Genomic DNA, 72,089 nt, shown 5'->3' with positions numbered 1-72,089 from the left:
CAGGTTCTAATCGACGCGCTTCAAAATACCAATTATGCTCCAGTTTCTGAAATTGCTTATCTCAAAGCTGGTATCAATATCGAGAAATATGAGCACATATTAAGCTTCCGTCGTCAATATTTTATTAAACATGAAGACGTACCAAATCTCCCAAGATGTTTATCACTACTTCACAACCAGACCGATTTCAGTGTATTCTTAATCGATGACAGAATCACGTGTGTAAATCCCCCGCCACAACTCTAACACTACGCAACCTTCCGTACACTTCCTCGCAGACATCGACACCCAAGATACGGACATGCACACCCCTACAATAAAAACCCCAATCTTACATTCACATCCCCTCCAATAATGGAAGAGATAACAGAAGATTATCAGATCAACGAAATTCTCCAGCCTCTGTTCCCAAATCAAATTCATAAAAACCGAGAACCATTACACCTTGCTTATAATAAACTACATAAAAGGCCTCTTTATGACGCCACATCACCAATAACATTATCATCACCACCTACGGTAATCCTATCAACCAATGAAGTGTAATGATTTTTTTTTTCACAGATATTAGTTGTATGACTTATCGTTATTAAAAATATAATACTTATTTAAAATTTTTTAAATAGGGTGGAATTTCACAATAATAGATCCGTCCGTAGATTTCTACAGCATTTCTGTAGTGAACGTTAATGATTGTACTGATCAATTCAGACTTGGTCCTGCCGAATAAAAAATTTACTATTTAGCAATTGTACGATCGAGAAAACAGTTTCAAACATAAAACAATATAAGAAAGAATGTTGTAGGCACTATAGTATATTAAGAATATGTGTTCTCATATGAAATGTGCAGACGTGAAGTACCAGTTTGAAAAATGAAACACAATAAAGAACTAGACGATTTAACCGAAAACTTTTTGCATTTTAAATGTATTAATTTTGTATAACTAAACGTTTTTATAGATTTGTTTAAATTCAACTGATTCAATTTCTTGGTGTTATGAAACTTTAGACTCGTTTAATGCAAAAGTTATATTATTTAATAAATAAAAATATTTGATTTATTTACCTAACTATTTAAAATAAATAATTTTTTAGGGTGAATTTGCCAAAGACAATGGAGCAGGATTTATAGTCAATATTATAAAAATAGATGATACTCAAAATGTTTGTAAGTGTGGACCATACCCTTCGTTTAATGCTATTCTAGATGGTTTTAATGGTAAGAATGCTAATATCACAAAAGAATGTGCTTTATTAAACAGATCTTAGAAGATATAGCTAAACAATTTTTGGACGATATGCATCACCTCATATTTAATCATTTTGTATTGTTTTACTAAAATAATTTTTAATTTTCATTTACGGTCTTGATTTATGCTATGATAATATTATTTAAGATTGTTCACATTTTGTTTATTAAATTTAATCAATTTTATTATATTAGAAAATTTCAAAAATAAATATTTAATAAAATTATTAAATATTAGTAAAATTATATATATATATAATATATTATTTAGTATTTAGTAATTACTAAATGTTTGTTTTTATTTATATATATAATATTGTTATATTGTAATAATATAAAATTGGCTTAATAAAGCCTAAAAGCTATAACTTTTGATGGCAAATTTTGAAAAGTTTGTAGAAGAATGTGGCTTATTATTGTCCAATATAAATATAGGATTATAACCTATGGAAATATTTAAAGCGGTAGTGACTAGTGATAGAATACGTAACGATAATTTTAATTTTGAACATTTTACTTCGTAATTTGTTGGCTGTAATAATTTTATTTAGCAAATCAAATTTAATATAGATACATAATTAAAATAAATAATAAAAAATACAAACATTTTAAATTTCTCTATAAAGAAATATACCTTGTGATGGAGATTTTTATTTGAGTTTATATTTAACACTAATTTTATATTATTTGCATCATAATTAATCATTCATTGATTTTGTGAAATCAATATTTTGTATTTAAAGCTCAAATATATTTAAATCAATGAAGTTATAAATATATAATTTAGATTATAATTTATTTATTTTAAATTATATACTATATTTAATATAATTTTTATTCATTAGTATTAAAATATATTAAATTATGAATTTATATATACAAATAACATATTGATTTTAGTAATATTACCATATGAATTATCATCTCCATATACGTCCTCATTAACATTGTATGTTAAATCCATAAATAAATTCATTAATAATTACATCTGTGCACGTTTCTGGTATATCTTTAATACTGACATTTGGTAAATCACATACTTGTTTGAGATCACCAGCATAACTACATGATGATATTCCAAGGCCTGAAAATCATTTAATAAATTCATATTTTCATTATTATTTATAACTTGATGATGCATTGTATAAAAATAAATTAAACATAAGAAACTGTAGCAAACTAAAAAGTTATAACAATTGGGTGTATAGAGCTTACATTATTTTATTTTTGCGGTTAATAAGAATTAAAATTACATTTTTGTAATAGTGAGAAGTTAAAAAATTTTGAAATTCTCGCTTCAGACGGTGATAAGGATTGAAATCAAATGAATGGTCTGAACAAAAATCGGCTCAGAGACAGTATCACAAATACTACCACCAACACGCAGATAGATAATACAAATATTACAAATTACCCACCGATTAAACCTCATCTACTGGTTTTTCGTAAGTGACATTGGGGATTTTCCGTTACTATGCACAGTATTCTTATTAAATTAATCGGAATTGAAAATGTTGTCTATAAATCATCTACAGATTAAAAATTTAACCTCCCACACCAGACGTATACAGGTCACTAATACGGTACTTAAAAGGAGAAAAATCACAATAGTACACCTACTAACTTCAGCAAGACAAATCGGTCCTAGTTGTAATTCGCAAATTACATCTGTCAACGCCAATTAGTCTTATAAAATCTGAATTATAACATTATAAGTTCGTCAATATGAATTATAACGCATAACGTAAATAATTGTAATATAGAATCTTGCCATCCATTACCAACCTTGCCAGAAAAAAACGTAGCTGACCCCTTAAAACATATGCTCAAACTATTTCTAGCCAACCATTACAATCTTCTCTTTCTACTCCTACTTCTTCTACTAAACTGACTGCAACCATATCTTCCTTTATAGACGAACTCAAATCACTCGTCAATTCGTTGATCACTCTTCTAACCCAAGTAATTTCTTCACTTCTTAATAAAAAAAAATGAATAATTCGTACGCTAATAATTCATTATCAATTAAATTATTTAATGCAAATGGTCTAAAAAATCTCGTCAATCAACGATAGTGTATTATTTAATAAACGCAAAGACATAGTTTTAATCTCCAAAACTCATTTCAAAAAATATTCTTTCATATCTATTTCCGGTTATAGTCTACTCAAATCCAACCATCCAGATAGCACAGCTCGTGGTGGAGCAGCCATACTCATTAAATCAAATCTCAAATTTTACATTGTCACCAATTACTCTCAAAATCATATCCACTCGTGTGCTTTCTCAATTATAATTAATAATTCCAGTTGTTATCGCCGCAATCTATAGTCTTCCTAGACACCATTTAATTATAGTGAGCTCCGCTTAATGTGATTACTAGTTTATAGAATCAACCGTTTATTGCAGCGGTTCCCAACCTGTGCACCGCGAGCTCATTTAAGTGACACCATGGCTCATCCGATAATGAAAAAAAATTATTAAATTATATATTAAAAATTTACAATTTATTGTAGTTGAAAAGACAGAAAATTGTTTTATATTCAAAACTACTTAGCATACTATCTGTATCTCTATTATTAAATGTAGTGTTCCTAATATGTGTCGAATAATTCAATAATAGATAAAAATGACCACATAAGTACAGATAACTTTCAACAATGTTATCTGCGTGTATAACGCACGACTTCTTCGAATTGGTGACGTTAAAATGTAATCTTAACAGTGGTATAGGTATTATTGTAACTGTTATTATACGAAACTTACTCTACTTTCAGTCAGTGAAAGACATTTTACGCGTTAAGACGTATTATTGTTAAATGTTAAGAACTAATTTTTTCTGCACATCAGTTTGTTTTTCTTTTAAAAAAACCTGGACCGTTGGTTGAAAATTGGATCAATTAATAAGACGCCTGCTACAGAGTCGTCTTGTTCTAAAAAAAAAGGAAGCATAATCGATGAAAACAGAGTTCATAATAATAGTTTTACTATTCAAGGCACGAGTAGTGTAATACTGCCAAGTACGGGAATGTCTTTGCCGAGAACGTCCAAAAAACGCAAATACGACGAGAGTTATTTGGAGATGGGTTTCATAAAAACAAACGATGACCAGTCACAGTGCGTAATTTGTTCAAAAGTATTTCCTAACAGCTCTATGTATTCCCGGGAAATTACGTCGTCATTATGAAAAAGTTCATTCTGATCATGAAGGGAAACCACTCGATTTTTTCAAACGGAGGCGTTCTGAATTATTGGCTGTTAAAAAAAAAATCAAAACGCACGTTCAAACCGATAGTGAAAAACACATTGAAAGCTTCTTACATGGTAAGTTACCGTGTAGCCTAAAAATGCGAAGCTCATACCACTACGGAGACCCTTATAAAACCATGTGTCATTGATATAGCAACTTGTATGCTAAATCTGCCAAACATTTGTCCATAATTCCGTTATCAAATAATACTGTGGCACGACGAATTGACGATTTGGCTATCAACATAGCAGAAACATTTGTCTCTCGTATTAAATACAACAAATTCTCACTACAAATGAACGAATCTACTGATATTGATGGTCTTGCTGTGTTATTGGTGTTCGTTCGTTACGTAAACATAAAATCTTTTGAGGAAGATCTTGTATTTTGTAGACCCCTACTATTAAACACAACAGGAGTTCAAATTTTCGGTTTATTGTATGATTTTTCATAGAAAATGAGATTCCATGGACAAATTGTTTAGATGTGTGTACTGATAGTGCTAGGGCCATGATAGGTGCCACAGCTGAAGCAATCGTTAAAATAAAAGGAAAATCAAAAGAAACTACTAGTAGCCACTGCATACTTCATAGGCATGCTCTAGCAATGAAAAAAATACCTCATTGTCTAAAAAACGTAATAGATGAAGCCATAAAAGTAGTCAACTTCATCAAGTCACGACTTCTGAAATCCAGACATTTTAAAATCTTGTGTGACGATATGGGAAGTCTTCCTAGTACGTAACTGTTTCATACAGAAATCAGGTGGCTATCTCGCGGTAAAGTGTTAACACAGTTAATGGAATTGCGGACTAAAGTTTCTTCAATTTTAATGGACAACAACGCAACTTTAGCTGAAACAATGAATGACGTTACTTGGCTTTGTCAACTATCGTACTTGGCAGACATTTTTAACAAAATTAACGACTTAAGTCTTTCCTTATTAGGTAGAACTTTCATCATTTTTAATGCGAGCCACAAAGTACGTGTATTTAAAAGAAAACTCCATTATTGGGCTGAGTGCATTTCTAAAAGAGAGTTGGAGTGTTTTCCAATAATGCAGGCTTTTTTGGAGAAAAATGAAGAACAGGCTCCTATTAGCATTATCGACGAGATTTCTGAACATCTCAATCAGCTAAAAAATTTATTTGATCAATATTTTCCTACAGATTGAAAAGTGTTTTTGAAAGACCATGAATGGATACTGAATCTACTTTCGGTTTGTGAAAAACCCTCATATTTGTCTTCAATTGAATATGAGAGTTTGATCGATATTACTTCAGATTTGACATTGAAATCCACTTTCAGAAGCAATTATTACGTTCAATTTTGGTTAAATTTTAAAAATACAAGTTTTGGTAATTTGAGTAAAAAAGCAATAACAATACTCCTACCCTTTGCTACCACTTATTTATGCGAGGCAGGATTTTCGGCCTATACGGCTACTAAAACCAAATACCGCAACCGCCTTAATGTAGAACCTGATCTCCCTATCCAGTTGTCTCAAATTGAACCAGATATTGCCAAACTTTCCAAAAATAAGCAGCCTCAAATATCTCATTAATTATTAGTTTTTCATTATTAAAGCAGTATTTTTTTTTTTACTTTCAACTATAAAATTATAATTTGTTAATAATATGTTTAATAAAATTATTTAATCAGTTATGAATGAAAACTAGTGTTTATTTTTATCACGTCCCTCGTGACATTCACAGAAGAGCACCTAACAAAATTTGTAGTACCGGATAATTGAATCATTTTTAAGAACATTCTTATCGTTTTAATGGTATATCAAACTTTCACTAAAAAAAAAAAAAGAATTGTTTTGAAAAAGTTAAAAGGAGTTATTCAAAAATATATCAAAACGATACTTTTCAGTTGTTTCAAAAGTTAAAGATACAATGTACAATATGTACATACATTGTTATTTATTTAATTTTAAATAATTAAAAATCATGTATATTATAATATTATATTAATATTAACTGAATATGGATTTTAATTTCAGGCTAATATTAAAATTAAATTTTCTTTATTTTGTTTTAATTTAATTTTAAACCTAAATATAAATATAAACTTATCAATAAAAAAAAAATGTTTTATGAAATCACCCGGTTAATAGAATCAAAATTATCTGAACCAATGTGATCATATTAAGCGGAACTCACTGTACAATAACCTCGGTGATTTTTTTGACTCAACAGCCAATAATTTTTTTTATTGATGGTGATTATAATAAAAAACACCAAAACTGGAGTGGTCGAGTCACCAACCCTCGTGGTAATTTACTTTACAATTTCAACAATATAAAAATAGCAAGATAAAATACTTACATCACCTGGCCAACGTAATGGCCAACTTCAGTCAGCAAAAAATCTAACATTCTAAACATTTTCGTTATAAAAATTTCTAGCGACTTCTACTGCTGAATTAATAATATTTTGGATCTAAACTCCGGCCATTCATTCGTTATTCTCAATATCGATGCGATACCGCAAACATGAACTAATAGACCAAAACTTTTTTTGAAATTGATTGAATACTGATCCTCTTAAATTGAATAATATCATAACCAAAAAATTAACCTAAAAATAAGTTTAAAATCTGATCATGAAATTGATTATGCAATCGTCAACAATTTAATAACACTTATTCAATCTACGGCTTCTATGTCAAACAGCTTAAACACCACCAAAAACTCAGCACATAAATACCCTTTTCTCTCTGAACAGGTACACTCACTAATAATCGAAAAACGTAAATAACATGATTACCTACGCATAAAACTGCATATAATAAATTAGCAAATTCAATAAAAAATTGATTGACTAAAAATAAATCCTACACGTACGAACATAAACTGTCTACGCTCTTCTCTTTAGGTAGCAGCATATAGGGAAAAAAAAACTAATTCAACATAAATCCCCCTCAGCCACTCTAAGAAAAACCTATACTTCATTTGCCTTCTCAGATAATAACAAGGCTGAAGTTTTTAAACCCGTCTTTATGAAACTTTAAACAGCATCATGATATACATAGATGAACACATAGATGAGGTAAACACCTATTTAAACCTATCATCTCTAATCAGTCCGCCTGTAAAATATTTCACCCCAAACGAAGTCAACCAAGTTATTAAAAAATCTCCTGACTTTGACTTAATCACAGCAGAAGTTATTCGATGTCTCCCTAAAAAATTTATAATGCTTATAACTTATATATTCAATGCAATTTTAAGACTGTCATATTTTCCAGTCCTTTGGAAATTTTCAAAAATAATACTATTTACGGAATGAAAACCCTCCTCCAAATATACAATCTCATATGGGCCCAAGGTATCTTTCCAAACAAATGGCGTAAAGCAAATATAGTCCCCATCCCAAAACCGTACAAAAACAAATTTGATATAGAAAACTATAGACCTATATCCGGGGGGTTATACTAATTGTTTTTCGAGTAAATCATATACGATATACCTTATAAGATTTTTAAAATAAATTAATTTAAATTACATATTAATAACAATTGTTTTTGTTTTTAATTAAATTGTTTAGATGCATAATGTTTACATTAGAGCTGTTTGTGAAATAAATATCAAGGGTGTTTTTATACAACTGCACATTATACGTAAAAACATTTTTTTTTTAAATTTAAACCTGACTTTTGTAAACAAAAGTAGTTCGTAATTAATAACTTAAGTTGGGATATTGATAACTCAAAAAGTAGCATGAATTCAGTGGAATTTTTTAAGTTATTGCGATTAATGTTTTTTTAATCAAATTAAAATAAATAAAATAGCTACCCTCGAACCGCTTGAATAATATCTAATAATAATAATTGATCTCGTCTGTGTTTTATACCAAAATCGATTTACCTTATTCCTATTTTGTCAACTATATTCATCCAATCAGTTAGGTAATATAGCTTATGGAAAAATATTTTAATTTGTTATGAAGTTACACGAAAACAACTTTTCCAAACCAACTTTAGTCTTTAAGATACTTTTGAGCGGTGTGCGATGAATGTATCGATTTTACAATGTAGACATGTAGTGAATGTTTTTTTTATTTTTTTCTGTCTATCATCACTCTTCACATTTTGTACAATCAAATTTTTTGATTTTTAACTTTGGATGATGTATTTTCTGGTAAAACATTTTTATTTTCTGCTTATGACCTCACTGCCCACTGACCTTTCCTGTATTAATTGCTTACTTGCTGATATATATTTTCTTACTGTGTCATCCGTATATTTACATACTTCATATTTATCTACACAATCATATTAATTATTATTATCCTCAACATACAACACTATCGATATCCAAAAATATTTTACTTTATTCTCATAATTTAGGTAAAAATTTGTAACAGAGCTGTTTATTTGGTCAAATTAAAAAAAAGGATTAAATTAATACAGTTAAATGTAAATATATTAAAAATTGCAAACAGTATAGAAAAAAATAATAATCATCTATGTATATATCAAATTGATCTGATCAATTCATCAATCGAATTTACCCTTTGAAAATTGAAAGAGTTAATATCTGTGAAAATGTTAGCATAATAGTAACAATACTCATTGAATATTATCATGTATAACTTTAGCGACGTCTATAATAAAAATAAAATTATATACAGGTTTTAATTTTATGCATGAGTGGATATTGGATAACTTTAATATTTGCCCTTGTTTTTCTAACTAGTAACTACTGCGTTATGCATTATTTTGATATAGTTAATTCTGTAATACAATTGGTAAAAAAAAAACTTTATTTATAGTATACAATATAGGTAGATAGGTACATAAATATGTATAGTATACTACTCATATTAGTCATATTAAATGTAACCTCAAATAGGTATCTTATAATAAATTAATCTTATTTAATTACTAGAATTATTAGAAAAATTACTATGCTACAATAAATAACAATTACAATACTATTATAAAAAAATATATTTAAATATATCTGTGTATAACATACTAGGTAATATTAATGTTAATAATTGATCAGTACACACTTAGATCATAAATTCATAATATTATGATCTAACTATCTAAGAGTACACACTAGTACACCATGAAAAAATAGATCTATTTTGTCATGTAGTACACTACACTCCACAGCGTCCATAGCAATAGAAACTATAATTCATATATCATTGACTTATTAACAAGTTAATGGATAGTATGTGGTCTATAGCCATAGAATATATTATTAATGTTTTAATGTTTTATAGCTTTATGACATATGCTACACGCTATAGTGGTTACCGTGGTGTGCCTACACTATCATCACATATTATCTGTACTATCATTATCAAGTGGTAGGATGTGATGATTGATAACAAACAGTTTCAGTCATGGGTTTCAGATTCAAGCGTTTCAGGTCTGACGTGTGAAATTGTTGGTAAATATAACAAATAATATGTAAGTATTAAATAACTAGCCACTGCGTATAGTCGCAATTAGACTAATATTTTGGGAGGGTGCACAATAAGAGAAAAGATCACAGATGATTGAGAACATAACAAGTACTTAATTTTCTTAGTTGTTATACAATACAGTCAAAGATATTTTAATTAATGATAATTTGTTAGAAATTCCACACTTTGTGCAATGGCCAATGAATACAAAATGTATGTTTCTTATTTTAAAATGAGCTGACAGAAGTGTTTATTGTTTTACCTCTTTCAAAAATGAGTTATCTAAAATAACTACTTGAAATTATTTTTTATATATCATATAATATTATCTATAGGGGCATAGGGCTATGGAAATTGAGGATGATATATTTATGTTGAATTAATAGTGAGAAAATATATATTAATGTGTCATATTATACTTATATGTTTAAAATTAAAACTTGTTTTTTTGTCATAATAATTATTATAATTTAGTGATTGTATTATTTTTGGAAATTAAATTTCTATGATTTGGTTAGTTTATTCATAAAATATTTAATAAACATTTCAATTTTAAATTATTTTTATTAATAACTTGATATAATGTAAATAGTAGGTACCTACCTATAATTATGGACAATCGAGTGTCCTATAATATCATAAATTTTAGTGCTATATAATTTATTGCGATTGCAACATCCAGTTACCATATTTTTATTGTTAGCATGATTAGGTTCCTACAAAAACTATTTTAAATGAATTTATTAGTCATTCTTATTAATTTTATAATTAGTAAATATTTTAGTAATGATACTACTTTGGTTTTAAAATAATTTAGGAAATTAAAAATAATAATTTTAAAATACACTAGGTATTATAAAAAAAACGAGTTTTATGTTTATGATGATTATGTACTATACTTACTATTTGTTGAGGATTTTTTTTTTAATTTATCAATACATTATTTTCCTAATACTTGGATGGTTCTACTGAACAATTCAAACAAGTTTTCTCATTTCTCAAAAAACTAAATTATTATAAAAAATTAACTTAATTTATTAAAAATATAAATACCATATTTTATATAAATACTATTATGCTTACTTTATTTTTGAACTGAAAGCTAATTAAAAAAATATATATGCTTATTTCTTCTAAAAAGTGGATAGTAGATATCCTCACACACCCTCTAACTATTGTCTATTTTGTATGTACATGTTAATTAATTATGAGATAAAATTAAAAATAGATTAACAAAAAGACAAAAAGAAATATTTAGTATTTAAAAACATTTTTTATGACTAGATAATATTGATTTCATGATTATTAATTTTTTTAGACAGGTCAATTTGCTACTGACTAGCTTGTAGTTGGTAGTCATCAAGGTCCAGTTTGATATCCGGATAATAATAATCTAGCAGTTCTGAAGAAAGTATGATAAAAAGGTTTAGAACATTTCAGATGGTGAAGTTTTACAGTATGTGTTTATTTTATTTTATTTTATAAAATCGTAAAATGGTATGTGGGCTGCCTTTTGCCCATCCCTGGTATAATATATTGTACTATTGTTATTATTTTTCTGTTTATAGGAACCAATAATTAAGTAATAATCTGGAAAATTGGTGATTATTAAACATTTGCCATTATTGATATTTTATCCAGGTACAGATTTTAGCGCTTTCTGGATTTGTTATGGAACTCAATTATTGACTACATTTTAAGATAAAAATTTGTGTATTAAGTAACACAATTATAAAGTTTATCCAAGAGAACAAGAGCGTAATTGAGGGGCATGAAGAGGGAATTCACTCCCTCATCGCTGTAATTTTTTCTATATAATACATTAATTAATAATTTATTTAAAAAATTTTCCGTTTGATAAAAATCATAAATCTTAATGATATCAAACTAAACATAATAAGAATTTTATGCCTATTTAGGTAATCAACTGTAAATTATTTTTAGTTTGTATAGAAGAAAAATTAATTCCCCCTCTCCCCATGGTCACAACTCAAATACGCCCTTGCAGAAAAAACTAAATTAATAAACTTAAAAACAAAATTATGAGAGAAAATATTCATTGATATTCAAAATAAATCATGTAGTAATTTTCAAAATGTTTATATTTAATCTAAGCTATTGCCTATTTATATGCTATATTAATATATTCACGTTGTTTTATGCTGTCTGAATTGACTTAACTGAAGAATTAATAATAATAACAATATACGGTACAAATATTATGTACTTAAATGATAAATAGACATTAACTATTTGATAAATTCAATGTATTCCTAATAATTTAGGCTGATGAGTGATGAACTTGCTTCACATTAAGCGCATAACCAGATAGCCGTCGATTTTGCATTTAGTTCATTACACGCAGTCAGTTTCTGATTGGTTTTCCAAATTCCCATCCACCGTCTACTATGCCGTGCAGCACAGTTAGTTGATTATGATGATTTTAAAGTTGAAAAAATGTTGGTTCAGAATTTGGATTAAGAACAATTATACCAGTATCATCTGAAAAAGTGTGAAGAGGTATGGTGCCGTTGAGTGGGATATCTAAAGTATAAATGCTATACATGCAAGGATATTTTTAGAAATTCCATCATTAATAGGATTTTATTTAAATGAGGGTCACTACATAATACTTAAAAGATTGATTGATTAGATAATAATGTGCAGACAAAATCTTAGTGAGTATATTAGACCACTGTGCTTGATACAATCATATTATTTTTTATTTGAATAGAATAGAATCTTTTAAGAACGATTTTTTTCAATATTTTGGATAATGTTGGAAGTAATTGCATAGATATAGAGAAATATAATGTAGAAGATTTGTTTGATTTTGATTTTGAAATTGAAATTATGTTTGATTTCTTCCAGAATAAGGGAAAATACAAGTCTCAGAGTAATGTTATAAAATTGTGTTAAAATTAATATTGCTTTTTTGGAAGGGTTCTTATCATATTATTATCCCCAGATGCTTTTTTATAATTTCATAAGGGTTGGGAGAAAAAAATATCGGAAAATAATGGTTTATCAAGTGTCATCGTGGCCTTATATGCCTTCATGGCTTGATAATGTTATGTATTGGTGTGTAGTCAGAAGTTTTTTCTAGATATAAATTTCTAAGATTAGTTTTTTTTTTGTTTGGAGATAGCAAGAAAATTATCTATATTTCCTAATGTGAGAATAGTTTTACAATAGACTAAAATTCTAAAGAGTATTAGGTAGTTTATTAAATATTTTTTTTTCACTTGGCATTCTTGTTCTTTGTCAATAATGTTGTTTTTGTTTAAAGCATTTTTAATACTTAATAGATATGATGAGAATGTTTTTTTTCTTAATGGCTAGGGTAGATTCTAGAAATAAATAATGCAGCATTTTCAATTATTTCTATGAATGAATTACATTATTAATTTCAACGTTAGATTTTAGTGATTAGAAATCTTTTAGTAATTTGTTTAAATAAATTCATGTTAGAATATTATATTATATTATTTTATGGGATATTTTACATTTAAATTATAATTGTATTGTTATATATTAAAAAATTTTAATAAAATTTATATTTTTAGGTATTTTAAAAAGATTTTTAATTCAGTAACTAGATTGTAAAATATACTGGATGATTGGAATTGGATGCATCAACAACAACTAATATAATATAGTAAAGTTCTAGGAATTAATGAAACTGAATTTAATTTTAAAGCAAACCAAAAATTATCGAGAGTAAAATGATTATGTATTTCAATTTTACTTTTTAAATAAAGAATAAAAGTAAATGAAGTTTATTTAATAATTTGAAAACTTTGTATTGTTCATTTTTATAGGACTAGATTAAAAAATTAATCCTAGATTAAGCGTTTATTAATAACTTAGATGTGGCATATCAAATGTTATAATTTTATAGAACTAAATATTGTCTATAAACTTTAAAAATAAGAAACTATTATTACATTTTAGTGAGATGAAAGATTTTATTATTATCATTAAAATTTCAAAAAAACATTCCTCAACATTATAATGTATAATAAATGTAGAAATATTATTTTCTGACAAAGAACACAGTACCTAATACCATTGATAATAAATATAATTTATAATCAATGCTAATACTACCTATATTTAATATTTATTCTGTGCATAGTGAGGATTTTTGATATGGATTTAAACTATATAAAATAGCTTCCCTAATAGAAATGATATCAAATGAAATGTAGAATAATAGGGCTACAGGCACTAAATATGATGGCTTAGGCCTATGGTCCCTAGACTTCCGGATCTCAGTGATAATAAGCTCAGTACCTACCTATGACTGGAAATTACACTAATGTGTTTTAGTAATTACTGTACTTAATCCACACAATGCAGTTTATCGAATGTATAGTCACTCAAAAAACCATTATTTGCTGTTACTCAATATATATCTAAATTAAAATTAAATATTTAGTTGGAAATTTATATTAAATCCATATGTAGGTACTCTACAAGTATGTAAATTTATCCCTAAATTACATTTTTAATAAAAACATTTTTGTTTTATTTGAAGTGAATTATTTGGTTGTAATTTGTTACCTAGATACATGATCTATCTATCGATCTACCTATAATCCTGAAACTGATCAATATGTACTATGTGTTTATGTATGATTTACTTACTACCTACCTATATATTTTGATGGCCCAATTTATATGATAAAACAAAATTAATTATTTGATAAAAAAGATGTACTTAGGGTATTATTATTATAGTTTTATTTAATTATCAATCAATTCAATTAAAATAGATGTTGAGCGTACCACAGTGTTGTCATTGTTTTAAACTATATGAAAATATCACTTATTCCAAAATCCAAATTGATTATAATAAACTCAAAACTTGGACATTTTTATCGAATAAAAAAATTTATTTTTTAGACAATTTTTATTATTTATGATGAAGAAATATACAAAAGTTGTTTACTACAAATTTATTAATGATACAAACATAGTGTTAAAAGCACAAACCGCGTATACTTGCTGTCTGATAAATTAAAGAGATTTGAAAACCGACGAAATGTTGAGGTACCTACCTACCTAAGAGAGTCATGGTCCACGGTTAATATGCGTATAAGTTGATGCGATTGTTCGACGAATTAAGTCAACTCAACTGATTAGGTAGGTATTTGATTTTACGGTAAGTCAATAAATTTAATTAGGTGATGGTCAGCAGTGGCGCAACTATAGTTTTATCTTCTATGGAAGTATTATAGTGTATACTAAGCACGAAGCACCCCCAAAAATCAATATTGAATTTAGCACTTTCCAGTCCCATAAATTAAAATTACATAAAGAAATGTACTTGGATTTATAATAATTTATCAGTTTACATTTTGTTCTTATCCTATATTCCGCTCATATACTCGTATCTATCATAATCATATTGGTTAAAAATTTTACGTATGTTCTGTGCATTATTAGTTATTAGTGTTATTACGTATTATATTTTTAATAGGTAGTATATTACACTCATTTCATCATTTGAAAAAATGAGATTAGGATAGTACTTTCGGGGTTACGGTTGAAAATGTTACTATTTTATGAAAAATGATAATTATCAACCCTTTTTATTAACCATAATGTAAGGTAAGTACAGCATAACGTTACATAAATAATTAAATAATATGAGAGTATCTATCAAATGAATAAAATGTGTTTTGATCATTTGTAAATCAATGTATTTTCTTTGTATTTTTGATGTTGCTAATATTTGTAATTACGCATAAAAATTAAACTCAAGAGAGTGATTCTTGATCGTCAAACACGACTCGGTCGATCTCAGTGTATTCGCAGTTCTATACATTTCAGTGAATATAATAATGATATCATCAGCGTTCGATATGTTAATGTTTTTTAAAACGTGAAAATCCACGTATTCGAGAAAGTATCGACCGGTTTTGTGTTTACGACAAAAATAATATAATCATATCGCATAGCAATAATATTATCACATTATTATAATATAATATATTATATTTCTTGTCGTCTCGTCGTGATCAAAACAACTTCGCGACACCTAAGCCGCCGCCGCAAGCCGACAATGATAGTAACGATTTTATCATCTACGGCAACGGCAGCTGCAGCTGTATCGCTCGAAAACACTCGACGCTGCTTGCACACGAGTAGACGAGTAGTGGTGTGTGCTATCGGACTCGATAAAAATATATTATTGGCGGATTCGCTCGGACAAGGAATTGAATAGTATTGAACGTAAAATTGCCGCGTGTTTGCGAACGATATTATACACATATTTCGTAGCCGTCGGCGCCGCAGTGGTTGTACAGTTGTAGTAGTAGTAATACTGCAGTAGTAGTAGTAGTAGTAGTAGTAGTAGTAGTTGTCGTCAACTTGTCGCGACAGGACGTCTGTAGTTCCGCTGACCAGTATAGTAAGTTGTGGTCCTGCGAACGTTCGGTGTATAATATTAACGACCGATACGGCAACAACAACAACAGCCGCACTATCAACATATTATTATTATGACGTCCCGTTGATTATCGTAGTCGAACCATCGGAACAGGCGCGTCGACAACACCATCATATTGTGTACGGGGACGGATCCTATTCTAGTGGCTACGCGTTAAACAAAAGATTATAAGCGTACGAAGGAAAAAGGTCTTATCTGTATGGTTATTATTGTCTCGGTCATAACGTTTGTTCACGTTGCCGAACAGTAGTTAGTAGGTACCCATACCACAGACCAAGTCCATTGTCTTGAAGGTAAATTTTAAAAATAAAATTTAACAGCTAAATGCCAAATATTATAATGTGTACGTATTTTATAACGCATCGGGTATGATGTATAAAAAAAAAAAACCGAAAAGTTTTAATGGAAAAATTCTTATTTTTAATAATATAAAATTATTACAACTACAATACCAAATGCTCTATTATTTTGTTATTATATTTTTATGACTCAATGTTATTTGTTTGATAAATTAAATGACGAGACGACCATCAAACAAGTATATTGGGTTAAACATCATATCATTAAGTACCTACATAGTTTGTGTAACATAATTATCGGTACAACAAAAAGATGATCTTACCTATGGTATTTCAAATATAAATTGACAGAACAAAAGTAAAAAAAAAAAACTAAAAATCTCTAGACTTAAGTATAAGTAAAAAAATTTATAAAATTATTTCAGATGACTATTACTTTTTTAAATTATCAGGACATAACAATTTGTTAACTATAAATAAATAAATGTTTTAAATAATTTTCATATAACTAATATAAATTTTCAATTACAACTACTTAAATGTTTACAATACATTTACAATTTTCTCTTCCTTATTATTATTTAAATTAATGGTGGCTGGTTTAGTAAAGAGCAACATTGCTTTAAACGTTTGTAATATAGATTTAGCAGCTTCTTCTGCTGCTATATCTGCAGTGGCTCCATATCCAGTTGTAACGGTGACTGGTAAAGAAGTTACTTGTACCAATACAGCATACTTTTCATCTTGGCCGATATTATTTTTAATATCTATCAACAATGATTTTTTATTTATTTTAATTCTAAATAAAAATTATGCTTGAAATATACCTTCTTTTTTTTGAACTCCCAGACACACATAAATTGCTTGGAACCCTAGTTCCTTGCATAAAGTATCTAATTTATTAACATTGCTTGCATTTGGATCATAATTTTCAATATATTGCTCGATTTCCGTTGTATATAGTTCTAGCTGTTGATCCATTTGTGTTGGATTATCCTTATTCTAAAAATTTTATAATTTATTATTCACATTTAAGTTAGTTATATTTTAATATATTTTTGTTTTGCTATATGTACCTCAATTAAAGGAATTACTGTTTCATCGTTCGTTTTTGTTCTAGCAGCGATTGCTTCTGTAAAATATGATCGAAAACAATATGCTGAAAACCATTTATTTGATAGTTTTTGATTTTCTTCATTATATATATTGCTTTTATTTTGTTCATCATCCTTAAAATCACATACATTATTAATTTAATTTTCTTTTTTACTTAAATTAGATACCAAATAGGTTAAAAATATTTAAATCATGTTACCTCAGTTGATAACAGTGTTATTGGATATGAAGATTTTAATTCATTTAATTTGTCTGCGCCAATGTCAAAAATCTTTTCAAACATTAAACGTGCAGCTTTACGTTTAGCTTCTTTTTTGACACTAGCAGTTCCTAAAAGTATTGTATATAAAAATTGTGATGAAAAAATTAATGTAACTTTAATGATTATTAAGTACCCATTGTTTGTAAATGAAAAACTTCACAAATAACTTTATATAATACTGTTTTACATTCCCTTTGATTTTTGTTTAATATATCAAAACAGTAAGATGGAGGTATCCATTTATAAGTAGTGCATAACTCTTGCAAGGCTCCAACAGGATTCATATCACAATATGCAATTTGTACTTCTTCATTTTTAAATTGTTGTCTAAAAATGTATAAATAAAATATTTAAAAAAAATTTAGTTTTTTAAGTAGATAGTTTGTCTTACAATTTTTCATCACCCTTATCTGAATTAGTTTCATCTATAATTTGTGATCCTTCATTACTACTTAAAAATGTAACATTTTCATTAACTTCAAAGTTATCTGTGGTAGTAGTAGATGTTATAATTTTATCATTGTCGTTTAAAAAGTCAATTTTAAAATCAAAATGTTTTTCACACATTTGGGCAGCAGCATTTTGTTTTGCTTCCTTTTTAGATTTCCCTTCTCCTAAAGCTTACTCAACAAAACAATAATATATATATATATTAAATTTAGATAAAATAAATATAAAACTACCTTTAATATTGTCTATTTGACACATGTATGTAAATATTGGCTTATGTGCATGTCCAGTAATAGCCATGAGCACATACGATACATCAAACGTACGATGCGTTCCATCACCACGCATAGCCCATTCATTTAATAAAGAAATAGCTGTTTTATTTTTTTGTGTTTTGGCAATCATTGTTTTAGACTCGTGTTCACTATCATCAACATTTGTATTTTTTAAATTGTATACATTATTTTTTATTTGGTCCTCATTTTTAGGCATATCATATTTTGGTGATGATTGTTCTGATAGTAAATTATTATCACAAATATATTTTTTATTAAAATAGTATTGATCATTTGTGTGTTTTCTATATTTATAGCTTTTAACTAGTGATGGTCTATTTTGATGGTATTTCTGGAATGATAATTGTGTGTCCAATTTATTTATCTATAAGAAAAGTAAATTAATTTTCATAATAGGTAATTCACAAAACAATAGTATATATTAATATATACTTAGTTTTTAATCTAGAAAGCTTCTAAAAACCTAAGGATTTTATAAAATATAAAACATATATAAAAAAGGATGGTATGTAAGAACTAAATACATACAATGACTGTTTGATTGAATACATTAGAAAATCTATTATGTACAAAATAGTTTAACAAAATGTTTTTATTCCAGTAATTATATTAAATGTTAAATACATTTTATATTAAATCAAAGAAATTTTAGTTTAATTCAATTCATTCTGACAAAAAAAAATAATATAATCGTTTTTAGACACAAACAATACTGAAGTAAAATATTAATGTTTATAAATTTCCTACTTTAATAAAATGCCGTTTACTTTTTTGAAACAATAGGTTGGCAATAAACTAACATATATTAATAGAGATATACATATTTATATATTATTATTTGACAATGTATTATTCAATACATATGATTATAAATAAAACCATGTTACTTCTGTTAAGTTTAAGTAAATTAATTTTATATTTAATAAAAATATAAATATATTTGTTGCTGTGTTGGTTGTCAAGGTTTACATTATGTATGTGTTTACTTATTACCTTTTATTTTTTTATTAAATAATACTATATATATAATTTCTGATACTATTATAATATTTTACTTATTTAGCAATAAATAAAAGTTATTTATACGTTTATTAATTATCATGTTTAATGTTTTGCTAGTAATCAAATTACTTTTTAAAAATTATTTATTACTCATCAATAATATTATCATTGGGTTAAATAATATATCATATCTATGAATGTACTACAAAAGGTTTCAATATAGATATTTAACATTTAGTCAAATAATAGGAAAATATTATTAGAGATAATTGCATTGATTTTATAATGATATTTATAGAATGCTTACATTTTTATTTTGTACATGGTTTTGGATAGAAAATTGAGTATTCCCGAGTTATCTTGACTACCGAAATAATTAAATAAAAATGTACATATATATTTGTATTATATTGTTGATATTTAATTGAAATTAAGCTATTCCAGGAATATTTGGGTTTTAAGTAGTAAAAAATCAGGTTAAATAATTTATAAGCAAATTTTAAATTTTCAAAAAAAAGTTATTGATCTAATGGCAAGATATGAGGATAGCAAAAAATTGTATAAAATTAAATTAAATTGATGATACAAATTACAAGGCAAGAATGTATAGTTATAAATAGATTCACAATTTTATTATTTGTTATCGGCAGTGGCGCACAGTAGATTTTTCACAAGGGTGTCCAAAATATATATTTCGAGGTACCCACCCACCCCCACCAGTAAAATCTGAGTTTAGGCATAGTTTAACTTTTATTTTTAAGTGTTTTTGGTTTTTTCTAACTAACAAAGATACTAAAAATAAAATTATATATACAAATATTTATCCTAGTTCACAATTCACACAGCACTAGTCACATACCAACTCAAGTGTCAGTTGACACTTCCCTGTGTACGCCACTGGTTATCGGTTTCTTTACACAAAAACGTCAATATAACCAGGAAGTACTGAAAATTGAATCTAGTTTCTACTTCAGAAAGGTCAAAATTAAAAATTCCCAATACTTTTTTTTTATAATAGGGAAAAACAGGAATTTTTATACAAATTCAATATTACAGTAGAACTCCGATTATCCAAATGCCTATCAACCAAACGTCCAATTAACCGAACGAGAAATCCAGCTTAAAAATTTCTTTTAAAATATGTTATTATATTTATAGCTTATTCTTTTTTAGTTAAATATTATAATAAAATTATTTGTTTATTGTTACAAATTTCAAATTATAGTACATACATATTAATAATAAATACATACATACAATATATTCATACAATTATATAATCATATAATTTTTGGATATGTCATATATCAATCATCCGGATATTTGCTTATCCGGACCACCCTTGACATTAATTAGTCTGGATAATCGGAGTTCTACTGTATTAGTAAAATAATTGTTTTGTTACCATCATCAAGCAAGACCCACTTCCTTATCTTATTTATTTTTAATAAATATTTGCAGATTATCCCACAGAGAAAACCTGGTAGATACTCTAAAAAATAATTAGGAATTTCATGTTTTCTTTAATTTAATAAGTATTTAAGTTACTTAATATGCACAATAGATAAATTATTAACATTTAGATATTTACATTTGTATTCACTTCATTCATTTTAATAGAATTTTGATTTTCATAATTTTGTTTATTTGATACAACTTTCCTCCATTTATTAGTTATTGTTATTTCTTTATTGTCATGATGATCATTACAGCTTTTCTTTATAATACATTCAACATCTTCAGTGACTGGAATTATGGTAACTAAATAATTAAATATTCATATAATGTATTATTGTAAAATATATTTCTATAGTAATAAATTATTTTTTTGTAAATAGCTCAATTAAAGAAATATACTTAGTATAAACATATTATGTTTAAACCCGGATAATTTGGTGAGGTGTTAATTTTATTATACAATATTAGTTATTCTAAAAATAATGTTTTAGTCTTATCAAGTTTAAAATTATAAATATAATATTCTATAGTTAAAAAGAAATGACGACATATCAGAAATTTGAGTACTTGAGTCTATGTTGCTTATTTTGTTGTTATTAAAAAAGAACAATTTTCAGAGAACTAATATATTTTTTTAATTTTTGTATTATTGTGTAATGTATTTCAACTAAAATTGACCTTTTTTATATTAAATACAGACTTGTAAAAATTTGATATTCTTTTCAGTTTGGATTTAGCGGATCTCTATTACTTAATTTAAAAATTTTACTTCTTAGACTTAAAAATGTATATTTGGTTAATTACATAATATATTATTAGTTATTTTAAATATTACTAAGAAAATCTTAAAAATGTAGTTTTTATTACCTATAGCTTATTAAAAAAAAAAATAATATACATAAACTACTGATTGGTATAATAAATTTGAAAATGAATATAACGAATAATGATAAACAAAATATATAACAACAGTTATGATAATAAGAAATTTAGAATTTTTTTTTTTAGCATTAAATATATAATTTCTTTTACTACAGAATTTTTAGCTTTGATATTTTAGTATAATATTAGCCATGCTTTGTTACTATATTCAATACTTTTTGTAATTCTTTAATATTTAAACTAAATTGTATTTCCTAGTAAAAAATTTTAAGATAAAATAAAATAGTAACGATTAAAATATATTAAGTAAATAATAGAATTAGATGCAAAACAAGTATTTACTTATAAGTTATATTGACTGTACTTATTACTTATAAGTATTTGTCTTCTTTATAGTTAAACGTAATATATTATTACTATAGTATAATCTAATTAGGTACCTACCTTTATTCTTTATCATTCTGAATATTAATTCGATACTTATTAATCAAGAAAAACCATTATTATACTTTCGAACAAAAATTAAATCATACAAATCACACTATACTACTACGAACATTTAATAGTTAATACTCTGATCGAGTAGATAATTAATAAAATGAATCAGTAAAATCAGTTCAATTCAGTTCCGTGCATTAGAATTCCGCGTTAATACTCGGGCGCGTGTTTCCTGTTATACCTACCTAACCTGTCCTATTAGATATCTCAATACTTAATAAAACTCAATTGTATACAATTTTTCGGTGGATATTGAAGATAACGGCGAGAACGACACACACACATTCATAGCATATTATATACACATACAACATAGGTATTTTATGTTTATTTATAAATTATCCAAATAATATTATGATAAAAGCGACAGTCAAACAGCCGATCGATTTATTTATATTTTGCCGGTGGCTCGGATCCTAGAACATGTTTTAATACGGATTTTAAATGACGATAGTACAATACAGTTACATCATTATGCCGAGCCTATGTTCTATGAAATTATCTAAAAAACTAAAATAAGCTAAACCGATTATTGGTCGGCGAGTTTTGTTACGTAACCTTTGTCCAAAGCGAATGTGGGTATCTGCTATTAAAGTTTAACCTATGGAATAATAAAGGAATTAATACTCGGTTTCGTATGATTTTCACATAAATCATAAGGCCTTTTCGAGTTATCATCGTAAGAGCATCAAATAGTTAACGACACGGTTCTTGATACATATTGAATACCTACGTATTTCTCTTTTTTAAATTATGAGTAAAAGTCGTTTATTTTCTTTTTATAACTAATTCATTAATTTCTATGAACCACTAACTAGTTAGACGGATTTCACCCCATCGTACTCTATATTTATAATAATATTGTAATTGACTAAAACAGTACAAACTCAATCAAAATTTATATATTTAATTATAATTAATAAATAACAATAATTTAGTATATCAAAATTGTCATAGCAAAAAATCATATTTTCATTTGACGAATGTACGTATAAGATTTTAAACTAGCTGGAATCACAAGTGCACTATACAATAGATTTCGTGAACCGTGATGATCAAATTTTGTATTTATCTTATAAATTACATTTTAATTACTAATTAGTATAATATTTTGTATGTACAATATAAATAGTTAAAATAGAAAATATATTTATAGAGTTTAGTTCAAACCAATAGGTATTCCATTAAATTTCACAGGTAAATTATAAAATAAGTAGGTATCTCATTGTTATTCATACTATATTAAATTAATTCATTTTCATTTTCATCTGCTGACTTGCGCAAGTTAGAGACTTAAAATAAAAACAACATTCGTATTATTGCTTTACATGTAAGTCAAATAACGACAACAATTATTCTAAGCAGGAAAATAGATCCATATTTTAAAATAAATAAAAATTTTCTTGTAGAGTACATCTACAGAGTAGTCGATTAATAATATATTTGTAGTTATTCATTTAACCAATGGAATATTAATTAAAATAAAAGTTACATTTAAATCAGATTTCAAAATTGTTTAGATGTTTTTACACGACCATTATTAATAAATTAATAAAAATTAATAATAGGCTTAGACCCCCCACCAAAGAAAATCGAATATAATATGTTATACTTGTGTATAGAAAAGGGGTACGGGGTCACATTACATTGGATCATTATAGCCCCCCTAAAAATTCAACTAAATGTCCATCCATGGGCTCATTTCGTTTTCTTAGTTTTTCCACCGCGTGACATTATACCATATTACACTCCCACCAAATCTTAAGACGTGTACAATTGTATATAAACATATAGTATAGGTAAGTAAACATAGTATTCAAATATATTCCATAGTTCACATAGCTATTTTTATATTGTTTTTTTATTTAAAAAAGTCACACACATATATGTATATATGAATAAATTCAGAGTAATATTAAATTAATAAGAATTTAGTTTAATACTAAATTATTATTTAAAATAACGTATATTTGTTAGCAATGCATTTACTAATTTTACATAATATTTTTGAATTTATAATATATTGTTTCATACTTCTTAATTTCTTCAATAAACATTTATTTAGTTTTTACGGTTGGCTACTATTCGTGAAGTGATAAACTTTGTGTATTAATAAGTTACTATCAATCGATTCAATCATACAAATACAAATTAGTGACTCGGCATATTAGATGCCAACTAAGTAATAAATAATTATTTACATTTTGACCTAAAATAGACAAGGATAAGGTGATCAAGAAAGTGATCAGGTTTGTTTGTCTCATATAATTGTTTATCTTTATTTATTCCTTTTTATATTTTTCGTATTTATTTAAAATTTTAAAATACGTATGATATATTAATCATATTTACGGATATACGGTGTACCTAATATTGATTGCGGAGTATTATTGACATCAATTTAAAAATAGGTATCCGCGATTTCCAAGACAATATTTTTATTATGTTGTGGTATTCATATTTTTTCCTAATTTAATATACGAATACATACCCGAATAAAATGTTATTTTTACAATAGATTTTTTCAACCGTTTGCTTCGTTTGAAACGAAATTTAATTATTGAACTGCAAAAATTAAGTATAATTTAATGAACATTATAAAATATACAATCTAATAAGACATTGAACAATTTTTTCATTTTATTTATTCGTATTATTTTTTTTTTTTATCGACAGTTTTAACTATTATTCCAATTCTTTGTTATGATTGTCCACCACTTAACTTCATGTGACAGTAGCATGATGTATTAGTATTAAATAGCGATCTATTGTTAGTGTAGGGTTGCATAATAATCGTGCCATGTGTTTTTAGAGTTCAGGGTTACGTGCGTATAATATGTAATGTATATACCTTCATAATCTCATGAATCATGATAAATTAAGTTTAATTTCAAATATTAGTGCTAGTATACTTATTATTTAATTGATAATATCTTTAATATATATAAAGTGATTATTTTTATTTGATTATTGACCAAAGTAAATACGATATAATTTTGTATTTTTTAAAGACACTATTCTACATATTTTCAAAATTTAAATATATTTACCTTAAAAGTGAAATAAAATAGTATAAATGTTCAATTCATGGTAAAAAAAAATAACAGCTTGAATATTAATTATGAATTATGATTGTTTATTAACTCGATAGTATTAACTTTTAATTTATACTAATGTGTTCTAAGTTATTAATACTATTTCAATAATGTATTGTATTAATTTCCAATTAAAATGCGTGTCATTTGTGTCAAACATTTTTTCTATAGTCTAATGGTGCAATCTCTACGCATAATTTATAATTGTTATCGTTATCTTAAAAACAATTATTAATATCTTAATTGATAAGAGAAAATAATATGTGTGGCATATTGTTTACTGTTCAGCATAAAGAATTATAGATTAGTTCAAGTTGTATGGGTGTACATTACATACACTTGAATATTTGAACTGTAATTGTATTTATATATATTTCCAATTTTGTTTTTCCTCTATAAATTATTTATTTTCAATTTGATTTTGTTTAGAAATTACTTCTGTTGTGGTCGTGCGCCGTTTTAATTAAAATGTCTATGTTAACTGCGACCAAGAAGACGAATATAGAAGATGATTCTGCACTTCTATCTACAGTAACTACCAACATCATGTTAAATCAATTAAGAACAGATTCCGATTATGACGAAGAAGATGACGAATTAACAACAAGACCTACACCTACTGGTAGTCCTCCTCCAGTATCTGTGACGACTGCTAAATCTGCTGGTATATATATAAATTATTTTTAATAAACAATGAATCAATTGTATTTAATTTTACACAATTGAAAAAAATATTATGGTTAATATTATATTATTTTTGTTGGTATTATATAATATAGTGTAACGATTAATCACAATTTTAATTATTAAATTACCGTGTCGACGCATATAGTTGGTTATGCGCCCACGTAGGTACAGCAAGTAATAAATTTACGCTATAGTGTAGATACTTAACAGAAGTGTCTTCTGCGTGATAGTAACGGGTAGGTTACGAAAAAATACTACGATGAGCCTTTGGTAGTTCTATTTTTAAAAACCATGACAAAATATTGTTTTTTTGCCAACTATTAAAATGGTGGTCGGTGACATGAATAAATAACAATTACTGTATAGTCTGTTCTCGTTTGTGATGTTGGTATTTGTAATATTAGTGCTACCGTAACTATACTATTTAACTTTTAATTATATTTATCGTGTATTTTTTATAAATATATATTATAAATAAATCAGTTTATTTTTTTATAAAATATTTTTTTGTACTTTTTATAAAAATAAAGTTATCTTTTAATGAGTAATGATGGATTAGACAATACGGCCCAGGCCGCTACATTAATTTTAATCGATTCACTATCTTCTTCCAACATTTCATCAAATACCGCAGTTTACTTGAAACCTAATAAGCCTTTAAGGCGTTTAAAATATTGCAAATCTCCTACAACTGTTATGGCGTGTTCAGATTCAGATTCAGATCAAGAATATCCACGCAGGTGGAAGGACCTTACAGATTACTCGGACGATGGTGAAATATAAAAATTAATCAACAATTTCAAATTATATTGGTTTAACTATTTTAAAACGCCTTGATAGTGTTTAATTAATCGTTCTAAACAAATTATGTTTATATTATGTACTATGTACGATTATTTATTTTCGTATCTTAGATTAGGTAAATTTGTTTATCGTTATTCTTTAATATACACATGTACCTGCAATCTACACATTATTATATGTTTCAAGTATAATGTACTTATTGTGGAACGTGTGTACGTACACGTGATGATGGTACAAGGTGACCCAGTACCGTACGTAAGCCTTCAACAGGTTCAACTGATAGATACCCATTTACACAATCATGTAAAGTAACCTACGTTATCGCGTATAAACACCAGTTATCACACATATTTGAATCGATGTGTATTATACATATTTGCTAGTATACGTTTGATGTTATACTTTTATCATATTTGTTGTATATGTATTTTTTAATATTATTTTTTTTTTCTATAAAAGTAAGCACTTTTTTAAATATATATAATACGTATATGTTTGCTCATTGACATAGGTATAGAATAGGTATGTTACAAATGTAGCAATTTAAATAATATCAAAATTTATTATGTGTAGGTATAGAATTATCTAATAATTTTTATCTGCCCTCAGACAGTGACGACGATGAAATAATGGCTTCATCTCCGCCTCCACAATCTTCCTCTGCAGGTTTACCTGGCGGTAATATGACTCCAGCAACTGGTGCACCACCAGCGGCTGATTTAGCATCTGGCGGTGGTACGTCGTCGTATCATATACCACAGTTTCCCATCGAACGCATAGAAAGCAAAATGGCAGCCATTAGTAGCAGGTTAGAATTGAGTGACTTAATTAATTATTTTTAAACACAATACTAGTTTACTAAATTTTTACTTGAACGTTCTTATTATAGTATAATCGTTATGTTATAGTAAATCTACTATTAATAATATGGTATTTGCTTATGAGGATGTCAATGCGTGCACTAATAAAATATGTGCATAATTGCTTTCTCTCTCTAACTCAATCATAATATGGTAAATTTTCGTTCAGCAAAACCAACCTTGTGTTGTTGTTATTAATATTACAGTGAACTGATTTGTCATCAAATTTAAAGGTAAGAACATTTTCTGTATTCTTGAGTGGCTTTTTTACGATATTTAAATTTTGAAGCATGATTGACGATTTTTAAATTGTATGCTCATAACTTTTAAAAGAATGTGTTGTCTCCGTTATTAAAATATACAATACACAAAATTTGTATTCAGCAGAATCCATTTTGTGCTGTTAGTTTTAGTACTACAGTAAATGTTAAAATATAATTGTTATACAATTTAGAGGTAAAAATGTTTTCTGTGGTTTCTCGTCAGTTTTTAAAAAAATATATTTAAAGCAAGTTATAAGTAAAATATTATGATTTAAAAATTATCTTTAAATTTAATTTTAAAAAATATCAATGATAAAACACGGATTTCAGCTTTAAATTTGATGATAGGGAAATAACTGTAAAATCAAAACTGATATTTCAAAAAAATTATTTCTAATGAATAGAAATTTTCTATGTATATACAAGTTTATAAGACGAAGACAACACATCGGGTATACACGACACACTTCCTCGATTTAAATTGGAATTAAAAATGACTTCAAATATTATATATGGTTATTGTAGTTTTTAAATACCTTTTTTCTATTTCAATTCACATGCCCTTTCTGTTTGACTTAATAACCAATCGTTTCATTGTCATCTTTGTTTCCAAAATTATTTTCGTCGTTGTAGGTAATTTATTTTTTGTTATTGTTGTTGTACATTGATACTAAGGTATCGCACACTAGTATTAAAAAGTGCAGTGGTGCATTTGTAAGTTTTCTTTTCATACAACGCCACGCCAATATATACCGCACCGTTTAATATAATTACGATTTAAGGTGCCACGTTGGTAACTGCCTTGAAAATTGAATCAGTATTGGGAGACGGTTGTCGCATAAGTTTACTGTGTACAGTAGCCTTCCAATCGCCATATCGTAGCATAACGTTTATACTTATACGTCTCAGCGTCTCCAGTGTTGCTGGTGCAAATGCTTTCCGTTCATTTTCAGTTTAGTACAATGGCATTTTTGTAGTTCAAAACGTTTCTGCAAAACAATATTTAGATTCGAGTATCGATTGGGCTTAATAATATGTTTGCTAATACGGACCAACAGCAAATTTGGTGTCAGGAACGATTATTTTATGTCGGGTAGGTTTTTTAGAATCATTAATACGATTTTGTAGTATTATTATTGTTTTGTGTCTACAGAATTAAAGGTTAATTGCACTTAGTTTTTAGTGATAGTTTTCTTAAGTAAGATGCTATTAGATAGTTGTATAATTCTCATTTGGTTTTTAGCGTATACGCACATCATTTACAACACAAATTTAAATTATTGTAAGCTACGGTTGTACCGGAACTACACATTATATCGGCTTAAGTGTATATGAATACTGATCAAATCAGAAAATTAAATAGCTTGTTAAGAACTTTTTTTCGACTATATTGATTATCAGGACTCATACTATGTTATTTTATATATTTTCGAAACAGCTATTTTTTTTTTAATACGACATGTACACTGATTATAATATAAAATGATTTATATCATAATTATTGTTAATATTAGCTAATGCTAAAAATTTATTTTAAATAAATAATTAATAAAGTTTATTTTATGTTTAATTAATCAATGGTCAAATGTATGAAAAAGAATGGTATACATTTTTTGTCAAAATGTTATATTTATTTTTATCCTCTTTAGACTTCAATAGCGTTTAATGTTATTTAAAATAATGGTAAGCAAATAAATATTTTAATCGCCAATAACTAATAATTATTAACATAAAAATGTAAGTAATTGTAATTTGTCTACAAAATGTAATTTAAATATTTGATTTTTTCGATTCATGTAAAATGTATTTAGGTGTTTAATGCTGACACATAGGTAGTGCTTATTTTAATGCATTTAATTACGATTAAATATCTTTGTTATGTTTTGTATATTAATTGTATAATTATATGTTTAGTGATTTTCGAAGACCTCTTTCTGAAGTATATAAATAATGAAAAAAATACGATTTGCCATATAATTATTTATGTAGGTATCATGATCATACTTGTAGTACCTGTATGAATCTAACATGGGTAGATATGAAAAAACGATGTAAGTGACCAATAAATGTACCTAATCGATGTAAAAATAATTTATCTTATTTTAAAATATTGTTTTATTAGTTGTCTTATTTTACATAACTTATTAGTTTTTACAACTAATGATACAATTATGTATTTGTCTAAATTGTATACCAATAGAATTGAGTAATTATTTATGTCTTTCTTATATTCTTAAATTTTTATAAACAATTAAATAATAATTTTAATTTTCTTTGTCAGTTTTATTTTTTAAATTGAACTTTTCAAATTTTTTATTAAACTTCTTGGATGTTATTATTTAATATTTATTATATTATTGTCATGTTAGTAATATTAGGTTCCAATTAATTTTTAATTTTTTTTTTTTTATGCAGTAGAAAAACCAATTTATACTTAATGATTTTCATAAGTTATAAGCAATAGTTGGTTATTAGTATACATACTGTATACTACATACTGTATTATTAATTATTAGGGCTCGGAAGTTCTAGCAAATGCATATTTTTCTTGGTTCGTCCCAGAACATCCAAAGTAAGATACAAATATGTTTCACACTTCTCTGATGTCATACACAAAATTTTATTTTGCTATTTTTTTTGCATATTTACGGTTTTTAGTGCTATTTTTAGGTATATTTTCACATAAATGCACATTATAGGAGCTATTTTGCTAATTTGGAGGTATAAATGCTGTTTATGGGCATATTTTTAAAAAATAAATTTAGTTAACCTACCAAACAGCCGCCTACGAATATGTGAACGAAAACAAATTGTTTTATTTTAAAATCGTGTCAATCACATCGTACTATCGCACTATCATTGGATTCGTTGTACTATCGTGCTGCAGTCGTATTCCTGTCGATACCTACCATCGTATTTTACGAAAAACATTAAAAATCTGTAATATTACATATATCTTAAATTTCATGCTTAAAAAAATTTGTTGAAAATTTTATTTTGCATATTTTCCAATTTTTAGTGCTATTTATAGCGCTGATATTAATGTTTTTATGGGCATATTTAAGTGCTAAAAATTAATTTTTTTAGTGCGAAAACTTCCGAGCCCTGTTAATTATTTACTAAACTAATTTCAGATTGTAAAAATTGTTTTAAAAAAATTGAAATTATACAGGTTAGCTGGTTTTATATATTAATATTCTTATAAATTGTTTCCAATAATAACAGTAATAAATATTAACTGCCATTGCTATTGCCAATAAATATTTAAAAACTTGCAAGAACTTAAAATACATTTAAACATCATACAAAGAAGGTGGTACAGGAGGGGATGTTTATTTATTTAAATTTCTTATTTTATCCTTGAATTGCTATTACATGGACATACGTGCCGATTTATTTGCCATTACCACATTCTTTTATACTAGAATACAGAATAACTTTAACTGCATATTATCAGCCTGTTTTTAATTATTTTATTGTGATTAATGAACACGTGTTATGTAGTATACTTGTCTATCTTATTATCTTCTATATAACTAGTGGCGAATCTACAGATTTGTAGCAATCATGCTGCAGTTATAAATAATTTTAATAAAGATCTGAAAAATACGGTTTAATTTTAAATTTAATATTTGGAAAATATAATAGATACGAATGTACGATAAGTCGATAACTTAATTAACGACATAATATGTATAACTGCATTTGTATATTATAAATTATAATTTTATCATTATTATGACTTATTGATGTAAATAATTCAAAAAGTATACAATATTATATTGTAATATAATTCAAAACATGTATATTATAGTATAGCTATGAACTATTTTGCTTTGTTACATATTTAAAATAATCTATTTCATAATAAGTATAATATTTTTCTTGGGGTTAGTTAAACAATATAACTTTTAAGTATCTATATTCTTAATTTTTTAGTAATACTTATTTCTATTCTAAGCCGTTCAGCCGTGGGATCAGTCACCAATAATGAGAGGAGTTAATTAAATATCTTTAATGTACAAAGTGATTTATCATTAACCAACTTTTAAAAAATGCACACCCCCTTTTATGTATATTTTTTTTAAATTCTGGTTTTGCGGGTTTTCAAGAGTACTAAGGTGTAATATCATATTTTCTAATATTAAGATTTTTTTATCATTTAAGTACTGTGATATAATCTTTTTTTTGCCATTGATAAATATTCATTTCTTCTGTAAATTGGTAAATAAATGAGTTTTGAAAATGTTAATACATATAGATCGAAATTTGAAAGAGTAATTTTTGATTTATTAATCTGAATGTACAAGGACAAAGAGGTCTTACATAAAATATAAAATAGATATAAAGTTTAGTCTAGTACTTATTATATATATTATACCTAATACTTAATAAATGTTTGTGGAACAGAAATAGTGTCCCCAAAATCAATACATTTGTATTTACAAAATAATTTTGTACAATTTATATTCAAAACATAAAATTATTACGCTATAATACGGCCAATAGTATTAGTGGTTGAATCTACTGACTCTCAAATTCGCTACTACTAGTCATTATTTTCTTTTAAAAAATTATATTTGTTAATATTAAAACATTTAAACGTCAGAGATTCCCGACCTTTTTTGACTCACGGAATTCTTAGTCATTTTCTAAAAATCTGAAGACACTATATGCCCTATAGATTAAAAATATATTTCAAATAATTTTGCGGCACCCTGACTGGGAATCTCTGGCATAGAGCCTAAAAATTGAAAAATTTAATTCTCATATTTGCATGTATTAAATCAAGGTAATTTAATAAGATAATGGGAGATATTGAATACATCATGTTATCAATTACAATGAACCACAAAAAATCAGACAATTTGTCTGGACTCTAAATAAAAGTAACTAGTTTTAATTTAACATAAGAAATGAAATGCAGTTTTTTTTATTTATTTATTGTTTTCATCAAATTACTAGACCATTAAATACAAAATGGTACTTTAGAGTAATAGTGATTATTGGTTTTGTTATTTTATATTATGTTTAATCACTAATCACATAAATTATTATTTAACAATATACAAAAATAAGTGTTGTTTTAAAAGAATATTTAAATTAGGTATCGAATGTAAATGACTATATCGGATAATAATTTATTTATTGTGGTCTTTGACCGCCAGCTTATAATTAAATGTTTTATTGTCGTCTTAATACTCGAGTTCGGTGGTTCAATCAGATAAAATTAATTATAGTTTTGAAAATAACTTTTCATAATACATATGTTAATGTTTTCTTTTTGAGTTCGTTTTTGTTGTTAAACTTCTGTAATCGTCGATACTGCCAGAATCAGCTATATTTATTTCTTTATAAACAGTGTTAAAAAAAAATTCAACAAATAATTAATTATGTTTTAATTTTTTCAATTACTTTGAACTTTATAGTCTGGCAAAAGAAATGGACGAAAAACGAGCTGCCGCAGCAGCTTTAGGATACCCACAGTCAACTATGAACAAAGATGACCGGCAATTGTATGGAGATGGTATTACAGTTTCAGCGCCATCATCAACCACTGCAGGAATCGAGAAACAACTACCATCATCCGCTGGTGGACAGTGGCCACAGAATCTAACAGAAGACAACGAAGGGCAATACGATTTTGTGCCACATTTTCAACGAGTTAGCATTGGTGGAGAAGATAACAATGGGGTAATAATTTGATGGACAAGTCGTATGTACTTAATATATTAAGTTGAACAATTTTACTGTATAGTTGATTATTAACTTAATTAACTTACATATAAATAATATACAACATAATGTATATTATTATTTTTTAAACACTAGTATCTATCCGATAATATCGTATGCGTTTGAAGACAATATTTTTTTTTCAAAATATACACTAAAAATATTATAAATTATAGGTGACATTGATAGCTCTCCTTTATTTTTTAAAACTATCATTAATTGTAAATTAATACAATATAATTTGAATACTATTACACTGTATACCCATTTAAAAAAAATACCAATACTATACTTGAGTTGTTTTGAATTTAGTAGGTAGTTTAATTAGTTTATATAACTAAAAGTATTTCAACATAAAAAAAATTATTTAGCATTGTGGTAATTAATTTTTATTATTAATTTTATTTCTACCTTTTTTCCTTAAATTTTCATTTTATTTTACGATTTTAATTGGCAATTTAAATTTCTTAAAATAGCTTATATCTTTTCTACTACTAAGAATAAAAATCTTGAATAAGTAACTGTCATTTGTATCACACATAACACTATTTATTGCATTTTTTTAAGATAAATAAAATATTGGACAATGGTTGTTCATAATACTTAAAACGATCTATGTAATTTAAAATAGCTAAATAAGTATGCTATCATTTAAACAAAAACTAACAATTTGAAACACACTTCTTTTTCGAACGACTGTAAAAACCGTAATAACTTATATTTACAAACAAATATAGTTTTGTGATCAGTTCATTACAATTATAAATTATAAAAACAATTTACAATTAATAATTAAAAATTCCCATGATGATTAATACTTAGGAAAGTAATTTTTGGTTTTAGTAAATTAATAATAAAATAAAATGTTTAGGTATATTATATTATTAGCTATTAATTACATTATATATTTATATCACATTAATACAATATTGTTATAACTATATCTATAGATAAACATTAAATTACATCATATTATAATATCAATAAAATATAATATATTAATTTTATAAGGAAACGAATTACACTATTTTTGAAAATTCAACGATTAAAAGATCCATTGTAGTATTAACTAGGTTTAGTGGACAGGTAATTTAAAGAAGACTTAAAACAATAAAAAATAAACCTCTTTGAACCCATATATATGGTTCCTGAACGATATTGTTTATTATTATTATATTATCTTGGTAATTAATAGTTATGAATCATAACAATTATAATATAAATTATTTTATTATTTTATGAGATGTTTAGCAAACTTTTTATTCTTTAATAACAAAAATGGTCTTAATACGATAATATAATCATAACTATTATGATCATATGATACATAATTGTATCTCTTTTATAGAATTTATTTATAATAATAAATAAATAACCTAACCTAACCTGTCAATAAGTATATGTATTTCGTGTTATATTATTTTGATATAGCTATTGAAGTCGTTTATTTTACTTTTAATATTACAGTAGGCTGATAATTGTTCATAAAATAAACATTAGTCATTTTCAGAGTAAATACCCATTATAATATGTTAGACCAGTGCTTAAAATGTATAATTGTATAATTGTAAATGTATAATTTTACAAACCGGCACATTTGTAAAATTAATATGGCATATGTCTATAATATAATACACTTTTTGTACATTGTCAGCTATAACAATCAAAATTATTAGTCATTTATAATATGTAAATATTGTAAATACAAATACTCGATGGACAAAGTTTGCTGAATATGTTATCGATAGCTGTTGTGATAAAGGGTTTAATAGTTGGTATGTTGGTATTCAAAAATTTTATTTTCTATAAAAATAATTATTAGTAATTTTAATTCTTTTGATTGTGATACTACCCGAAACGTATTTTTTTTTTTAATATTTACTTAATATTTTTCCGATCGGGAACCTTTAAATTATAATTCCAGAACTGACGCAAAAGCTAATATTACGAATCGGAATGTCGTACTAGAGCGTTCCGGTCTATTTGGTGCACTACCGTGTTCAATTCAAATAATAAAATTATAAAATAAAACACGAGAATATAAAATATTATATTAGTAAATACTTCCAAAGATCAAAAATAAATTAATCAGTTATGTATTTATTATTTTAAATTTAAATCATAAAACATTTACCTGTGATGATCTATATACTTAATTGTTTGTACAATAGATTATTGCTTATAGCTTACTTTTCCGGAAACTGCTATTTCCACATGCATATTATTGTCTTTTAATCAGTCACCGACAAAAAGAGTATTTCTCGATTCCTTTATCCCAGCAGTGTATAGCACTATAATATAATATATAATGTATATTATAATATTTGTTTTTCGTAATGCATAGCGTAATTTATTCTAAAAAACGATGATTGATTATTCGAACAGTTGTGTATAGCTGTAAAAATACTACCGACAAAAAATAACTGTTTTAATATCATGGTGGCGTTAGGTAATTTGATTATAATAATATAATGGCAACGACTGTGCCACGTACAATACAGTGTCCCGTGAGGATTTACCCATTGTAATATCTCCTGAAATAGTGAAGATATTATAATTATGTTTTTTTTAAGGACTAACAGGAGTAATAACTACAAATATTTCATAGTTCAGTTTAATTTAATGTTTAGGTAAAAAAGTTAAAAAATAACGTTTCAAAATTTTATTTTCATTAGCATCATGGGTTTTAATATTATTTTTAGTTTTGAGAATATTTTTGTATTATTATATACGAGCACGAGCCGCGGGACACATGTTTGATAACAATGGCACTTGTATGATGTTAAATAATTCACAATTTTTCTCAAAACTAGAAAAAATATTAAAAATCATGAGATTAATGAAAATAAAATGTTGAAACGTCAACATTTTTAGAAAAATAAATTCTACAAAACGTCTATTTTCGATTTTTTTTTTTTAACTTTTTTACCAAAACATCAAATTTAATTAATTATGAAATATTTGTAGCCCTTGTCTTCGCGAGTATCATAAAAGGAATACAATTATGATATCTCCATTACTTCAGGAAATATCGCAATGCGTAAATCCTTATAGGACACAGTATATTTATGATTTTAATTAAAAGTATTTTTTTACCCTTATCGTAACCAATCTTATTCCGGTGTCATTGTTGTAACTAAGATTGTGCCTTTTAAATTTTCTCACGCAGGTCCCTTTAGAAGATTTGCACTGGTCATCGCAACAACTCATGGAAGCGTTACACATTAGAGAACGTTATATGCGAGTGTCTCATCAATCTTTCCCAAACATTACATCGAAGTTTTTCCATAAAAAGCACCCCAAGACGCAAGGAGATCCATCATCACCGTCGTCAGGCAACGCTTCCGCGCTTCATTCGGCAGACAGCATTACTGACGTGTCCGCTGGCGGCGATTCGAACAACAAATCGGAAATCAGACAGCCTTATCCCAGCGCCCGAGTGATCAAGCACGAAGACCGTCAATCTATCGCCGGTAGGTCCTGTGACCACTGTGCAATTTAGCATAGTGGAAATTTATTTAATATCAACTGCAATTAATATACCTAATCAATGTCTGTAGGTATCTATTTACAACAGAATAAAATATTATACATATACCTAGGTGCCGTCGGGCGTGTGAGAAAGTGAGATTATCATACTACCAGTTATAAATATTTATATTATATTAGAATATTATTTACTACGGTTTTCCATTTGCGCGTACCTATGCACACATTGACACATTACCAGCTATATGTGCATATGATAATTTATTACAATTTAAATATTATGTGTGTTTGTGTTGTGTGTGTATATGTGTACAGATATCCGAAAACGAGACTCTGTTTCTGATCTAGGAACGACACAATCTAGGAAATCGTCGTATAACCCGTGGGCTGACCGACGAAGTTCGACCATGGACGACGCGTTTACCGACCAACTATTATTCGACATTGCGTACGGCCAATACGGTGCGTGCGTGCGTGTTTGATGGACGATCTGATATTATATAATAATATACATATATTATACATATATATATTGTAAAGAATCGTCCGATTTGTGTATTATGTGTGTTGGTGTGCTTGTGCAACAATTTGTTTATTATACCTACTCTGATGCATTAACATAATATAAACGCGATTAAAAAAAAAAAAAAATCAAAATGGCTCTAATTTAAAAAAAATTGTAAGACGGAGTAGTATTAGTAATTTTTGTTTTTGTATTTTTTTTTTTTTTTATATTGAACACTAGAATATTATACATGTCGCCTATAATACATATAGATCAGTAATACTAAATTATGTTTTTTTTTTTACTTAAGCATATCACACTGCCACCGCGTGTAGTGAAAACATAGTTTCGTGTATAATATATTACATAACACCGCAGCCGCCGCATAATTATTTTGTTTACCAACAAAATACATGCGAATAATTTTCGCACGCTCGTAGTAATTAAACTGTTCGTTAATAGTTCAAAATTATTGTTTTTAACGAAACTTCATACTTAATACATGTACGATGATAATAGAATAATGAGGTGAGGACTGCTCTTCGAATTTTTTTCTAACAATGTATGTTTTTATTTAAAGTAACATCATCAGTAATCAGTATATTATATGTATGTATATATAATAGTATATGTATATTATATACATCAACGAACCAACAACATACATTGTCTAGTGGTATATATAATATACCATAGAAATTAAACTAAATTGGTTTTTCTTAGAGTCTAAGACTTAGACTTTTGTGGCTTAGTATAAGGTCTATGATATTATATACATACTTATACATATACGTGTATCTCGCACGCTCTAAATTACAATTTATTGTTTGTTTTGTTCACCGAATAATTTTTATTTTGTCTACAACTACTTTATATACAGGACATTTTTAATAACTGCATACCTTTATTATCTCTTCAATTTAACTTGCAAAACATGTACGAGCATTTATTTTATGTGACAGACCATCCGGTACACCCGCCAGCTAGCGTTGGCGACCCGTGGCAGTGCGATTTTCCTCCATCGCTAGGCTTCACAATCCGCGCGCGGGACGGAGTATTTCAAATGTACAGCAGTCCCGACTCTGAAATTCCAGTTCAAGGATTCCCGTATCCTAATTTGGAGACATTTTGTCGGGACATGCAACGGCTGTGCACAATGATATCTGACGGACCACTGTAAGTAACAACAACGATGTGTTCCAACCACTCCAAACCTGACTTATAGCCGACGCATTAATGAATATAATTTTTTTTTTTTTTTGTTTAACACGCGTAGACAATATTAATAAAAGCCATTCTTTGTATTTCACTTATTGTGATTATAATACAAACAGCTAAATCATATTTTCGCACTCTACATGCTAGTATATTGGCCGCAAGACAATATAATTTAATAACATTAGTTAAGCATTTTGTTCAGTAAGACTAAATTGTTTGAACTTAATTCATATTTAGTCCGCAAATCATTTTATCTTTTATATTTACATTATTTTTTTTAATTCTCTACTTAAAGTATATATTTTATATTTTATAAATTATAATTATTATCAAATAAAAATAAAATAAAAATTCATAATTGACGTCTGACAGAACTGAGATAACGTTTTTATCATTATAAATTCAAAATATAAATTAAATAAATTAGACATAATATGACCATTGACCAATCTATACGATATATAATCAATGGAATACGGAAATATATTTAAAAAAATAACAAAACCGATAAATGATAATATTGTAATATATGTATGAGATAATTTATAAATTTAAAAAATAATGTAGTTAAAATATTTTTAGTTTTTTGATTTTTATATTTTACTTCCTAGAAATCATTATTATTGCATTCCCTTATTACGTATTTTTTTAACTATAGAAAATCATTTTGTTATCGTCGGTTGTCTTATTTGTCATCGAAATTCCAATTACATGTGCTACTAAACGAATTGAGAGAACTTGCTTCACAGAAAGCTATTCCGCATCGTGATTTCTACAATATCAGAAAGGTACTTATTAAACAAAAAATTTGATCATATAACATTTTTTTTAAATCTATTTTCAATATAAATGTATTTATTCATTTTTTAAAATATTTATAAATATTGTTAATTTTATGAAAGGTTGATACCCATATACATGCTGCATCGTGCATGAATCAAAAACATTTATTAAGATTCATTAAGAAAACTTTAAAAAATCATTCTGATGAAGTGGTGTCTGCTGGTGGTATGACACTTAAACAGGTTTTTGAATCAATGAAATTGACATCGTATGATTTAACCGTCGATATGTTGGATGTACATGCAGTGAGTAAATTATAATATAAAAAGAAAAATATAATTAATTTTTTGGTAAGAATACTATAAAATGAACAAATTAGTTAACTTCTAAAACGCTCTTAAACTATGTTAATAGAAACAAATCAAGAGATTGCGTTATATAGCATTTTCTAGTTAACGCTAGTCATTACAAAATAATATGTATAGTACGTATATACTAATGACTCATTCTAATTTTTAAACCATTATAGTTTTAGAATCTATTTATTTTTATTGTATTATTTTATCACAAGATCATAATAATATAATGCTTGAATTTATTACATTTGTTTTAAATAAGGTTTTAATTATATCCGACAATTATCTATTTTTTCCGATTAAAATTAAGATTATTGTTATTTATTATTAATTAATATCAAAATGATTAATTTAGTTACAAATGTTACAATATAAATTTCAGCTTAATATATATATATATATATATATTATAGTATAATTAATAAAAATATAAAATAGAACTGATGTTAAATAAAGAATGAAGGAAAATATTAAATTACATATTTATTTGGTAAAAACGAACGTATTAAGAAATTTTAACAAATATGGTTATAGAGTTTTAATTTTTTTTTTAGTTTTAGAGCATGCACAAAAAGCTAAAAGTTGATAGATGTTATTACGATAAAGATATAATATATATGCTTATTTTTTATTGGAAACTCTTGAATTAGTAAAATTAAAAAACTGCATCTAGTTTTTTATGATTTATGTTCAGTAATTTTTGAGAAAATATTTGATTTTTTTTTAACTTTATTTCTGTTAAATTCATCATAAAATCTTAAATCCTAAAACATTTTTTTTTTTTTATGGACCAACTATTAACCAATCATAGAACATATTATTTTATTGGAAATTTTTACTATCTATGTAAACTGTAGAATTTAGATTGTAGTAGATAGCTTATAAGAACTAATGCATTAGTCTTATGTATAAATGTTAACGTTGGCGTAACTAGAGATGTGTTAAAAATATATCATTGTTAAAAAGCCATCGGAAAATAAATAATAATTATTTAGTTTTATTATTTGTGTAATATCTCGACGTTTTAAATTATTTATGTATACATTAAGTTATGTTAAGATTAACTGAGTCCAAAATGTTTTTATTTTGAACAATCGCTTAGCAATATCAAGTTGACATATCGAAGTTAACCATTACCATTACCTTGCAAAAATATTTCGTTTTTTTTTTTATTATTTTACTAAATTATTTATGAGAATTTCTATTACAATTAAGTAATTAGTATTTTTTTTTTGAAATAATAAACGTAACTATAAAATTATATATTTGTGACATAACTTTAACCTAGTTTAATTTATATAAGTAAGCAATACTTACTAGGTTCATTTACTATCATATTTTTCTTTAGTTTTGTAACTTGTTATTTCTTCAACTTTTGACTCTGTAGTTTGTACACCATATGATACATTTTGTTTTTCCTATAGGTTAAATTGAATCATATAATATTAAATACGTATTGGGTATTATAAAGATTATCATTAAATTACACAGAAAAAAAATTCTAGTTTACTTTGTCTTTGTTGATAATTGATTATTTCTTTATAAATTTATTTTACAGGACCGCAACACGTTTCATAGGTTCGATAAATTTAATTCCAAATATAACCCCATTGGAGAATCTCGTCTTAGAGAAGTGTTCTTGAAAACGGATAATTATACTGGTGGTAAATATTTTGCTCGGGTAATTAATGAAGTGGCGTCTGACTTAGAAGAGTCAAAATATCAAAATGCCGAACTCCGTTTATCAATTTACGGAAAGAGTCGTGATGAATGGGACAAACTAGCCAAATGGGCTATTTCTAATAGAGTATATTCTGACAACGTTCGATGGCTAGTGCAGATTCCACGATTGTTGTGTGTATATATGAACAATTATGTATTTTATTTTTATTTTTTTACGCACAGATTTGACTACTTAGATCATTAATTTATTTTTACTTTTAAATATTTAGTATTTGTACATAATCTTATTAGTATAACCTATAAATATTTTTGAATTATTATTATTGAAATAATAAAAATATAAATTATAAAAATTGATTTTTGTTGCAGTGACATATTTAAATCGAACAATATTTTAGATAATTTCCAGCAGTTGTTGGACAATGTATTTTTGCCACTGTTTGAAGCAACTAATGATCCTAATTCACATCCAGATCTCCACAGGTAACAGATTTTTATACTTATTAATGTATTAAAGTATTAATATATTTTAGATTAAATAAGTTATTTAAAATATAAAATTAGAATATATTTTTTTATAATATACTTATTTTGTGGCTTTATAAAATACAAAACACTAAAAAAAATCACAAGTCTACTTTTTTTATTAAATTGTATAGGGATTTATTTGTTAACTTTATTTTCAATCAGCTTATAAAATATTTAATTAATATTTATACTCTAAAAATCTAGACAAATAACGATAGGTACTGAAGATTTTTCTTAAAAAAGTATTTATCTAAAAGTATTTGAAATATTTTTATATTTTAATTTTTTTTATCTGTTTATTTCTTTTTAAATTGCTATATTTTAAAATAATTTTGCTTGTGGTTCAATATGTTATTTACTATCATGTATTTCATTCTTTATGTTGTTTATAACCGTGTTAGTTTTTTAAATTAATCTAATATAACATAATAATAAAATACAAGTTATTTAGTTCTCTAAAAACAATTGACATCTCAATAAAAAATTTTAAATAACAACTTTTAGTAGGCAGATAAAATATTGAACCACTACTATTATTTTTAATTAGTAGGTACATTAATAATTCAAGTAATAATTTTAAATATTTAAAATCTATTATCCAAAACATATTTTTTATTTGTTTAGAACAAATGAGATAAGTTTTTAGCAAATATTATAAATATATCCAATAGCTACTATTTTCATATTCATTTTTTTTTTTTTAGATTTTTACAACATGTAGTTGGGTTTGATAGTGTTGATGATGAGTCGAAACCAGAAAATCCATTTGTTGATCGAGATGTTCCCAAACCAGCACAATGGAGAGAAACTGATAATCCACCTTATGCATATTATCAGTACTATATGTATGCTAACATGACTGTACTCAATCATCTCAGAATGTAAGCTATTGAAAAATCAAATATGTAATATATGTAAACATTGTAAACAACTATTTTGAAATTTAATAAAAAAAAATCATAAAATGTATGAGTTAGAAATTATCTTTCATTTAAATTTTAAATTTTATAAATACTTTGTAAAGTATGTATTACTTTTAAAATTAATTCAGATATTACAGTTGTTTAAACAACATACTAAAGATTTATTTTATATTTGTTACAATTTTACTTTTATAAATATTTAAATATATGCAATAATATTGTCTGTTTTTGTTTTTATTAGCAAACAAGGTTTCAACACATTTGTGCTAAGACCCCATTGTGGTGAAGCAGGAGCTGTACAACATTTGGTATGTGGTTTTATGATGGCTGAAAATATATCACACGGATTGCTCTTAAGAAAAGTGCCTGTACTTCAATATTTGTATTACGTTGCCCAAATTGGTATAGCCATGTCACCTTTGTCAAACAATTCGTTGTTTTTGAATTATCATCGGAATCCATTACCAGAATATTTGGCTCGTGGTTTGGTTATCAGTCTGTCAACAGATGACCCGCTGCAGTTTCATTTTACCAAGGTTAAAATAATTTATTTTTTCAATTGCATTTACATTTACTTGAAGTTTTATTTTTAAAACAATGGATATCAACACAATATTATAATGTTTAAGATGATTTAATTTTACAATTTAGTCTACCCTGTATTTTATTTGATTATATACATCATACATATATTATTTTACTGTTTTAGGAACCGTTAATGGAAGAATACTCGATTGCTGCGCAAGTATGGAAATTATCAGCGTGTGACATGAGCGAGTTGGCTCGGAACTCTGTATTGATGTCTGGATTCCCTCATAGGGTTCGTTGCTTATCAGTACATATAAAAAAAAATATTTTATTAACATTTATGTGATAACTATGCAGATCAAGCAATACTGGTTGGGACCCAATTACACGAAAGAGGGTGTGGCAGGAAATGACATATCGAGAACCAATGTCCCGGACATACGAGTAGCATACCGCAATGAAACCCTTTTAGACGAGTTAGCAGTTATATTTGGTTCCATTCCAACAAATTCGTCAGCAAATACAAATAACAGTGCAACATCTCCAGTAGCTAGTTCATAAATCTATATACATGTTAGTTGTATTAGATAGAAATGACATACATTATATTCTCTATTCTAAAACATTGTATTCCATGATTTGTTTGTATTAACAAACTTTAATCATATTATTTTTATTATTACTATCTTTATATTATTAATTAAAATGTGACTATTGAATTTAAATGTATTAGGCAAGTCTAGCTATATTTACATTTTTATGATCCAGGCAGATCATTTTTATTATTCAATTATTTTATTGTGTGTTACAATTATTTACAAATATACTTTATTTCAATGAGTACCAATAATAATTCTATTCTATCTGTATCCGTAAAGTATGACTATAATATTTACAAATAATAAAGGGCTATATATATATATATATATAAATATTAATTGTTAAATTCAATTTATCCCTACTTAGTGGTTTTGTCCTTTCGTCTTTTGTAAAATTAAATAACAATAATAATAATAAATTATTCTTAGTTTTCTTTGTAATATTGTGAATATATACATACTTATATAACACAGTAGCATACATACAATATGACTATAACTACTACTCGTAATTGTACCTTTTAAAAAATTCTTCATTTAATCAGAATAAATGTTATTTAAACATTTTGATAATGTATACGTATTTGATTTAAGCTATCTAGAGATTTATAATACATCAACACATCTTATGTTTCTTTGATTCTTCCAACTTGTAGATAATTATTAATAAAGTCGAGAGTTATAACTAGGGCTCGGATTTATATGTAAATACATATTTTTACTGTGACTTAATAAATAAATTTAAGTAAGTGATAAATTCGTTTCAAGGGATTTCCAATAAAATTAACTATATTTTATTTTACATATTTTTACATTTTTTTTCATAAGTACATGTTTTTACATATTTTTTAATAATTCCATTTTTTCCTAAATATTTTGATAATTTGTTTATTTAAGATTTTTTAATAATTATTAATTATGTACGATTGTATTTTTCAATACAAACAATTTCCCAAATTTCCAAGAGTACAACATAGTAACAAAATAATACCAACTATTGAACTTAATCTACGGTAGATATAACTTACTCCTTCAGACATAGTCAAAATGCAATACAGTCCAATAACATCAGTGGAAGCCGAAAGATCTTTTGAATTTCAAAATTTTAAAATGGCTGTTATCATAAATTGTTATCAAGATAATTAAAATTTTTATTATTTTCTTTAGCTTTTTTATTTCTATTTTATAATTTGTAATACCTTTTTTTAAATAATTTTACTATTTAAAATATAATTTATTTCATTAGAAACTCATATGGATATATTATATAATTAAATATTAATAAATAAATCATATTAGTAAAATGCGTATTTTGATTTTTTTTTACAACATGTTTATGTACATATTTTGCTAACGTAAATAAATATTTTGGTTTCATAAATACATATAAATCCTAGTCCTAGTTAAAACGTATAAGAGTAAATAGAATATGAAAATTTAAAAATACTATCAAGTATCCTTTTAAACTAACACGACAATTGGTCAAATTTAAACTATGAATCAATAAGTATGTTGGTTGAAAACAACAATAATTATCGTCCTTCTCATTCCCTGAAATAGTACAAATCAATCGACAATTATCTAATAAAATATGTAGAAGTTCTACTTCTTCAATTAATAAACAATTATAACATGTGTTCCTGGTACTGAGTGATTTTCCATAACGCAAGTGTAAATTTTTCACATTTTATTTCCACATAATATAATATTATTATCATACTTATTGGTCTCGCATTCGTATATAATGTAAATACGAATAATAAACGCTATTTTTAAAACTAAGTGTTTTAATTATTTATTTGTTCAACGCGTCTTGCCTAGTGTTCAGGACATTATATTTATATAAATTGCCAACAATTATAGTTTAAAACAATTTATTGTATTATTATCATAATAATATAATAATAAAAAGTAGGATTTTAATTACACGGCGTCCTCGATATGCTATTTGGGTACACCAATGCCATGAATTAATTTTTCGGGTATTTATAAGTTATTATTTTATAATTAATTTTAGGTGTAGTACACTGACACCATTATTATGCTCAAATTTCCATTAAAATTTTTACTACTATAATTGCGCCGATTTATAGCAAAATGTCTACGGAAAATCCAAATTAAATGGGTGCCTGAAAACGTTTACCCACCATCGGCATAACATTAATTGAATTATTATAGTTACTATTTTATTTTTATTTTTAAATATACCATTAATTATACTCGTGCCATATTTTGTGGTATATACCTTGATTTTGTTATCGTATTTTCTTATAGGCTTTTGTGGAATTACGTTCATTGCTGGTTTATTCAATAAAGTATATGTTCGTTTAATATGTTTACTGACAAGTGGTAACTACTCAGGTCTATCTATATTCAACTATTTCAACTATTATAAAATAAATGTTAAAAGTTATTTAATTTTTTTAATATTTGTCATGTATACTAAATATATGTATGTATTAAAATGTTTTAACTTATATAAATATTTAAAGATGTAGGAATTATTAGACAATCAAATACAATAACTGTTTTCTCTGTTTTAATTCGTTAACTTATGGCTTATTTAATATTTTTTTTTATTTGACTCATTTAATCGCTTATTTGACTTAAAATAAAACATAATAAATTAAATATGTATTCATATCAATTATTATAATATTATAACATTAACAGATTTATTGAAATTTTAATAAAAACTTCTTTATGTTTAAGCACCTGTATAGGCGAATTAAAGCACTAAAATAATGGAAAATTACATTTATATGATATATTTTTTTTTAAAACAACAGGTAGACGGTAGTGTAGGTGCTCATCAAAAAAGGTACGAAGTTTACGTAATATTAAGCAAGGATAAATAAAGTAGTATAAAAAGGAATATAATAATATTATCTTTTACACCGTTAAAAATAATGAAAGTAAAAACATTAAACTAAAAGTTCCAATTCGGCAATATGCAGGTACAATCTTAAGAAATAATGATTCTATTAATAAATATAATTTACTATAAAATTGTACGTAATACGTCTATAAATAAATTGACCATAATTGATTCATAAAATATGTGTAATTTATAAAAAATGTTTTGAAATTATATGAAAATATATTTTAATAGATAATAATAAATTATGTTATTATTTTTTTTATTTATTTATTTATTTTTTATTAAAAATAACCATTTATTACAATTTATAATCAAACAACATACAATTTCTATGGTTTATCTACCTCCTATAAGCAAAGCTTGTGTTGGTAGGTAGAGAGTTGTTTTTGGTGAATTTTAATATTTTACTGATAGGTAATATTATTTATCTAAATATATATTAAGAAAAAACAGATTTATTTAACAATAAGAACAGAGAGAAAAAAAGAAATATAAGATATAAGAACAGCATTATTGAAATTTGAATACATAAAACATATACTATACTGTACATAAAATAATATATTATATAAAGTTTACAAGAATTTCAAAGCTCATATAATAATAATTGACTTATCACTTATATATCTATTTATATTAATTTTAGTATTATTAGTTCGTTAGTATTTTTTTACATTTAAGTTTAAAGAGTTGAATATTTTTGGTCCTAGATAGTTAACGAATTTTTGGCCTATATTTCTTTTTGTGTAATTGATTTTTATGTCTTATGCTATGTTTTCATGCTTATTAAGAGGACGCTATACCCGCATGCGTTGTCTCTGTCTTATACACGCGTAACATAGTTAAAAACTGTTTTGCGTGGGACAACTTTACTCCCTCGATATTTTAATCAAAATAACCAAAATTATAAATCCCATTGGGAAGAACTTTACCTGTGACGTAGCGTTTTAATTTTTTGCAATTAAAGTTAACGGTTTGAGAACTTTAGGTTTTTTCATTTAATTATAAAAATTATTGGTTCCCACTATCAAAAAAATTAAAACGCTACAGCATAGGTAAAGTTCTTCTCAATGCAATTTAAAATTTTGGTAATTTTGATATAAATATCGAGGGAGTAGAGTAGTCCCGCGCAAAACAGTTTTTAACTATGTTACGCGTGTATAAGACAAAGACAACACATGCGGGTATAGCGTTTTCTTAAACATATCATCCAGTGGGGAACATTTTTTTAATGTAAAACATTTAGAAAATTTTTTGTAAAGAAGATTTATCGGTAAAACACTAAGTTCTATATAATTCTCTTTTGTGGATCCGGATTTATTTTTTTTGTTTAGGCAGATACGAACTGCTTTATTTTGTTGGATGTTTAGTGGATTAAGTATACTATCTGTTGTACCATCCCATACAGTTATTCAATTATTCCATATTGGCATATAGACTGGTATAGTGACATATATACAATTCTCATAGTGTCATTAGGTATTTAATTTATTTAAGCTATATAATTTAAACGTAATTGTCGTTAATCGAGTTGTGATGTTTAATACATGCATATTCCACCTCATATTGTCGTCAAACATCAAATCCAAATATTTTATTTTAGTAACTCTATTTACTGTGGAGTAGCTTGGATTCTCTCGTTTATCATAGTTATAAACTTTTAATTCTTGGAATGTAGTATTTGGGAAATTATAAATTGAGAAAACGACATAAAAAATGTTTTATTGTAGTTTATTGTTATTTTCTTATAATTGAGTTTTTGTATTAGACAAATTTAATTCATTTATTGCTTACATATGCACTATTTCCCATGTTTTATCTGAAAATAATAAACACGTATCGTCAGCATAGGTAATTATTGACCCGTCAATTTTCATATTACATATACTATTTATATAGATTATAAATAGAATCGGACCAAGTACACTTCCTTGTGGTACACCACAATTTATTTTCATATCATTACCTATTATCCCATTTAAAATAACCATCTGACTTCTTATCACTCAAATAGCTTGAAAACCAATTTAAACATTCATTAACAATACCAAACCCAGGAATTATATTTAGTAATTCTTTATATGATCAACGGTATCGAATACTTTCGCAAAGTCTAAAGATACGGCAATAATATTTAACTAGTATCTAGTGCATTATAAATATATTTTGATACCATATAACGCATCTGTAATTCCTACACCCGGTCTAAAGCCATATTGTTTTTTCGAAAGCAGTATTTAGAAAATAATACATTTTCTAAAAATTTCATTAATTTGACTTTACAACTTTTTCAAGAATCTTTGCTAAATTACTGATCAACGATATTGGTCTGTAATTATTTACTATTGTTTATCCCCATTTTTAAAAATTTGTTTAACAATAGTTGGTTTATATTCCTATATTCCTTTTTTTAAGCTTTTGTTATAAATAAAAATTATTGGATCTATAATAAACCGTTATTTTATCAAAACCTGATGCCGTTTCGTCTTTTAAATTATTTATTAACATGATAACTTCATTTTTATCTACAGGTTTAGTGAAAATGGTATCAAAGTTCTTATCATAAGGATTATGTACTTCTATAAGACGCGATTTAATAAATTTCTTAGACAATTGTTAGCTAATTGTAGTGAAATACTCATTGAATGCATGTATGCTTTAATTGGTTCATTATTAACATCAATTATTTTATTATCAATTGCAAAGCCTTTTTTATACTAATAAAATTATAGTATACACATTATACTATATACAAACAATTTACAATATAAATGATATAAATCAATTTTTTATTTGATTATCTAATAAAAAACGAAAAAATTCAAAGTATTTTTAAAAATAAACGGTAGAAAAAAATGATAAATTTTACCTAAAACCAGTACTTGAAAAAAGCGATTTTTTATAACTCAAAAATTAACCTTAAATAATTTAAATTTTCTCCGAATTTTGTATTAGCATTTTCTGTTTAAATATTTTGATATTCTTTTTTGTTAATTAAACTTAAAATTTTTTTTTTTTTAAATGTTTGATATGTAAAAAAGCTTGAACATTTAATACTCAAATAAAGTTCTTCATATTAATGGAATAAATAAAAAAATTGTTCGTAAATTTAGAATGATTTTTATAAGCATTTACAAAATTGGATATTAACTAGTAAAATAACGATTTATTATAAAATGATTTTTTTCATTTTGTTGTAACTTGTAACTGATAAACGAATAGATCACCATAGATTTAAATTGTTATCTTGAAATATTGACCACATTTTTATATTATCATTTTTATACATAATAAATGGTTTTATTATAATCATACAAACAAAAAGTAATATTGGTCTATCAAAAACTGAGTTTGTTTAAAAATTGCGGTTTTTACAATTTTTTCTCCCAATTTGAAAGTACTGGAATTTTTTGAAAGTCCATACCAACTATATTTTAATAAATACTAGATTAAATTTTATATAATCAATCTCTCTTGAATTTGAAGATTGAAACATTTCTGCTATAATAAGAATATTTAGTCATTAAAGTCTATAAATCTGCAATAATAAAAAAAATAAACTTTTGTATCATTGTAAAACTAATAAATGCATTGCTCCGCCCAGAATTTAAAATGTAACAAATTGCACATAAAATTAACTATTAAGTATATAATTTTTTTGCTAACTTATATGTACTTTAATTATACTTCGAAAATCAATTAACATTATTACTTTTAATATAATATAAATAATTTTTCTGTACAGGATTTTAAAATTAAAAAATTCCAACAGCTTTTTATATACATAGTAAAAACTAAATATACTAAAAACGGGAATATTTACGAAATTATTTAAAAATTTTCTTAAAAATGTGTTGATTATTATTTATTAGCAAATTAATTTTAATCATAAATTTTAAATATAAGTTTCAAAGCATTTGGGAATTTTATAGGTATTTTCAAGATATTTGTTTGTGTAATGTTTATTTGCCATAAAACTTGACAATTTAATAAATGGTTTATCATAAGTTTTTATACAAAAATTTATAATATACACTATTTTTATACTAAAAAGGCGCTTCATAATAAATTTAGATTCCAATTAATGTAATTTCATTGTATAAATCTAACAAATTTAGGTTAATATTTATAAATTATAAGTTTTTATTCTATATTATTAAAAAACGGGCGAGTGGTAACCGTTCTTCTGTATTGCATGTATCGAATGTACTTTTGCATTGAGTATAACACTGTTACATAATGGATGTGTTAAATTTGAATAAAAATCGAATATAATCATTGCATACAAAAAATGATTCTGAGCAGACGATATTTATTGAAAAAAAAAATTAAAAATTTCAAATTGTACTATATATATATGTCGTAGCCATTTCGGGAAATCGATCTTAAAATACTAATATAAATATTTGATAAAACAATTAAATAAGTAATTAATACGATTATAAGTGATTTTTGACTTTTTAAGTTAAACGAAATAAGAAAATTGTTTAATAAGAAATTGTTATTTTACTCGTGAATATCCAATTTAGACAAATCATTGGCTATTGCGCAACTGAAAATCCCTACGTAGGTATTTCGATATTCGTTTAATTATCATCGCCTTTATCCACGAAATCCAACATTCCGTCTTACGGTTATGCGTGTAATTACTATATGATTATGAAAAGTTTCACGAACCCGTTAATGTAAAATATCGTTACCGTCCAATAATAGACATAGATAAATACGACGCTTTAAAGCCGATATTAATGGCGACTGTAATTAATGAGCAACGATATTATTCCTATATGCACACCGTTATCGTTGTTTTTATGACCATTAAAGATATTATATATTATTATTAATCGTATTGTAAAATGCACACACACGCACACACATACACAAACCAGCGTTAGGTTAGGTTAGGTCTTTATCGGACGTGCAGTAAGTCGAAACATATGATATAGTTTAACGATCTGAATACAATTTGAATACCGCACGTCGTTAATAATGTTTTCAATAGGGTAAACCGTATTCTAATCTCACGATTATCGGGTCCCCTCCTCGCAGCGTGCCCGTGTACCGATACTGTTGTAGCCATATATATTAATATGTAATTTGTGTTTACGAGTGGTGGTAATATACGTAATGATATAACGACGTCATGATAATAATAATAATAATAATAATAATAATAATATGCACTAATATATATTTATTAAAAATATTATTTTTCCCGTAGTAATGTTTACGCCGACGACGTGAATACAAACCAATAAACTGTCGCTGGTCCGTACGCTAACCACCGCGCAGTCCATAATACATTATTATCCGTCCTCTGTATCATACTGTGTGTATGGTGTTTTTGATGTACACGGCGGCGCACGTTAAACATAATATTACACGTCTATCAATGACTATCGTTTTATAATTATTATTATTATTATTAATATTTTTTTGGCGTCATGTTCAAATACAGCCAAGGCAGAGACCGATTCGTGCCCGATCGACATCGCAGCCCGTATTCGTTTTATTCGCTACACCACATCACCGTAGATCACCAATACGATTGCGTGTCCAACTGCGATGAAGAATCCGTAAGTATTAATCATACACCTGCCCGCTCGTCGCTGTACGTACTACCTATTACCCGTATGCGCGTGTTTTTGTTTTCGATTATACAGACATTCTAAAGCCGACACAAAGACACCGCGAGTGATGTATATGTTTATACGTTGCTCTCTATACCCATAAATACCGATAAATTGATAACGACCGTGTTAATAGTTAATAACTTCATCACGTCTGACGACCGTCGTGTCCGTCTATTGTTGGTCGTCATACACTCGTATTATTGCAACGTTCCGCGATGTCAATATACGGCCGCGGAGTCAAGAATCTCGTTATCAAAATAAAATCGCAACACCTTCTAATTATTGTCCATCAGCCAGTACGCTCCAGTATATATTATGATATTATAGACAGAGATATATTATAATAATGCGCACTAACCCGATACGATAGGAATCACGGCGATCGCGGGCCTTTTTGTATCTCGACGATCTGCAGCTGTCGAACGCCGCCGTTTATTTGTCTCGTTGACCCGCTACTTTGAGCGTGATAATGGGGCAGCGGTTTAATATGGTTTCGGAAAAGCAAATACTGCAGTACACGATCGTGACGGGAATACGTTTGTTTGGATTTGTGTTTTCATTCGATCGATATAGGTGCTCTAAATCGTAAGCGACAAAAACACTTACTATATGATTATTGATATTGGCCCAATGTTTGGATAGGATTTCCTGGAGCCGTTCGAGTGCGAACGGCAGCAAGAACAACAGCACCGAGCTTTTCGCCAACTTCAGTCGTACATGTCACTGGAGTCCATTGGCGGACACTTGTTGCGGCACGTGCTCAACCAACGTAACAACGGTTCGGATAAGATAGACCTTTCCACCGTATGTCGGGACGTTGACTTGACGTGGCCCATCCGGATGGTTGGCCAGAGACGTTTGGCTCGGAAGTCCAATCACGCTACCAACAAATCACTGGTAGCCGATCTGCTGTTGGACATGCCGAATCTGTCCAATGACTGGAGTAAGTATAACCACTAATAGTTTAAACGCATATATCAGCGTGTCACTTAATAGAGTTTACCCAGAAGAGTGTTGATGATTTTTTTTTTTTTTTTAAGAACGGACACAGTGCCAAAATTATAAGGGCGAGTGTTCAATAATTATATGTGTACTAATTTTCTAAGACTAGAGAGACCAGAGATATATCTTATATTTTAATATTAAAATAATAGCATGATTAAAGTTTATTTTTTAAAGTTAGACGAAGACGGAAATTGGAATACGTAATAATTAATTATATTAGTTTAAATATTAAATATAAATAATATAATATTACTATAACACGTAAAATATATATGAACATGGACGTATATAAGCGCTGTGCTACGAGATCGTTATCTATGACTATAACGACTGCATTTTGTGTATTTGTGAATGTGCGAAGGGGGTAGGTACTATGCGAGCAAAGCCAAAGCGAGCGATTTTAGTAAATAAATACATTTAAATCTAACTAAACTTGGGCGGTATGTTCAAATCTTCGCTCTTCGAGTAAGCTAGTTCAACACACCACAGAGTTTATCTATAAACACTAAAATTCAATTTTAGATTATTATATGCGTGTTTAAGAATATTAATATAAGAACTACATATAATACATACAATCATATGGGATTAACAATAATATACGATGTATAATAATTATTAGTCAATAGATGGGCACTAATTAAACTGAAATATGTAGTAAAAATGACAAAATATACGTAAAAAACACCATATTATAATTTGAGATTAATTTGTATTTTTGTGTATACTCTTATCTACAAAACTACTAAGAAGAGATAATTCCGCGAGTTAAGTAGGTATACCCATCACGTATATCTAATACGCGATTATTAATTAATATGAGACATCGTTGCGGTGATTAAGATAAATAAATAACAATGAATAAAACGTATAAAAAGTTAATTTTAAAGCTTGGTATTGAACAATGTACTATGTACGTATATCATTATATAAGATTACAAATTTATAGGCGAATGACTTGTTAAGATAAAAAAAAATATATCAAAAAAAAATCAAATAATGTAAACATTAAAAAAAAAACACTAAATTTAATAAGGAATGCAAATTGCAATGTAAAATTTCTCTTATTTTTTATAACAAAGTATATTTTTAACTTATTCTACAATATTTCTTGTTATTTTAATAAAATATACAAATACTAAAAAATCCGTTTTTCAAATAATACATGATAAAACGGATATAATACTGATAATAATAATTTATTCCCTAATATACATATTATCAATAGTTTTGAAAATTTTACTTCAAGGATACAGTACCTATTATGACATAATAAATATATTATATTACTGATAGACACATTTATAATCTGCTTAAATGTCTTTTAATTTACATAAATTCATAATTTGTGTTTTGAATGATCTTTTAAATGTTATCGAATGTATGTATGATAGTCGATAAGATATAGACAGGGCGAAGCATACTATATGAATATAATAAATTATATATACAAAGCAAGTAAGTACTTAATTTAATTTATATAGTAACACACTTTAATATGGTAGATTTACTAATATACTTTATACTAATATATATATATTATATACTTAATAATATATGTGTTGTATTATGACTTTTAGGTAATTATGTAGAAATGATCAGAAATAGAAATAACCTAACCTGGGCATTTTATATTTTTATACAACTATAAATTACCAAGATAGCAGGAAATATAATTGATATGTAATTAATCAACTATTTTTATTTTTAATGATTATTAAAAATATATAACCAATATAATCCATATAGATTAGCTAACGTAACCTATACTTTACCTTTTTGAATATACGTATCATAAATAATGTTGTACTTATATAAATATAGTTTCTCTTTGATAAATAAAAATCTAACATCAAATAATAATACCTACGTTTTTTATAAAAAAAATATGATATAAACATAAAACAAACATTTAATTAAATATAAGAATTCATATAATTAGAATTTATGAAGTAATAAAAATATTTAATACAAATAATGTATACATTATCACTAAATAACTCGTAAATAAAAGAAAATATAAAAACAATGATATTATGCCACATTCACGCAATGCCACTATAATATATCAATAATTTTCAATCAAAAAAATATCTAAATTACCGCGATAAAGTATGTATTCTATTATCTTCCAAATGCATTTTTAAACTTTGTTGAAAATTTCAAATCTATATGATATTATGTAAATTCTGAACGGAGTGATTTTACAGGTATACCGTCAAGAGATAAAAATCAATCGATAGCGCGTCAATTGCAGATAGTGTACCTACGACATTTTTAAATTATTTTATTCATATTGAGTTATAATTTATTTGGTTTAACAATTTATAAAAAGTGAATGAGACATCGATCTTTTTTGCCGATGCCAAAAACTTGTATATCAACGATGTACATATCGATTTTCGTAATAATCGATTTTCATACTTGAAAGTGATTTATGGTATCAAATTGGATCTTCTTGAACTAATTACCGGTATTTTACTTAATAATAAGAAAAAGAACAAAAAAAAATTAAGGAAAACAGAACTTTTAGGTACAAATAATTTTTGACAAAATCAGTTTTTAGATTCTGAACGGAGTGAGGAATGTATTGATATTTTTTTTTGTGTCTGTCATCACGTTTTGGAGTATAAATAACGCTTTAATAATTCTTAACATCACCCCCTCTTTGAAAAGGAAAATTAAACTAGTTGGTACTTTGGGGGGTCAAAAGTAAAAAATGTCCAATAGTTTTCAAAAGCATCAGGAAAAATAATCAATTTTCAATAAAATCGATTTTTTTATTTTGCTGTAACTCAAAAACGAATCATAATAAATACTTGAAATTTTCACCAAATGTTTATATTAGCGTCATATATTTACGATTAAATTTTCAAAATATGTTAACTTTTTTAAGCTATTTATAGACAATTGAAATTTTCGATTTTTCTAAGTTTTTTTTTTTGAAATGTCTACAAAAAATTTGGCAATCAAAAAATTTTTTAAAATATAATACAAGGTTTATTATAAGTTGTACTTATCATAGTCAAAAAAAAATCAAAAATCGTTAGTCACAACTTTTGTTGATAAACATTTAAAGTTCAAATGTTTACAAACTATGTCAAAATCGCAAAAATTTGCAAGGAATTTTGAAGTTGAAAATTCATAATATTTTTGTGATTTATACCAAAGGTTAAAAATCCCAATATATTTTCCATAACTTTTTCTAACGGCAAAAAAAAATATAACGTCAATATAGAAAAAATTTGATGAGCGTATGAAATTTAATTTTTTACGAAATCGCGTAAAATAACGATGTAATATTATGATTTAAATATAGATAAAAGTATAGTATAATATTATCCTACTAATTATCTTAGACTGACAATGACAAATATCATCTCCGTCCAGAATCGTTTTTCATATACAATGATACCTGTCATTGCAGCATTCAAATTTAACACATCCATTATAGTCACCTACTCTCCGTCTCTAGAGCGATACCCACTTGCCCACCCTTTTTATAATTTATCTAATAGTCGTAAATACTGCTTTAATTTTTACTAAATGTTAATATTAGTGTATAACTTAAATATCTACTGTTTTTGTTCTGTTTATAGACACACATTTGGATGTAATTAGATAGTCAAACTAAGGCTCTCGGTTTGGTACACGTGTACACGTAGTTCGTACCTTAAAATCATAACAAAATACACGAATACTCGTGTTGCCGTGCATTTAATTACACGTGTTTTTAAAGTCCGTATACATGTGTATTAAAATTATCCGTGTAATTAAGATCCAGAAGTTTTTTTTTATGAAATTAATAATATTGCCGTCTTATTTTGATGTATTCTGTTAACCAGTTGTCATTCGCTATCGTCTGAAAATTTTTATTTAGTATTTACAGATAGGTAAACCCAATATGGAAAACTCATAGTATAAGGTCTACGGAAAAACCGGACATAATCTAAAGACGATTTTCAGCTATTTTATTTATTGTTTGTTTGTAAATTATTGTTTATATCTTATAGTTTGAGAAATTATTTTGTAATTAACATTCAAAGAAAAACATTTATAATTCGTTTTATGTATGAACTATAAATGTAATTTAACATTAAAATAATTGATTTAGTTTTGTAGCGTTTATCGAGAATTTTGTTTTACATGTAGATCGATATTGGTCATATAGAATATTTGAAATCTAAAAACCTGATAACTCAGATAAATAAACACATATTAATAGTTTTTACTGAAAAAAAGTTAAAGATATAAAAAAATAAAACTATAGGATTATAAGTATTCGTTTTTATAATACATTTATAGTACATGGTCCTTTACCTCATTCTTGTATATGCCACTGATCACGGTGTACGGACTTCTATTACACGTGTACACGGGTACTCGGACTCTAAATACACGTATGTATACGAATTGGTGGGGTGAGCAGGAAGACAGAGCTCCCCTATTATTTATTTATTTTTTTACGTACGCCAACTTAATTTTTTTCACAGGAACAGGAGGACGGCACAAACTTATGCCCAAAATAATTTGTATAAAAATGTGGATTTCAATTTATAATATAATGAATTTTTTACAATTTTTAGTATCAAAATTATATTTGATAATGGTTTATTTATTTGTTATTATTATTATTTTTTTTGTAGTTTGTTTATTAATTAATTATAATATCACACTGTTCTTTGCCTATAATTTATTGTACATATCTATTCTGTGGATTAGTATGAAGGTAGAATTAAAATATTCGTGTATTTGAAAAGTGGTATTCAAAATTTAAGTAAGTTTGGTAATAGGGTGTGGGAGTAAAGCCCCCCACGGGTCTGTTTTAAGTAATTGTGCACTTGGAACGCATGTTTTTAAATCGTTAGATTGAGTTCCTCTACTTAATTTTTGCCAATTCGAGCACTGCGTATACACGTGTATTTAATTACACGCACTTTAGCACTGTTTTCATAAAAACACGTTCGTCCGTGTTCTCAAATACATACACGTGAAATAGAGACCACTTATACCAACGAAAAATAAAAATTATGATTATTTTTTTATAATTCAAAAACATTATTTTTATATAGACTTATTGTACGCGTATTATTATATTTTATTTATATACAGATAGATATGCGATATTTTCGGTAAAAATTAATTGAACCTACTTATTACTATACTATATTATAGTATAATGGCAGCAATATCAATATATATCATAAAATATTCTTAGTACTAGAAACACATGCAGTATCCGTTCAGAATCGTTGTTGGTGTTCAATTATTTTATATTTACGTTTGAATTCAAATTTGACCCATCCGTTAAAGTTATCTACTCAATAATTAGGCACACTCGCACCTATAATGTGTACAGCAGAACGATTATCTAGATTTTTTTTCGTTTTTACCAATTATTTTTTATACATTTCCATCTTTGACCCTCCATTTAGTTTTTCTGAAAACGTGAATTGTCGAATCATTACTTTACTAACTATATGATATTATGATACTCTACGGCTTAGTATTAAGTCCACCAATAGCTCGGTAAAAACAACACTGTATTATACTCATTCGCGTTAGGTCGAAAAAACATCACGTTTTTATTTATTTATTTTTTTTTTTTGAAATTCCTATAACTGCAGCGCAGCAGAATGTAATAACCACGACGATGTGAATAATGATATTTTTTACTAAACCGTATAGTGACCAAGATACTGGACTGGAGTTCGACGGGCTACTTGACGGCGGCCATACAATCGTCGATACACTTGTGGTCGTGCCAAACCCAGAGCGTCCGGTACACGATTGTTGCGGTGATGGACACGGACGACCCGACGCAGGCCGACGACGGGGCCGCGGTGAAAACCGTCATCGGCTGTCTGAAATGGGACGCGCAGGGCGAAAAACTGGGATATTCGTTCACGGTGGAACGGGGCGAAGTGCCGTCGTCCGACACGTCGGGCGAAGCGTGGGACGACGGCGGCCCGTTTCCGTACACTCTCTTGGAACGAATGAACGCGTACGCGGCACGTGATCGGCGATCCGCGGAGAGGGATGACGCGGACGTGACGTACTGGTCTCCGTCCATGAACGCGTCAGTCGACGAAACGTCGCGAAACGCGGCGAAGAGCACCGGGTACATAAAGGTGCGTGCGGTCGTTTCTAGTTTAATTCCGGGTCGATTGTTAAAAAGACCCTTTTTTAAAAATTACATACATAGTATGACAGAAATGTGGAAGGTCACGCGTTGTCGGGGTGAGTGGGAGATCGCTCACCTCCAGGGTTACTTAACCTAAGGGTATGGAAACAAATAGGCGCAGTAGATCATTATAATGTGATCGTTGATAATATATATTACTACTTCCCAGCATTTTTTATATCATAACAAACTGTTGTCAAGAGCAGTATTAGCAAAGCTGAATATTTTTAACGGTGAAAAACGCTAGCGATTTCCCATTGAGAGCACAGCGTTTATTATGACTTTTGAAAATTGAGTGTTTTTTCTATTGAAGTCAAACGTGACATGCATAAACTCTTTATAATTTTTAAATATAATACAATTTTACAGTTTAGTATCTTTATAATTATACATTATACGTAACTGTATTTTTTGCATTATTTTTGTTAGATTTTTTTATACATACAACTGACTTGCCAAAGGTTTGCGTTGAGAACAACTACAAAGAGAGCATTTTATAACTGATCTGTCATTTTATATTTTTAGTTAATTTCAAAATAGAAGTTATGTCTGTGATTACGGTTTGCCCGTGTTGGAGTAGAAAATTCGAATCAATTTTTAACTTTGGGGGTAGATACTAGATTCTGATAGAAACGTTGGTATAGTTGGAAAATCCTGGTACTCTTAATAATTCCGAAAATACACAAAAATCTACGAAAATACGAGAATTTTTACGCAACTCAAATTTTTAATAAAATCAATTTAGTTATAGATTCAGAGTGAAGAGATTTATTGATTTTACAATTATATGTGATTTTATTTTATATTTTTGTGTTTGTCATTACTTTTGTAGCAATAAAAATACTTGGATTTTCAGCTTCAATCATTTTCTGATAGTAAAGTAATTTTAGACTTGAGTTTATATTTTAGGGGGTAAAAAGTAAAAAATGTTTAGTGATTATCTTAATAATTGGGATAAGCAAACAAAAAACAAATCGAAAACTAAATTTTCACGCAAAATCAATTTTCTTATTTTGTTCTAATTAAAAACATATAATCGTAGATATTTTAAATTTTCCAACAAATGTTCAAATTATTATTTACTATACATGGTAAATTTTTAAAATGTTTTAATTGAAATATTGTTTCTACAAATCTGAAATATATTAGCAAACTTTTTTTTAGACATTTAGAGTTCAAATTTGGTTATTTAAACAAAGAGCAACGTTGTACAAGTGACTGAAAAGTATTATCTATGATGACTTTTATGTATATTACTATATTATTATATTTTGTGTACACAATGACATTTTCAAAACATTTGAATAAAATTAATCAATTATAAATTTTATTCTATTACCTATTTTTACCGCGAACCTATTCGATCATAATTCATACATTTATAGCAATTAGCAGTAATAAATTATAAATAATAATTAAATATATGATATGTACTATGTATATTATAGTTATTAATAAAGGCTAAGGATAATAGACAGTGTTCACTCAGGATCGTTTTTTGTATTCAATGATTTGTCATTGAAACCAATTTAACACATGAATTATAGAGAATTACTCAATGATGATATTATATAATATTATATAAAAATAATTGACACATACGACTTATATTACTGTACATCACGTATTGTACGAGTGGTTGCGTACTTTCGTATTTTTCCTCTTTTTTTGTTTTAAATCAGAAAAAAATATTTATCTATAGCTCATAATTCGTAGTCATTAGATATTTATATTAACATTTTCTAAACGTGCTATAATTTTAAATGTATTTTACTTTATTTATCCTATTTTTTTAATTTGAATATTTCTAGTTTTTTTGATAACATTTTTATTTATGATTAGAAAGGCCTGAATTTAATATAAGGTTACTTACAAATTGTTCTTACAGTAATTAAAAAAATTGCAAGTACATAATCACATTTGTTTATAACTGTTTGAACTGCAAATATAAAATAGCGACTTACAAAAAAAATTGTAGTATTATAATATATCATTGTAATTAAAAAATAGATAATAAAGAGAAACACTATTATTCAAAAATCAAAACCTACTTTACTGTAAAGCAAATTCCCTGTTTTTTGACATCAGTTTTTTATTATTATTATTACCATTATACACCATATATTATGTGAATATGTTTCATATAATATTACCAACATGACGAATGATTATAATAAAGTTGTAATAATAATTATTAATTTCTTTTTATTATTATTATATTCCTATGATTATACAATTTAAAATTTATCATAGTATTGTTATCATATTTTGCCCACAGGTTTGGTTATTGAACGCACCGAATGACAACTCAAATTATGAACAAAAAGCATCTAATTGTGGTTGTATAACCGGTGATACGTGCCAACGGTTCAATGGATGCAAAATTATTGTCATGGATTGGTTAGCCAACGGTCGTGTTTTAGTGACGTTAGTTATAATATGATAAATATATAATATATGATTTGAAATAGTAAACTGAAGTCAGAAATATAATGTATTCGTAGATTAGCGCAGATAACATTACCTGTATAGACTTAACATAGACGTTAGTCAATTATCAATATTTCTATGAGTCTATAATTTTTTCTTTATATTATTTTTTGGACATGTAAGTTATAACAAAATACATATGTTAAATTACAAGTCGTATTAAATTACACGTTATAACAGTAATTTAAAATTTTCATATTTTTATCATGGAATCAATTTAAATCGATGTCAATTTTTTTTAAAATAATTTCATCATTTAATTTAACTGTTGTACAGTATGTAGATTTGTATACTAGTGTATACTTAACCCACTAAATGCTACCCACTTTGCTTAGTATAATATCATTATCATATAATTTTATTCTAAGTATACGTAGTTATTATGTAGTTATTTTATTAAATATACATTTCTAGCATTATAACAACTTAAAATATTATCCACGTGTAATTTAATAGGAAATTGTGTTATAATAAATTATTTTAAATTATAGCTCTACCTACAGACATGTATAAAAAAAAATAAAGTTTTAATACCGACTGTTTTTAGGGAGTTAAGTATAGGCAATTGTATTCGTGCATGCTGATTATGTAAATGTGTACGTATAGTAAGTGATGTTTAGCGTATGTAAAAGAAATAGCTCCCGTATGTGCATACGCATGTCACTAATGAAGTAATGTTAATATTATTTTGTTTATTTTTTACAAAAGTATCAATCTAAACCTAACCAATTTATCCTATGCAATTTCTAAAATGTATTAGTATTCTACATGAAATTTACTCAAAAAAGTATTTCTTATATATTTTTTTAATTTATTTTTTTAGTTCAATATAATTAACATTTTAAAATTCTTAAAATTCAAAATTTTAAATCTAATTTCAAAGGGTTTAAGAGTTCGATTTAAAAAAAAATAGAAAATTCTTTTTTAAGTTAACTTCATAACGAAGCCAAACACTTTACCTGATGACTACGATAGTCGGTACAACTGGTATAACATAATAATATGTAGATCTATTTTAATATATAACGTAGACGGGATCGAATTTTCTTTGATGTAATTATTTAATACTATATTTCGTTGCACACTGACACTGTGTTAGGTTAGAGATACTTTGTTAACTCGAGTTATAAAACAATCATCTTATTTCTATATTATGTTATGTGTATTTCAGAGGATGTACGAGGGCCACAGTGACATTTTTCAGGTACGATTTCGCCCAAAAGAAATTGATCACTACGCGCATTATACACAAGATGAACCAAAATACGCTAATTACCTGTCTGCACGTGTCGCAGGACAAATGGAGTCGTCACTTGGCCGTAGCCACCTATTCGCAACGAGCGTGTGTGTTGAAAGTTTGGCGTATTGAAGACCCGCTGGAGTTATGCCCACATCGCAATCGGTGTTTCGATTCGAGTATCAACGTGACCCAAACCTTGACCGACCGATACAACAGTAAACAGCGTGGCGATTCTAACTGGCTGATAAAGGTTTAAATTATAACATAATTATTGCATGACGTTTGCGATTTGTGATATGCGTATTTTATTTTAACAGTATTATCCATTATTATACGTTAGCGAATCCGAAACTTGATGTTTTTGTGCGTTTATGGTATTTTTAAAGGAATAGTAGATTATTGTTTAACTATGTATGCAACTTTCAAATACCAGTCAAATAGGGAGACTTAGGATTTAATTTGAAAAGATGCTGACGATATTATACTATTTTTGAAACGTTATGATCAGAAATGCAAGTTTTATGCATTTGTATATCGATTTTGATAATCCGTATTAAATTAAAACGATTTTGAAATTAGTTAATACTGCAGGATCAAATATCTTAATTTAACATATCATTCGTTTTTTTTTAATTTAGTACTTACTTTACTTTGAGTGGGTACTATAGTTGTACCACGAAGTCAAAAAACCTAAATTAAAAAACCTATTTTTATACCAAACGCTCTACAATTATATATAAGTTGTATCTCGACTACTCCACTACATACGAGTGGCCTACGATAAACATTTTAAAGTACTAGTTACCTCCCAATGATCCAGTAATACATATATGAGTGGTTCATAAACGATTCAAACATCATATATTCATATATATATATATATATAATTATATAATTATAATTTTACTTATATTATCAAAATATGTTTTTTTTATTTTTAATAGTTGCACATTACTATACCACAGACTGATATATTTCGTACTGTACAATTCTTAAAACGTGTTTAAGAAGTTAGTGTGAAGTTTTTTCTTGACTTATAAGCTACGATGTTGGCTATAATAAAATAGAAAATCATCTACATAACTATATATTTTAATGGACATTTTGAACCACCGGGTACTTAATGTTTTTAACCTACTTATAGATTTTGGCACAAATAGTACATAGTTTTTTTATAATAAGAGTACCTATTATAGAAACATAAAAACAAAATTTATTTTTTCAAATGGTAAACAACTAACTTAAATTTAATAAGGTACAGCAATGTAGGTTACAACTTTTATTATGTGGTTTTAGAATTTGATAAGAGCGATGAACGTATTGATTTTACAATGAGGTATTTTTTTACATTGCATATTATAATATTATACTTATTATAGTACACAATAATTTTTCGGTTTTTAATTTTGATAGTAGTTTTGAATTGAAAATTGGATATAATTTGTAGGTAATTTAGAGAAATCAAAACTGAAAATTCTCAGTACTTTATTTTTATAACCGATAAAAACAAACAAAAAAATAAGGAAAAACGTAAACTTTTGCGCTAAAACTGATTTTGATTAAATTGATTCATTATTTTGTTTTAGTTCGAAAACGAATAACCATAGAAACTTAAAATTTACGCCAAATATTTATATTATTATTTAAATATGGTATAATTTTTATAATATTTTGACTTTTTTGAGTTAATTAGTAAACAATTCAAATTTTCGATTTTATTATTTTATTTATAAATGCCAATAAAAAAATGTATGAATGGGTAAAAATTAGTTAGAAATTATCAATTCCAAAAAGCAAATATACTAGTTATTTATAGAAATAATTTAAAAATATAATACCTAATATTGTTAATATTCCTAACAAAAAAAAAAAAGTATAGTTATTTAATTATGATAATACATTACATTACATCTAATATATAAAAATCTCGTGTCACAATATTGAAAATGTTTGTTACCAAACTCTTCCGAAACAGCTGGACAGATTTTCATGAAATTTTGTGTGTATATTAAGTAGGTCTCAGAGAGTTATTTTAAATAATTTTCATACGCCTAGGTGTAAAGGGTGGCTCACCGCAAAGGGTTGATATCAGTAAAATAGTAAAACAATAATAATCACGCGTTGTCACGGCTACTAGAATATTTTTTGTATGTGTGTATTTTATCTGCGTGTAGATATGAATTGTTCTGAAGCGTAAGACACCGACTAGTTCAATTATATTACCTCATTATTATGTTTAAAGGCTGTGCGATTATTTAATCAATTAATCGAATAATATATTATTTTTAACGAATGATATATAATCGGTTAATCGATTGAAAAAATGCAACTCTAGACGGGGCAGCTATGTAAAATTGATATGTCAGAGATATCACCTATACACTAAATCATAAAACCAAAAATAGTTTTTATCCTTACGCTAAATGTTAGCATTGTTAGCGTTATAGGCAACCAAACTTAACACGAGTGAAGTTTGTGCGACGAAGTGCACCGGGGCAGCTAGTAATTTATATAATTAAAATAATAGTTGTATTTATCTTATAATATGCAGTGACAATATATGAATTTGATATTGTACAACTATAATAGGTACTCTACATAGCATTATAATATATTATATTATTATTGTACACAAGACCAAAGATATAGAAAATATTGTATATAATATAAATATACAATAATAATATATTATATATTATATTTAATCTCATTATTACTTATTAAGCCGATTGCACATAAAAATAGTAAAACTCGATAGTTTAAATGGTAACAGATAATATAAATTTATGTTGAAGAGACTGTTAATGCAAAGAGCCAAGGACAATGTGATAGTTTCTGTTATAATGGCATGCATCGTGATAGGTATGTCTATCGCACTATCAGACGTGCATGCTAGTTGACAGTAAAGTCAGGGTGCTTTAATCTCACCTAAAATTATTTTTTTCATTCATTAATAACTCCTTCTTATGGTATTATAAATTTACCTTAAAATAACTTTTATTGTACATTTAACTGTATAGATTAAGCTTCTTCCACGAATTCCCCTTTCTATAAAAAAGTATGAATACGCGATTTGTACTTGGCCTATAGAAGAAACTATTATTTTTTCAAATAAATTCATCTAAAAGGTTAAAATCGAACTATTTATTTTCTCTATCTGGCTCTCCCGCAATTTGTTATCTAATTATTTACTTTCTGTTATTTGTTATACGTTTATACTTTATTATTTACTGTATTTTTTTGTTAAAATTGTATATACCAATATCCTTAATCTATGCTATTATCTACCTATAAATTATTTTTATATGTTTTCAATAACTGTACTACCTCCCAAATTACCGTATGTCGTTAGTAAATTTAATTCAATTAAACATAGGTAAAATTCATAACGCAAAATAATTTATTTTTCTTATTTTTTTTATAGTGAGTAAAACCATACATTACAATATTGATAAAGAAAAATATTTTTGAAGGTATCACATATCGATCGTCTGAGTATTGTCATTAAAAAATTTAATATCAATTTATATTTATAACATTTTTTTTTTATTTTTTATGTCAAATTAAAAAAAAAAAAAAATAAAAGCCGATATGTCAAGCACTTAAACATACTATTCTTTAAAATTTAAGTAATGTGTAACTTTACTCTAAGTTCATTTAAAAATCGTAAAAGACGATTGTGCACGAATGCGTTTTGTCGTATATTATAGTGCGCCTGAGAGAAAAAAAAATACTACACTTCTTAACTGTAATATATGATTGGGAGGTTCATCCTTGCCATGCTTTCCCCTATAAGTATTACGTCCTGTCTCCCATATGGCCGATAATCGATTGTTATTGCCATTTATATACTATATAACCGTCACAATCCTCGTACACATTACATTCTATAACATGAGTCTATATAATTGTTACACAGTATTATGTTAAAATAAATAGGCCTTCGCTTGGCACCCGTGGAAACACGCTTTGATGTGTTACGCTGTCACATCGACCCCACAAGACGGGATGCAGATGTACGTCAATCGTAAGTCCCCGTCGTGGTTGGTGTTGGCGAATGCGTGCAAGGGACAAGTGTTGAAGCGCATCGAACAGACCGCAAGCAACTGCTGCCCGACGATGAACATACTGCACGTAAACACGCACTCGATGACGTTCAGCCGACTGACTGGCGAACTTCTGTTGTCTGCCACGACCGTGTATAGTGTCAGTGAGTAGATCGAGATAATAATAGTAATAGTATACAACATAATTCGAACGCGTGTCGCCCTCGTGCGCAATTATGGGTTACGTTAGATTGAGTAATCGAATTTTTACTCTTTTCAATCCCGAATTTAAAATTTTTAAGATGTTTTGTATCAAGAAATCTTTAGAAGATTTTAAGAAAAATATAAATTTTAATTATATTTAAATACTTAATAATAGATGCTATGTATACTTTTAATACTAGTTCAAAGTAACTTATAAGTGACACAATAGTGGCTATATTCTACTGTCCACTGTTGATACTTGATAGTCATTGTGTAATTATTACGAAATCGGAAATTATACTGAAAAAACATGTTCACACGGTAAAGAACCAAGAAACAGTGGTATTAATGATACTATTGGTACATGAATCTTATAGGTATCTAGGTACTTTATTGTATTTGTAATAGACATCCGTATCTAAATATAATATTATATCTTGTTTCTTAATTGAAGTATTTAAGATATTTTTTAACGTACGATAAACTCCATATTTTGTAATAAAAATTAACTTAGAAAATGAATTTTTCAGGCAGTCGGGCGAATAATACTCATTATCTACTTTATATTTACCTATTAAAATTAAACCTATAATTTTATTTTATTTTATCAAACTATACGATGTTATACATATAGACTCATCGTATGTAATTTCCGTATATTATATTCGACGTTTCGATTTTTTTATAAATTGTTCGATAAATTTTTAATAAAATTCTGATTGATTTTTTTTTTCTATTGAACAGGAGATAATGCATATTCCAGTCCCATTTTAATAGAAAAACACAGCGTCGTAGTGATGCACGCCCTAGACCGAATCGTCGAGACATTGAGTAGTAGCCATACGGATCGAGGACTGTTTTTCGCGTGGAGCCCAGACGGAAAACGTATAGGTATATGATAAATTTTTTGTTAATTACATCGCATAATCACGTTCACTGACCTCACGTTAAATAAAATTAAAAATCAACATTCAACAGTTATATTAATAGAGTAAGAAATTTAAAATAACCTGTAAGCAACTAAAAATATACCCAACCATAAGATAAAAAAATGTTGTTAAATTTTAATTCGATGACATTTTTATTTTATTTTTAATAAGTAAACATTTTTGGTTATTTAAATTTACAATTACTAATATTTTGTTATTGTTTTTCACTATTATACAGAGCGCCAAATAATAATAATAATTATCCACCTCTAAATCTTGAAAAAAAAAAAATCCATGTATAGTTAAATTGTCTTTGACCATTTATTTGACAGTATCTAATTACATTTCTGTTCGTAATTAACTGTTGATATCGTCAACAGATTCCGAGATAATAGAATTTCTTTGTAATATGATAAACATAGTGGACTAGAACAGCATACTATTTATGAGTTTTGTTTTGAAACTGATTTAATAAAATAAACAATAATATATGAGTTGGTACACAACGACCACATACTATATTATGATCATCGAACGCTGTGGGTTGTAGTAATATATATATTATATATACAATGCAGGGTCATACACTTCGTCGATTCATTTGATAGATACATGAAAAAAAATCGTAAACATTTTCGTTTTGATGTGTAGCTTTGACGAGTTCCGACGAGTCATTGAGAATATGGAACTTCTGGCCGTCCGGTAACTTCCAACGAAAAACCAACAACTGTCCGCCGCACGTTTACACCGCGAGTTCGACTTCCACGGTTACTTCGGGCCATCTCACGGAAGACGGAGGCCTAAACAACAACAATTACCGACTTATACACAATCAGAGCTCTCAAAACAGCCATTCGGCGATGTCTGAGCTATCATTGGATGCGGCTCGCATAATAAAATGATAGGCCGTTACGACGTGCGTTTTGTGTGAATTATGCGTCACGCGATGCTAAGCGTGACAATAATAATTAAGCATTTAATAAAAGATTTTCGAGTCAATTAATATTAAGCAACTATAAGAGGTTAAATTTTGTTAACCATTACACTTGGCCCAAGGTTGGAAAACACCTACTTAACTTGTGGCGACTTTTGTACCCATATCAATCACGGATATATTACAATTTTATCGTTGCTTTCTTTGTCTTTCTTTACACTTGTTTATGTATAGATATATATTTATATTATAACTTCGAACTCCGTAATCTATAATTCTATTTTTCTTTTTTCAGTAATTATTTTACGAATTTTTACACGGTGGATACGTTTTTCTCGGTTTTATTATATAAATTTAATTTTAACTTTGTATTTTTATATTTTTTTTATTACTTATTATTATCGTTGAACGTATATAATTACCATTATCATTAGTATAGAGTTTTATGGGTGGTATTCGAGATTTGCAAATGCTATACAATTTAATTTTTACACACTCTGCATTATGTATTACATTATAGTACGTCTTATTATTATTATTATTATATTAAGTTTACTACAGTGTACTAATAGCTATGATGCTGAACAATAAATTTAAATACCATGTAGTCGTATTATGCTACCTAAATCTTTATTATTATTACTACGCTACAAATAATTAATATAGTAGTTGGACGATCAGTATAACAGTATACGTTATACAGAGTGATTCAATACGTATGCTCATACTCCCTGTCCTTAATTCTTTGATCGTTTGATAATGCATTTATTAAAATTCTATTTATTGGAATTTTTAAGCATACCTTCCTTGGACGTCTCAATGAAAGACTCTATTTTTCGCAAATCATTCTGTATAATCCTGACTATTCCCGATTCATCTGCAGACGGTTGCAATGCTGCACGCCTGCATGGTATTAGTTATTAATTATATATAGTGTTATTTATAAATTTATAATATTACGTAATACTTTTCTTTTAGTTTCCTAAGTTTTGAAAATTTAATAAAAGATTCCTCATAAGTAGTTTATACTGAAACCATAAAATCTAAACAATGTATAAAGACAAAAATTCTTTTTATAGACATTTTTAGTTGACATTTGGACGAAATTACTTATTTAAACAATAAATAATGATGATAATTATTTGTTATAATTTAAAAACATTATTCGTGGGTGTTTAATATTTTTAAATATGTTAAATTATTATGAATTTTACTATATAAAATAACATTTTTAATTTATTTTAAGATATTATTCATTTATACTATGAATTTATTTTTAGTTTTGTTACGGTATTTACAGAAAAATCAAAGATGTCATTTCATTTTGAGTTAAAATCATATTAACCTACTGTAGTACTAAAAGTAAGATAAACTAACTAACTTGACTTTAATAACTATATCAAAAAAACAAATATATCATGATATATATTTAGTGATATAGGCTAGCAGACCCTCTCAGTTCAACATTGTTTTCTCATGATATATCATCATTGGATTGAAATTTAACACACCAATATTAGTGTCCCACCCGACGTCCATAAAACTCAATTATATTATATTGAATTTAACGTATACTTAATACTTACCTATCTGTTTTATTTTAAAAAACGAACATATTTACATATACCAAATGAAGCAGAGTATCTATATAATATACAATTCAATTGTAATAAATATATCATCATTTTTCTAGTATATTAATATTTTTATATAATAAAGTGTTGAAAATATTAGTTTATTTTTTTTTTTAATGGTACATAATTAGAAACGTTTAGTTACATTTAGGGGAATGTTCAACGATCAGAAAACTTAAAAGTTTTTATCCAAAAGTGTCAAA

The 72,089-nt window shown here is 26.7% G+C and overlaps 3 protein-coding genes, 1 long non-coding RNA gene and 1 pseudogene across 13 annotated transcripts; 4 read left to right on the top strand and 1 right to left on the bottom strand.

The window, feature by feature from the left end:
* Positions 1-5,557: 5,557 nt before the first annotated feature.
* Positions 5,558-6,064, top strand: LOC113559204 (annotated as a pseudogene).
* A 3,691-nt stretch (positions 6,065-9,755) lies between these two features.
* On the top strand, positions 9,756-13,673 carry LOC113557206. Of its 2 annotated transcripts, XR_003405578.1 has the most exons (4): positions 9,756-9,933; positions 11,248-11,385; positions 11,498-12,449; positions 13,496-13,673. It is a non-coding gene; the product is annotated as an uncharacterized LOC113557206 (long non-coding RNA). The 2 variants fall into 2 exon arrangements; XR_003405577.1 differs by lacking the exon at positions 13,496-13,673 and having other exon boundaries at positions 9,782-9,933; positions 11,498-13,408.
* A 2,520-nt stretch (positions 13,674-16,193) lies between these two features.
* Positions 16,194-44,946, top strand: LOC113559024 (AMP deaminase 2). Of its 5 annotated transcripts, none has more exons than XM_026964618.1 (15): positions 16,194-16,679; positions 26,174-26,408; positions 27,845-28,043; positions 33,788-34,052; positions 37,264-37,567; positions 37,932-38,045; positions 39,051-39,264; positions 39,965-40,094; positions 40,209-40,394; positions 42,004-42,299; positions 42,498-42,611; positions 43,361-43,537; positions 43,821-44,115; positions 44,289-44,399; positions 44,465-44,946. In XM_026964618.1, the coding sequence occupies exons 2-15, from the start codon at positions 26,213-26,215 to the stop codon at positions 44,666-44,668; spliced, it is 2,805 nt and encodes a 934-aa protein (XP_026820419.1). In that variant the 5' UTR covers positions 16,194-16,679; positions 26,174-26,212; the 3' UTR covers positions 44,669-44,946. The 5 variants fall into 5 exon arrangements, with proteins under 5 accessions (XP_026820419.1, XP_026820420.1, XP_026820417.1 ...); XM_026964619.1 differs by lacking the exon at positions 16,194-16,679 and adding an exon at positions 25,990-26,098; XM_026964616.1 differs by lacking the exons at positions 16,194-16,679; positions 26,174-26,408 and adding an exon at positions 26,957-27,203.
* LOC113559025 (double-stranded RNA-specific editase Adar-like) lies at positions 17,202-22,959 on the bottom strand. Of its 5 annotated transcripts, none has more exons than XM_026964622.1 (9): positions 22,596-22,959; positions 21,403-21,572; positions 18,747-19,173; positions 18,455-18,683; positions 18,197-18,390; positions 18,001-18,131; positions 17,762-17,914; positions 17,513-17,687; positions 17,202-17,452 (listed from the first exon to the last, which is right to left on the bottom strand). In XM_026964622.1, the coding sequence occupies exons 1-9, from the start codon at positions 22,609-22,611 to the stop codon at positions 17,229-17,231; spliced, it is 1,719 nt and encodes a 572-aa protein (XP_026820423.1). In that variant the 5' UTR covers positions 22,612-22,959; the 3' UTR covers positions 17,202-17,228. The 5 variants fall into 5 exon arrangements, with proteins under 5 accessions (XP_026820423.1, XP_026820425.1, XP_026820424.1 ...); XM_026964624.1 differs by having other exon boundaries at positions 18,747-19,140; XM_026964623.1 differs by having other exon boundaries at positions 21,403-21,557.
* Positions 44,947-52,825: 7,879 nt separating the features above from the next.
* On the top strand, positions 52,826-70,831 carry LOC113556833. The gene is made up of 8 exons (XM_026962002.1): positions 52,826-53,163; positions 53,863-54,163; positions 59,914-60,356; positions 62,688-62,836; positions 64,071-64,389; positions 68,079-68,349; positions 69,134-69,280; positions 69,970-70,831. The coding sequence occupies exons 1-8, from the start codon at positions 53,032-53,034 to the stop codon at positions 70,218-70,220; spliced, it is 2,013 nt and encodes a 670-aa protein (XP_026817803.1). The 5' UTR covers positions 52,826-53,031; the 3' UTR covers positions 70,221-70,831.
* The last annotated feature ends 1,258 nt before the right edge of the window (positions 70,832-72,089 follow it).

The sequence above is a fragment of the Rhopalosiphum maidis genome, chromosome 3 (genome assembly GCF_003676215.2).
Source record: "Rhopalosiphum maidis isolate BTI-1 chromosome 3, ASM367621v3, whole genome shotgun sequence".
NCBI classification, from domain to species: domain Eukaryota; kingdom Metazoa; phylum Arthropoda; class Insecta; order Hemiptera; family Aphididae; genus Rhopalosiphum; species Rhopalosiphum maidis.
Note: the sequence above shows the minus strand (reverse complement) of the source record. Positions and strands in the feature narration are given on the sequence as shown.

Coding starts and splice junctions, on each gene's coding strand:
- LOC113559024 (XM_026964616.1), top strand. CDS start 26,972: ATGAGTAATGATGGATTAGACAATACGGCCCAGGCCGCTACATTAATT. Junction 27,204..27,844: donor TACAGATTACTCGGACGATG/GTGAAATATAAA, acceptor ATCTGCCCTCAG/ACAGTGACGACGATGAAATA. Junction 42,300..42,497: donor GTGCAGATTCCACGATTGTT/GTGTGTATATAT, acceptor TTTTTGTTGCAG/TGACATATTTAAATCGAACA.
- LOC113559025 (XM_026964622.1), bottom strand. Junction 17,915..18,000: donor TAACACTGTTATCAACTGAG/GTAACATGATTT, acceptor TGTGATTTTAAG/GATGATGAACAAAATAAAAG. Junction 17,453..17,512: donor GGGAGTTCAAAAAAAAGAAG/GTATATTTCAAG, acceptor CATTGTTGATAG/ATATTAAAAATAATATCGGC.
- LOC113556833 (XM_026962002.1), top strand. CDS start 53,032: ATGTTCAAATACAGCCAAGGCAGAGACCGATTCGTGCCCGATCGACAT. Junction 53,164..53,862: donor CCAACTGCGATGAAGAATCC/GTAAGTATTAAT, acceptor ATGTTTGGATAG/GATTTCCTGGAGCCGTTCGA. Junction 62,837..64,070: donor AACGGTCGTGTTTTAGTGAC/GTTAGTTATAAT, acceptor TGTGTATTTCAG/AGGATGTACGAGGGCCACAG.